The 70,602-nt window shown below is 35.8% G+C and overlaps 7 protein-coding genes across 7 annotated transcripts; all 7 read left to right on the plus strand.

The window, feature by feature from the left end:
- The first annotated feature begins 21,093 nt into the window (after window positions 1-21,093).
- On the plus strand, window positions 21,094-23,681 carry LOC116109783 (probable aquaporin PIP2-5). Its single transcript, XM_031396005.1, has 4 exons — window positions 21,094-21,479; window positions 21,587-21,882; window positions 23,000-23,140; window positions 23,238-23,681. Exons 1-4 carry the CDS (start codon window positions 21,191-21,193, stop codon window positions 23,355-23,357), a joined length of 846 nt encoding a protein of 281 aa, XP_031251865.1. The 5' UTR covers window positions 21,094-21,190; the 3' UTR covers window positions 23,358-23,681.
- Window positions 23,682-40,886: 17,205 nt separating this feature from the next.
- Window positions 40,887-42,285, plus strand: LOC116109804 (caffeoylshikimate esterase-like). Its single transcript, XM_031396032.1, has one exon. The coding sequence runs from the start codon at window positions 41,224-41,226 to the stop codon at window positions 42,193-42,195; it is 972 nt and encodes a 323-aa protein (XP_031251892.1). The 5' UTR covers window positions 40,887-41,223; the 3' UTR covers window positions 42,196-42,285.
- Window positions 42,286-48,169: 5,884 nt separating this feature from the next.
- Window positions 48,170-51,528, plus strand: LOC116109735 (WPP domain-associated protein-like). The gene is made up of 4 exons (XM_031395971.1): window positions 48,170-50,769; window positions 50,982-51,108; window positions 51,212-51,313; window positions 51,433-51,528. Exons 1-4 carry the CDS (start codon window positions 48,170-48,172, stop codon window positions 51,526-51,528), a joined length of 2,925 nt encoding a protein of 974 aa, XP_031251831.1.
- A 701-nt stretch (window positions 51,529-52,229) lies between these two features.
- On the plus strand, window positions 52,230-54,747 carry LOC116109728 (protein disulfide isomerase-like 1-3). Its single transcript, XM_031395963.1, has 8 exons — window positions 52,230-52,756; window positions 52,953-53,082; window positions 53,297-53,462; window positions 53,554-53,669; window positions 53,749-53,826; window positions 54,050-54,142; window positions 54,245-54,319; window positions 54,494-54,747. The coding sequence occupies exons 1-8, from the start codon at window positions 52,230-52,232 to the stop codon at window positions 54,632-54,634; spliced, it is 1,326 nt and encodes a 441-aa protein (XP_031251823.1). The 3' UTR covers window positions 54,635-54,747.
- Window positions 54,748-56,483: 1,736 nt separating this feature from the next.
- LOC116109848 (protein disulfide isomerase-like 1-3) lies at window positions 56,484-59,349 on the plus strand. The gene is made up of 8 exons (XM_031396089.1): window positions 56,484-57,129; window positions 57,287-57,416; window positions 57,602-57,767; window positions 57,849-57,964; window positions 58,038-58,115; window positions 58,454-58,548; window positions 58,708-58,781; window positions 59,043-59,349. The coding sequence occupies exons 1-7, from the start codon at window positions 56,696-56,698 to the stop codon at window positions 58,754-58,756; spliced, it is 1,068 nt and encodes a 355-aa protein (XP_031251949.1). The 5' UTR covers window positions 56,484-56,695; the 3' UTR covers window positions 58,757-58,781; window positions 59,043-59,349.
- A 461-nt stretch (window positions 59,350-59,810) lies between these two features.
- LOC116109736 (protein disulfide isomerase-like 1-3) lies at window positions 59,811-61,031 on the plus strand. The gene is made up of 4 exons (XM_031395972.1): window positions 59,811-60,223; window positions 60,375-60,504; window positions 60,659-60,824; window positions 60,909-61,031. The coding sequence occupies exons 1-4, from the start codon at window positions 59,811-59,813 to the stop codon at window positions 60,992-60,994; spliced, it is 795 nt and encodes a 264-aa protein (XP_031251832.1). The 3' UTR covers window positions 60,995-61,031.
- Window positions 61,032-63,890: 2,859 nt separating this feature from the next.
- LOC116109730 (protein disulfide isomerase-like 1-4) lies at window positions 63,891-64,918 on the plus strand. The gene is made up of 4 exons (XM_031395966.1): window positions 63,891-64,016; window positions 64,262-64,427; window positions 64,519-64,628; window positions 64,730-64,918. Exons 1-4 carry the CDS (start codon window positions 63,897-63,899, stop codon window positions 64,847-64,849), a joined length of 516 nt encoding a protein of 171 aa, XP_031251826.1. The 5' UTR covers window positions 63,891-63,896; the 3' UTR covers window positions 64,850-64,918.
- Window positions 64,919-70,602: the final 5,684 nt, after the last annotated feature.

A 70,602-nucleotide genomic window follows, 5' to 3' on the forward strand; every position in this document is an offset into this window, starting at 1 on the left:
GGACATTAAAAATAATGATACCTAAGACCAAAACTATATTAATAAGTTAGTAAGCACTACTTATAAGATTCTCCTATGTATTGATATTAACCCGTCTCTAACATCAAGTAACAACCAATGCAGAATGAATGTAATGTATGAAGTATACGAGCTGGTCAACTCGTCGACCATGTCCACACGAACCACCAAACCTAGTTGATTGTTTTCAGACCCAACGTTGCTATCATTGGATGGATGGAAGAAGAGGAGGAGGAGAGGAGAGGAGAAGAGAGGGGGGGGGGGGGGGGGGACGGAAGGAAGGAAAAGGCGCAAAAGGATGGGGCAAGAAAGAGGGAGTGACAGTGGTAGTTGGGGTGAAGGAAGACATAAGAGAAACGCATTGCAGATGAAATGATTGCATAGTAATTATGGTGGTCGTTGGTTAGAAGGCACGATTAGAGTTTGTAAAAAAGGAGAATAGGTGGCAGAAGGAGGGGGCAAGAAAGAGGGAGTGACAGTGGTGGTTGGGGTGAATGAAGACATAAGAGAAACGCATTGCAGATGAAAGGATTGCATAGTAATTATGGTGGTCGTTGGTTAGAAGGCGCGATTAGAGTTTGTAAAAAATGAGAATAGGCGGCAGAAGGAAGGGGCAAGAAAGAGGGAGTGACAGTGGTGGTTGGGGTGAAGGAAGACATAAGAGAAACGCATTGCAGATGAAAGAATTGCATAGTAATTATGGTGGTTGTTTGTTAGAAGGCGCGATTAGAGTTTGTAAAATTTGGGACAAGGCAAATTGAAATTGCGAGAATTTTTTTTGGCTTATTTTTCATTTGAGCACGACTCACATTAGCGTATTCCATTCACGAACCAACCATTCGAAAGCCCTACTCCCAAGGGGAAAAAGATGAGCTACAAGAAAATCTATTAGAAACTGACATTAGACATTTGAATCCTTGCCCGCTCTTCTCCCTAAAAGAGAAGACAATTTCATTGCCTAGCTTCCTACTAGCAACTCCAACTACTACCAATCATAAGTAACATCCTAAAGGCAGGAAAAAGAAGGCTACTTATTAGGCATTCAAATGGGAGCTAGGAACTCTATTTAGTGATAGAAAGATAGCATGGAGAAAACAATATGAAAACAAGAAGATTCTCAGATAGATAGATGCTAAGGAAGAAAGAAGATGGAAGTCAGGAAACTAAGAATAAAGATATCTAGGATCAAAACCGCATAAATAAGTTAGTAAGCACTACTTACAAGATTCTCCTATGAATTGGCATTAACCCATCTTTAACATCAAGCAAAACTTGATGCAGAATAAAAGTTGTGTATGAAGTATATGAGCTAATCAACTCGTCGACCATGTTCACATGAACCACCAAACCTGGTTGATTGTTTTAAGACTCAATGTCACTGTCATCGGATGAAGGAGAAAGAGAGGGGGGGGGGGGGGGGGGGGGGGGGGGGGGGGGGGGAGGGGGGGGGGGGGGGAGACAGAAGGAAGGAGAATAGGCAGAAGGAAGGAGAATAGGAGGCAGGAGATGGGGGTAAGAAAGAAGGAGTGATGGTAGTGGTCGGGGCGAAGGAAGACAGAAGAGAAACTCATTGCAAATGAAAGGATTGCGTAGTAATTATGGTGGACGTCGGTTAGAAGGCGCTATTAGGGTTTGTAAAATTTGGGACAAGGCAAATTGAAATTGAGAGAATTTTTTTTGGCTTATTTTTCATTTGAGCATGACTCACATTAGCATATATGTTCCTTTTGGTTCAGGTGGACTCACGTTAGCCTAACAAAGAGTTCACTTCACAACAATGAGCAAGTCTCAGGTATTCCATTCACGAACCAACCATCTGAAAGCCTTACTCCTAAGGGAAAAAAGAAGAGTTACAAGAAAATCTATTAGAAACTAACATTAGACATTTGAATCCTTGCCCGCTCTCTTCCCTAAAAGAGAAGACAATTCCATAGCCTAACTTTCTACTAGCAACTCCAACTACCAATCATAAGTAACATCCTAAAGGTAGGAAAAAGAATGCTACTTATCAGGCGTTCAAATGGGAGCTAGGAACTCTATTTAGTGATAGAAAGATAGCATGGAGAAAACAATATGAAAACAAGAAGATTCTCAGATAGATAGATGTAAGGGAAGAAAGAAGATGGAAGTCAAAACACTAAGAATAAAGATATCTAGGATCAAAACCGCATAAATAAGTTAGTAAGCACTACTTACAAGATTCTCCTATGAATTGACATTAACCCGTCTCTAACATCAAGCAAAACCCGATGCAGAATGGATGTAGTGTATAAAGTATATGAGCTAATCAACTTGTCGACCATGTTCACATAAATCACCAAACTCAGTTGATTGTTTTAAGACTCAACATCATTGACATCGGATGAAGGAGAAAGATGGGGGGAGGGAAGGAACGAGAATAGGTGGCAGGAGGAGGGGGTAAGAAAGAGGGAGTGACGGTAGTGGTAGGGATGAAGGAAGATGGAGGAAAACGCATTGTAGAAGAAAAGATTGCGTAGTAATTATGGTGGTCGTCCTTTAGAAGTACTGTTAGGGTTTGTAAAATTCGGGACAGGACAAATTGAAATTGCGAGAAACTTTTTTGTCTTATTTTTCATTTTAGCGTAGCTCACGTTAGCGTCTCTATCCGTTTTAGCTTAGGCGGGCTCACGTTAGCTGAATCCAGCTCATGTTAGCCCAACAAGGAGTTCACTTCACAACAAGAAGCAAGTCTCAGGTATTCCATTCATGAACCAACCGTGTGAAATCCCTACTCCCAAAGGAAAGAAGAGGAATTGGAGTTACAAGAAAATCTATTAGAAACTGTCCTTAGACATTTGAAACCGTGCCCCATCTCCTCCCTAAAAAGAGGAGACAATTTCATAGCCTAGCTTCCTACTAGCAACTCTTACCAATCATAAGTAACATCCTAATGGCAGGAAAAAGAAGGCTACTTATCAGGCATTCAAAAGGGAGCTAAGACCTCTATTTAATGATAGAAATATCACAGGAAGAAGACAATATGAAAACAAGAAGATTGTCTGATAGATAGATGTAAGAGAAGAAAGAAGATGAAAGTCAAGATGCTAAGGATAATGATACCTAGGATCAAAACCGCATAAATAAGTTAGTAAGACCTACTTACAAGATTCTCTTACATATTGGCATTAACCTGTCTCTAACATCAAGAAAAACCCGATGCAGAATAGATATAGTGTATGAAGTATATTAGCTAATGAGCTCGTCGACCATGTCCACACGAACCACCCAACCCGGTTGAGTGTTTTCAGACTTAACGTTGCTATCATTGGATGGAGGAGGAGGAGAAGGAAGGGGAACAAGCGACAGGAGGAATAGGTAAGAAAAAGGGAGTGATTGTGGTGGTGGTGGAGGCGAAGGAAGACGGAGGAGAAACGCATTGCAGAAGAAAAAATTGCGTAGTAATTATGGTGGTCGTCCGTTAGAAGGCGTTGTTAGGGTTTGTAAAATTTGGGAAAGGGCAAATTGAAATTGCGAATATCTTTTTTGTCTTATTTTTCATTTAAGTGAGGCTCACGTTAGCGTCTCTATTCGTTTTGGCTTAGGCGGGCTCATATTAACTGAATCTGGCTCACGTTAACCCAACAAGGAGTTCACTTCACAATGAGAAGCAAGTCTTTGGTATTCCATTCATGAACCAACCGTGTGAAATCTCTACTCTCAAAGGAAAGAAGAGGAGCTACAAGAAAATCTATTAGAAACTATCCCTAAACATTTGAACCCTTGCCCGCTCTCCTCCCTAAAAAGAGAAGACAATTCCATAGCCTAGGTTCCTACTAGCAACTCCAACTACTACAAATCATAAGTAACATCGTAAAGGTAGGAGAAAGAAGGCTACTTATTAAGCGTTCAAATGGGAGCTAAGACCTTTATTTAGTGATAGAAATATAACATGGAGAAGACAATATGAAAACAAGAAAATTGTCTGATAGATAGATGTAAAGGAAGAAAGAAGATGAAAGTCAGGACACTAAGAATAATGATACCTAACATCAAAACCACATAAATAAGTTAGTAGGCCCTACTTACAAGATTCTCCTACATATTGGCATTAACCCGTCTCTAATATTAAGGAAAAACCCAATGTAGAATGGATGTAATGTATGAAGTATATGAGCTGGTCAGCTTGTCGACTATGTCCACACGAACCACCCAGCCAGGTTGATTGTTTTCAAATTTAACGTCACTATCATCGGATGGAGGAGAAGGAAAGGGAATAAGCGGCAGGAGGAGGGGGTAAGAAAGAGCGAGTGACGATGGTGGTAGAGGCGAAGGAAGACAGAAGAGAAACGCATTGCAGAAAAAAAGATTGCATAGTAATTATGGTGGTCGTCCATTAGAAGACGCTATTAGGGTTTGTAAAATTTGGGACAGGGTAAATTGAAATTGCGAGAAATTTTTTTTGTCTTATTTTTCATTCGAGCGTGGCTCATGTTAGCATTTCTATTTGTTTTGGCTTGGGGAGGCCCACGTTTGTTGAATCCGGCTCACATTAGCCCAACAAGGAGTTCACTTCACAACAAGAAGCAAGTCTCATGTATTCCATTCACGAACCAACCGTGTAAAATTCCTACTCCCAAAGGAAAGAAGAGGAGTTACAAGAAAATCTATTAGAAACTGTCCTTAGGGCTTAGACATTTGAAACCTTGCCCCGCTCTTCTCCCTAAAAAGATGAGACAATTTCATAGCCTAGTTTCCTACTAGCAACTCCAACTACCATCAATCATAAGTACTATCCTAAAGGCAGGAAAAAGAAGGCTACTTATCGGGCATACAAATGGAAGCTAAGACCTCTACTTAGTGACAGAAAGATGGCAGGGAGAAGAAAATATGAAAACAGGACGATTGTCTGATAGATAGATGTAAAGGAAGAAAGAAGATGAAAGTCAAGACGCTAAGAATAATGATACCTAAGATCAAAACCGCATAAATAAGTTAGTAGGCTCCACTTACAAGATTCTCCTATATATTGGCATTAACTCGTCTCTAACATTAAGAAAAACCTGATGCAAAACGGATGTAGTATATGAAGTATATAAGCTTGTCAGTTCATTGACCATGTCCACACGAACCACCCAACCCGGTTGACTATTTTCAAACTTAACTTGCTATCATCATATGGAGGAAGTGGAGGGGAAATGGAAGGAAGGGGAATAAGCGGCGGGATGAGGGGGTAAGAAAGAGGGAGTGACGGTGGTGGTGGAGGTGAAGGAAGAAGGAGGAGAAACGCATTGCAGAAGAAAAGATTGCGTAGTAATTATTGTGGTCATCCGTTAAAAGGCACTATTAGGGTGGTGGTGGAGGTGAAGGAAGAAGGAGGAGAAACGCATTGCAGAAGAAAAGATTGCGTAGTAATTATTGTGGTCATCCGTTAAAAGACACTATTAGGGTTTTTAAAATTTTGGACGGCCAAATTGAAATTTCGAGAATTTTTTTTATCTTATTTTTCATTTGAGTGAGGCTCACGTTAGTGTCTTTGTTCCTTCTTGCTTAGGCAAGCACATGTTAGCTAAATTCAGCTCACGTTAGCCTAACGAGGAGTTCTCTTCACAACACGAAGCAAGTCTCAGGTTTTTTATTCATGAACCAACTGTGTGAAATCCCTACTCAAAAAGGAAAAAAGAGGAGCTACAATAAAATCTATTAGAAACGGTCCCTAAACATGTGAAATCTTGCTCGCTCTCCTTCCTAAGAAGAGAAAAAACAATTCCACATCCTAGCTTCCTACTAGCAACTTCAACTACTACTAAGTAACATTCTAAAGGTAGGAAAAAGAAGGCTACTTATCAGGCATTAAAATGGGAGCTAAGACCTCTATTTAATGATAGAAAAATAGTAGGGAGAAGACAATATGAAAATAAGAAGATTGTCTAATAGATAGATGCAAGGGAAGAAAGAAGATGGAAGTCAAGACGCTAAGAATAAGTATACCTATGATCAAAACCACATAAATAAGTTAGTAGGACTTACTTACAAGATTCTCTTACATATTGGCATTGACCCATCTCTAACATCAAGCAAAACCTGATGCAGAATGGATGTACTTCATGAAGTATATGAGCTAGTAAGCTTGTCGACCATGTCCACACGAACCACCCAACCCGGTTAATTTTTTTCAGACTCAACGTCGCTATCATCGGATGGAGGAGGAGAAGGGTGGAAGGAAGGAAAGAGAATAAGCAACTGGAGGAAGGGTTAAGAAAGAGGGAGTGATGATGATGGTGGGGGCGAAGGAAGATGGAGGAGAAATGCATTACAGAAGAAAAGATATCGTATTAATTATGATGGTCATCATTTGGAAGGTGGTCATCCGTTAGAAGGCTCTGATAGAGTTTGTAAAATTTGGGACAGGGTAAATTGAAATTTCGAGATTTTTTTTTTTTTTTTGGTCTTGTTTTTCATTTGAGCATGGCTCACGTTAGCATCTTTGTTCCTTTTGGTTTAGGCGGGCTCACGTTTGCTAAATCCGGCTCACATTAGCATTGCCTAAAATCGTGATTTTTTTGGCTTTTTCAGCCGATCTCGACCTCCAAAATCACTTTCGAAACCATCGTCGAAATCCGGTTGACCTCCTCTTCAAAACCCATACCTCTACTTGCCATTTTCTCTCTTTTGTTTTGGCCATCTCCTTCTTGCCACTTTGAAAAATTGGGTAAATTTATGGTCCAATTCCGATCGATTGGAGTACTTCCAACCTTAATTGAAAACACTACCTGAATCATCGTTTTCTGTTTATTTGTGTTGGTATGTTGTTTTGCCCGTTTTGACCTTCTAATCGCCAGAAATTGGAATTCAAATTTGTGCCCACAATCTGTTCGAGAAAATGCCCCAGCCAATCCCGGCCAGCCCAGGCGCCCAGCGTGCTCGCCTATTCTGCCATTTCAAGTTTTGCCTCCTGCTCCCATCCACCACCTCCCCCAATCTCAGCCTCCCGTCATACACCCTCTAAACCATCCCAGCCCCCTTTTCCACCCTCATTTTTCCCAAAAATCACCTTCTTCTCGCCCACTCCACCTGTTTGACAAAATGCCCCATCCAACCAAATCACACTCTTCCACCTCCAATCCCACCCAAGCCAATGCACAACCAACTGCCCCCTCCCAAGCAATCCATCTCAACCCAATTCTACATGGGTTGACAAATTATAGGTCACCAACTCTAAGTTCCCGTTCACACTTCCCCACAATGTGGAAGGGGACAATCCGGAAATCTTCTTCTAGTTGATTTGCTCAATAAGGGTCAAGCCCAATGGCACCTTTGCCTTGAGGGTTTTTTCCTAGATGCAAGATGTCCTTCCATGTCGTCAGTCCATTGCCACATGTGTGTGGACAACTTATGGACTTCGACAAGTCCTATCCGGGAAACCATTTCTACTCCATTTCAAGGATAAGCCGCCTCCGCTCAGTTTTAGCGAATGGCCCCTGGATGTTTGGGGGGAAACACATCATCCTCTTTCAATGGCAACCCTATGAATCTACTAGATCTTCCTGGATCACTAAAGTCTCGGTCTGGATCCAATTGTCAGGATTGCCTTTTGCTCTATGGACGTATAAGGACTTAGGCTATGCGTCCAGTGTAGTTGATCGCCCATTATTGTGCGACCAATCGACCTATGATTCACCCTGCTTATTATGCCCAGGTGTGTTGGAGATCAATGCCGCCAAGCCTATCCTGCATCAATTTACTTTCAAGATTGAGAGCGAATCAATCCCAATTGATGTCGAGTATGAATGGAAGCCAAAGCAGTGTCCAAAATGCTGTGAGTTTGTCATGTTTGCCACCCATCAAAGGTGGCTCTTGAGCCCTAAGGCCCCTGAGGAGGCTCCTTCGGGTGTTCCACATCTGAGCCCTTCCAAGGCCTCAGAGATCTCCCAAATTTATAACTAAATGACTCTTTTTATAGTTGTTACTAATAACCTCAAAGTTTGAGAAATATATTACTAATACCACTTTTGTTATCAAATGGATGTTCAAAGTTTAAAAACTTATCACAAATATTGCTTAGCTGTAACTCTATACATTTTAGTTCGGTTTGCATAACACTTCTTATAAGACTAAGATTACTATTTATTTCAACATTTTATTATAAGACTAAGTATATTTAACTTATTACCGCAAATGACACAAAACGTATTTAGGCAAAGGGTATCTATGATATAATTTCAAATTTTGAAAGTCGGTAAAATCTGAAAATGCGAACGATATCATTCGAATGATAAAATGGGACAGTCATCCGATTTATTCCGGTTCGCAATCCGGTCAGATATAAAACACAAAATAAAAGAAAGAAAAAAAAGACCGAGAGAGAGGCTCTAGAAGTTAAAAACATCACTTCGTTGCTTCCTCTGCTCCACTCCAATCCCAAAACCATAGAGAGAGAGAGCCTTCACTGTCCCTTTTCACTCTCCAAATTTTCAGAGTACAAAACAAAACATGAGAACAAACAACAAAAAACACTTAGGGTTTTTTTCGATTTTTAGGTTTTTCTTCGTATAGGCGATGTCAAGTCTCCTCGATCCTCAAGCGTCCGTATAAAAACGGCGGCCTTCCTCCTCAGAACTTCTCGACGATCTTTGCAGGTACTTATTGTTCTTCGTTCACGCTTTGTTCTTGTGCTCAGCTCTTTGTCAACTACTTCGTTGCTCAGATTTATTTCGAAAATGTTTAATGTTGATTTATTCTCGTTTGTCTGCTTTGGAATGTATAGAATAGCGCTGTTTAATCGATCAATTCGTTAGAATAGTGTTGATAACGACAGATTTTATTATAAGCTGTTAAAGCTAAATTGGCTTGCTATATCGTGAATAACAAGCAAGGAACTTAGTTGTTAAAGCTTGGCTAATGACAGAGGTTGAATTAGTAAGTTTAAATCTACATTTAGGATGATCACTTTACAAACTGTTACTTGATTTGAGTTCTTTCTATGGGTTCTTTATAGTAAATGGAGAGTTGAGAACTTTTAAAATACTTAACTGGTTGGGGATTTGTTGGATTTGCTATGTCAGTGAATTTTTTGAACCTCTTCTCATATAGCAAGACGATCTTCATATAGTCTTTGCTTATAAGCATTAGCATGTATCTTGGTTTTGTTGTTGCGATGCACTTATATTATTGCATATTAGCGGCTTGTTTATCTTTCGCCTTGTTTCTTTTCTTTTCATATTCCATTATTTTTTATTCATGTCTATTCTTTTTGGTCAAATGATTGTGCTACAGTCGGTTTGTGTTAATGTGCCAAAGGAAGACCAACAATCATTTAGAGGATTTGTTCCTTGTGGAGTACGCCCATTGGTTCTACGAGGATAATTCAGTGGAAAAATAATCCATCACTGAAGTCATTCACTTTGAAGGAGTTCACTTCATTACGTATCCTTTACCATCTGTTTTTATTTGGACTTTATTTTTAATAATTTGATGTTCATTTGCACTTAATACTGTATCTTATCCACGATTATCTTCAACCTGCTTTCACCGTTGTGTTAGCTCATAATAAGCTAGAGACAAAGCAAATTGTTTAGGCATCGATATCATCACATAATGTACCTCTGTGACCCTTCATTCAAATGCTATTGATTGCTTTTATGATGCCTTTCTCTTTCTTTGCGTTCTTGTATGTGTTGCCCAAGTTTGGACGTGTAGAGCCAGACTGTGTGGTATATATTTAGTTTGGCAATAGTACAATCATGAATACTTGTCAGGTTTACAGACATAGTTTTTTAGTAAGCTTATTGACTGTTTGAAAGGAGAACACCCAAGAAACTGGACTATAGAGTTAGCAAGTGGGTGGATCTGAATTTGCTTTCAGTTTTTTGACATATCTTTTTATGCTTTTGCAAATAAAATTAAAAGGAACTTTTACCACTGATGATAGACTGTTTGATTTTTGTGTGGATAAGACAAGTATTTCTCGGTTAAGAAATTGCATGTCTGAAAGTGAATAGTTTGAAAATGGCACAAATAAGGACAAGGTAAAGCCACTTAAGATTGTTTTGCTGTATGTAATTTTGTTAATTCAAAGAGGAAAATTTTATTTTGGCTAATTAGGAATGATTCACTGCATGTGAATTCAGGGTGCTATAAAAAGATTTGTGCAGCCAGATTTAGATGTGTAATATATATCTTGAGCGGAGATTGACCATTTTCTGATCTTCTTCTTGTGCTGTTTCTATTTCTGCATGTTATTATATCTTTATTATCTTACCCTTTGTTTCCTTAATATATCTCAGTTTTCAACAGTTGTGATGTATTAAGACCTTATGTTGCTCACATAGACGACATATTCAAGGATTCACTTCTACAAGGTTCGAGTTCCAGTAACGGGGGCAATCATTTTGGATGAAACCTATGAACGGGTGAGGCTACCTATCAATACTAGTTTTTATCCTTTTTGTTAGAAGACTCCGAAATGTTAAGTGATCTTTGATATTCGACCAATCTGATTTTGTGATTTTATACTTTGTTCTTCCTGTACTGTGGTTGTTATGCACAAAAATGTTGATTTTGAATATGAATAATGTCCGCCTGTCTACACTCATGCTCATTTACCAGAAGTCAGGAGGCATGACACGTACCTGACATCAAGTCAAATTAGGGATATTCTTAGAAATACTAAGAAGAATGTGGCAGTATTGGTGATGTTTAATTCACATCTATGTTAGAAAAATTTTGCATTGCTTTTTATTGACACCTCTTCTTCTACTGTAGCTTCTGACAAAAAATTGGATTGTCGATCACAGACTTTCTCCTTACCTGTTCTAGAACCTCTGTCGTTCTTTTATTTTAGTGTAGCTTTTGAATAGGAATTGACTTATCAGCGAAACAGTACCTCACATGTTGCTTTTTTCTGCAAGTATTTTCCATTGTTTATCCATAATGATGGACTTTCCTATGATTTAGGATTTTAAAATTTCAACTGTGTATACTTGGCTATAGAACATTTTCAAGTTAAAACTGAAGTTCCGTTTATATTTTTACCCATATTTTATCTGCTACACTTGACAGTGCATACTAGTGAAGGGATGGAAAGGGTCAAGCTGGATTTTCCACGTGGAAAAAAAAACAAGATGAGAAGATCATACATGTGCCGTCCGAGAAGTAAGCTTGTCTCTTGTGGCAGTCTCTGATTGTTGATTGATTTTTTCTTTTTTTTAAATTGAACTAATTATCTCAGAAGATTAAAGAAATTTTTTGGATATCCATTATGAAGTCAAATATGGTCCCATGGCCTAGCCGCGATAATAAAGAAGTTCTCTAATTTATGCTGGTTGGTAGACATAATCTCAGTGCTAGAAATTCATAAATATAGAAATTAACTGATCCCGCTTGTTTTCTAACTTGGGAATAACATGATTCTGCTGGTTTCTGTTCCAAGCTTTTTTTCAACAGCATGGATCTTGTTTTTAAGGTTTTTGAGGAGGATATGGGCCAGTATGGGTTTAACCTGGGTCTCTCTTACTGTACTCTGAATATTGTTTGACCTACTTACTGCGGCATATGCAGGTCCTGGAGGAAACGTTTTGATGTTTCATGCTTCTTAACAAAGATGATACATTGAACTGATATTTGGACAGCAGAGGGTGCGGCTCTATATAATTGCTGGTGTCAGAGATAATACTTTCTTTGCCCCTCAAACAAAAAAGGGATCGTGTATGCTATATTTTGTCAATTAATTTATATCGATAGTTTCAATCTTCATATATTTTTTTTTCTTTTCTTTGAGTGGCTTCCTTGAGGACTTGAGAAAAATTACATCATACAGTTTTTCTCATTAACATGACTGGTTTTGTTTTTTAAACCATGTAGTCCGTTTTCTTTCCTATCTTTGAGTCTTTCTTCACAAGCATGCCTCCTGTTATTTGCAGGAAATTGCATGGCATCGGCTTGATGTCTTCAGCCAGCTACTGAAGATGTGATTCCCATGGGATCACTGGTCTGAAGCTTTACATGGTGGCTCTCTTTTTGGCGTGGGTCCTGGTATTCAACTTGGTTTTTTTCAGACAGGTTTTTGCAATTGGCTCTTAATAGGTTTATGATATCTTATGCAGATCTTTGAAAATTGGATTTCAAAGCATAAGCCCCCTATTGCTCCAAAACCTGATATGCCTCTCAAAGGTTTCCCCTTCTCCTTTTCCTGTGAAATTTTGTTTGGTAGAATATTATATTAGGTTTTATGCGTGGATTGGAAAGAGGGTGAAACTGTATAATGATATCAAGTTATAAATGTATCTCTCATATTCCTCGAGGGTGAAAATTATATGATGGTATCAATTTATATATGCATCTCTCATATTCCTCAGGTCATGTATTAGTTCATTTGAAGAACTCTAATTAAGTTAACAGAGTTGTGTCCATCTTTGTTACTAAAAATATGTTAGACTGTCAGCTGTCTTTATTTTATTTTGGCTGCAACTTCCAATGACAGATCATGCATCTTCCTAGAGTTGGAGTTTCGTGTATTTCGATAAACCGTAGGGCAGGGGTGGAATTTGCAACCTGTCAAAAGCTACTCAAACTCCACTCTCTACCCTGTTTTTGGGTTCTGATTACTCATCTCTTCTCTTGTGTCTTGGAAACCAAATATAGAAGGTTAAATTGTGGAAAGGTCTATATGTTTTTATTGGAAAGGAGATTAATACAGAGGATTAAAATTTGGAAAGGAAAGCTATATGAATTTATGGTTTCATGCTTGATACTTTTTGAATTCAGTACAATCTTTCACTTAGGCTAATAAGTAAAATGCTTGTTTATGCAATTTTATGTTCAGAAAATTTAGAGTTGTCTTTAACCGTTTCATAGAAAATTGGGTGGCTTGCTAATTATTTTTACAATGTTATTAGTTGTGTTTATTTTCCATTTTGTGAAGGGATCTGTGTGTGAAAGCCAAGAGCATTCTATAGGGAGTAACACAATGATTCTGGAGAATCAATTAACAAAACCTTCATCTGATTCTCAGCCTTCTGATACTGGCCCGGGCAAAAGCTTCAGGAACTTTAGATTCAATACGCTGCTATCTTGCAAGCAATGGAAGCTGGTTTCCACACTTAAAGGTCAAACTTACTTTTTTTTTTTTTTTTTTGTAAATTTAAAACGATCACATAGCTGCTTGGTTTCTACCGTTTCACCTGTATTACGGAGAGCATTAACCACCACCTTCATGGTGAATTGGTAGCTGTACCAGCTGTTATTGTTTGTCAGATTATCAGGTTTGGGTGCTGTGTATATTTTGTACAGAAACGCTATTGTGGAAATGGTGTTTTGTTATTTTCATTTCTGTTAGTTAAACCGAAGAATGTAGTCTCTTTCACACGACTCTAAACTGATCCTTGTTGATTGTGATGGCACATTTTGAATTAGACTTTAAAATGAAGAAATTGAGAGAAGTGCTTCTTCAGTTTTGTGATCATTTTAGGTCAACACAGAAGTTGGTCTATCTTGGCATCTTTACTTTTGTTGTGCATTTTGTAAATTGCAGTTTTAGGGGAACAAAATCTTCCGAAATGGCTAACTTATCATGAGTCGAGCTAGATGGATCTGCAGAAATACATTATTGATGTTTGACACACTGAATAACAACTGCCACTTGTGAAAGCTGCTTGATAATTGAGATTTCTCATTAATTTTTATTTGAATAAGGTAAGGATTAAATACATATGGTAAAATCACAGTACAAAGAAAAAAAAAAAAAACGAGGGCATACCACGCAAAGGTAGAAAGTATCAAACAATCAAAACGTGAAAAAAAAACCACGAAAGTCACAGAAATTGATAATCCGACAAACATTATACAATTGGTATAGTCACAAAATACTAATCGGTAAATGCCATATTGCATCAAACTGGCCGAGATCTTATATTGAGTGTTAGCCAAATCTTGACTTGAAGTAAATACATATAGCCACCTATAGTTATGGGAGTTGTATATTGGTAGAACACACGATTGTTCTGTTCATACACAAAAATAAATTATAGTAGAAATAACTATGTAGAAAAACTAACTACAAAAAAGTGTCTTAAATCCTTTTGCGCCAGACAAAAGCTTCGTGATTATCTCTGGCCAAACATAAGAAGAGAAGTCTTAGCTAAAAAACAGATGCACATTAATCAATCTTGAGATCTGCTGATAGCTGGTCCATTTGTGAAAAAGCTGCAAGCACTGTTTACAAATGCCTAGTGAATACTTCGAATGCTCTCAGAAATTAGATTAGCTTATGTAATTGAGAACAAACGATATATTTAAGCAGTAGGGCATGTCATCATGTATTTCTTCGTTTTGCTTTCTGTTTATGATTTGAGTACAGTTTTGGTCTCTCATGACATGCAAATGAAAACTCAACTTGATTATCAAATTATTGTGACTTTTGAAAAAGGATGAATTCAATTCACTCCCACTATAATGTGGGCTTTAATCTTTTTTTATTATTTTCTGCTGTATAATTATTTTGGGTGTTTGCGTCAAAGTCTCCTGGTGGGTAACTACATTCAATAGCATGCCTTGAATTTGAATAACCCAAATGAATGGCATGGCTCAATTGTTTGATCTTTAAGCAAAACCAGAAACGACCCAATAATCTAGACTGCCCATAATGATTATTTACTCCAATAAGAATCCAAAAATGACATATCTCAAGCCTATTTTATCAAACATTTATTTGTGTTTTCAAAGGTACTCATAAAAGATCTTGACCCAGTAACACCATTTTTTTCTGCCTTCTTTCATCATTCAAATCCCATTCCATGATAGACTTTACCATTTTTAGTTGCAGGCGAGAAAAGTTATCTATAAATTGAGTGCTTATGCACCTTCTTCTTTAACCACATAATTTCTCAGCTCTCTTTTTTCCTCCAAAGTTTTTTTTTTTCTCTTTTCATGTTCGTCATTGAAAATAACGTAACAGAATAACTTAAATCGATGATATATCAATTCCTACTAATTATCATAAGAAAATTCTCATGCATTTTGTATATTCATACTTGTGAAATTTGAAAGTTGCAGCATTAAATATATTATAGCATTGAACATTTAAGAATTTATGATACAAAACCTAGTGTTACAAAGCTTAGGGCAATCTCTCATGGGCACCTGCATGGCCAAAGGCCATTGTATCCCACTTTCCACAAATTATAGGGTTCGACAGGGGCTCCAGTTTCGAAGTCGGGCTTGCGAAGGGGCTCCAGTTTCGAAGCCGGGCTTGCGAAGCTAATGCAGGGGATTTATGGATTCTCTAAAAAAAGAAGAAAAAAAAAAAAAAAGGCTTTGGGCAATCAGAAATAAATGAAAGAACAAAATTTCCTGCTTATGGATTTGGTATTTGTGATGTTTGTGATGTGGTGTATCAAAAAATGCTGTAACAACTTGTCTGTTTGAGTGTTTTCTGCACAAAAATTTGAAAGCTCCCTCAGCAGCACAATGGAATGTAAAGATGAATGAGGTCAAGAATTTCCTGACAATTGCTCGTCAAATTCATCAGTGGTCCTATTGATAAGAAGAAAGAAACGTTATTTTCGTTATCTTTGACAGGAATTTCTATATGGGCGTGGATTCTATTAATTATTTGAATCGGATGCACATGTATTCGACCAATTATGGAGCCCGGAAACTGGGACCTCCTTGTAAAATATTAGAATCTTGAACTAGGAATTATTGCCTTACAATTAATCAAAGTGTAGAAGCTTTTCTCAATTCTCAAGAGCCTTGTATAGTGGGAGTTGGGGTCACTGTGAATGTGAAATGTAATGAGTTTGAAAATGCCTTTTCTTTTCAGTTTTGTCTCTGTTGCTCTCAATTTAGAGTCTTTTGTGTCCCTCAGCTCTCCAGAATCCTGATTTTTTGTTTTCATTTGTGACCGTTGCAAATTTGCAAGTTGCTTGTTAATCCACCCAAATTACTAAAGTCTTGTCATCCGACCATAAACCAAGTGGTTTATGTGTCTCATTATTCCTCTATATTAATTAAAATTTATTGAGATGAATTTGAACATATTGAATATTCACTTTGTGTTAATTAGTTTGTACGGAAGAGTTTGTATAAAGAGTTTATATATTCAGTATTATTTTAAAATTTAATAACAATAATACCCTGAGACAGAAATCACCAAAGAGTGTTTTTAAGTGTTAAATAAATGGTAAGAAGGGTATTAGGTAAATATATTAAGATTTAACGACAATTATTGCTTATGAAAAAAATCTAAGAAGTTTTAAAGGGTAACTAATAATAAGAGAATTTTTGTTATTTCTAAGATGTTATAACATGAAAAATACAATAAAACATGTTAAAAATTAGTGAAAACATCCCATCGACAAGTAAAATTCTACTTGATTTCTAAAACAAAAACATATTTGTATAATCGAGTCAAAAATTCTAAAAGAAAATAACTTAAGAGAAGAATAAAGTGACAATGATAAATAAATGATTGAGTGATTCAATAGGATTCTTAAACGTATTATTTAAGAGATTATGAATTCGATTTTCTTCTTGAATATTAATAAGACTAACCACTAAAACCCTTATTCAATTGATAGTTTTAAAATTCTAAAAAAATAATTTAAATATCGTAAATTGTGATGCCGATAATGGAGGGTCAAAATATATTATATATATATATAATGACAACAAAAGTTTCACTTGTTTATTTAATTAGTCAAAAATGGAGGCACTGGCAAGGCAACCGACCAAGTGAAACTCATGGCCAAATTCATCTGCTCACATATTACTGTTTTTACACGTGGCAATATCACAGCCATATATCCCCGAGAATGGGGAACATGATATTCGGCTGTATTGTCGGTTGTCTTTAATTATTGGCCATGTAACGACGCATTACTGCGTGTTTAATCACACGTGGCTTTCTTTTATTGGTTGGTGTCTTTAACGTGTGGGGTGGGCCGGTGGGGCGGTTCGCCAAATTTCGCTTTTGTCTTCTGGCTTCACTAAAAGGTAAAAACTTGATTTATTATTATTATACAAAAATATATCAAAAAAAAAAAATTAACCATTAATATTTGAAAATAATAATTTCAAATGTTTAATTAATATCTCCATCTGATTCACAGATGGCGTTAAATTTGTACCAAATAATTTCAATTATTGCCAACAAATCAAATTATTAGATGACAGTAATTGGGATTATCTGCAATAATTATTCTAATTAATTATTACATGATGTTCTCTTAATTTCAACAATCTAATATCTTAATTAATCGACAAATTAATTATCTAACTAACATTCCCTTAATATCGAATTAAATTAATAAATAAAATTGGGTACATCATTTTTAGGCAGGCAAAGGGTAGTGATTGCAACATGCTTGACTAATTTGACGGTTTTAAAATTGGTAAGATTGAGGAATATTGGCAAATTATTCTTTCTATGATTTTTTGTTCTAGTACATATAAATGGGTTGCATTTAACATATGGATTAGTTCAATGTATTATCATACTACTATACCATGCCAATATATAGTTTCTTTCCCTTTCGATTACCGAATGTGACGTAAGAGACATCAATTAGGGGTATTTTAGGTTTTATTTTGTGTGTTGTAACTTGTTTTGTAATCACTAATAGTTATATGTAAAATCTATCAGAGTGCTTTTGTTCAATCTTAAATTACTTTACTTTTATGTAACGAGATAACAAATAATATTTTAAGGCTTTTTTTTATTATTATTATTAAAATTGATTTCTTAAATAAAAAAAAAAAAACTACCGACAAAGCCGCCGGTAATTGCCAACAATTGATAGATAGTAATATATTTGATATGTCGACAATTTAACGAAATCAAGTAGATTAAACCACAACGAATCGAAAAAGTTGCTTAAAGGTATTCTCTAAACAAAAACCAACATCTTGATAGATCTTTGTCCCGATCTCGTGATGCCCGTGGTGCATTTCACTCCCTTAAGGTTCAACATGACTTTGTTGACCAGTTTAGTCCATTATATTTTGATGAATTTAGTTGTCCTAGACCTATTTCATTTATTCCAAACTTAGTTTTCAAGTATAAGTTGATTTTTTTTTTGAAAGAAAGTCGAACAAATCTTTCCTCCAACGTTCAAAACGGGGCATGATTAGGATTTGCCCGTTGGAAGCAAAGCCACCACAAAACAAGAAAAATAAATGCTAATGCTTTGTCAATCTTTTATTCTCCCTCTTAGACTTTCAAAAACTTTTAAAGCTTCATATTTTCCTTTAATCAATCAACAAACTTTCTCTCTTTTTCCACAATCCAACACAAACCCAAAGTTGAAGGTTGGATTCCTCTAGCTTATAGTAAGTAAAAATAATAATATATTAAGTTGGTTAATAAGACAAAATTATGTAACGTCTAGTTAAGTTAAGTGGGTTATTAGCAGATTAATACTATGTTAAATATAAAACAAGTTGGATATATTTAATTAATTGAATTGGGCATACATGAGCCAAATAGAAGGTTAAAATTGAAAGTGGGGGGGCATGGATGGATTCCTCTGAATTGGCAACTTTTAGGTTGAAATGAGTGTTAAAAGTGGATTAATTGGTGAAAGGACAAAATGTACTGTGGTGTGGGTCAGTTTGGTGGCTACCATGTGATTGATTCGTGGCTGACCGACCGACCAACACAAAATGGTCCTCCTTATATGGGACCAAATGATTTGCAATAAATTCATTTTAGCAAATATATTTAAATAACCAAATTACTGGTTCTGTATTTGAATCAGGTTTATTAAGACATGATTATAAAAAAGATAATGCCTTGTACTTGTTTTAGAAAATCAAGAGATTCTGGATGAATTGGATCAGGTGGGAAGAAAGTGGAATTGTTAATCAAACCCAAAAACTTTTAAAATATCATAACTTTCTATGATCTTTAAAATGAGTTGTATCAAGACTGAATCATTTATGTTTTTCATGAAAGGAATCAAACTAAGATTTACTTCATTTTTGTCTTTGCATTATCATATCACACAATTTTTATTTTATTAATTAAAAAAATTCAATTTAATAAATATTACTGCTGGCTTTGGAAAATATTGACAGGGTCCATCACTCCGGACAATAACACTATTTTTTGTGACAGGTAATCAAGTTTTCGTAGAAAACACCTTCTTTTTTCCTTTCTCAGTAATAACTGCAAAATCCAAAACCCTTTTGTTTTTTTTACTGTTCACTTTGAAAAATGACAATTCATCAGAATCTTTAATGCCACGGAGAGGATGACGACGCTGACGTCATCTCGTCCTCTTTTTTGTCCAATAAGAAACTACCGGCTGTTCATCCGGTCCCACAAACTGAACTCGTACCACAAAAAAACGACACGTACACATGCATTCACTGTAAAGTAACCAAAGGGGCTGGATGGGTGATTCGAACGAGTGAATGAGACGAGGGCACGTGGAGTATGGGTTATATAAAATTATAAACTCTAAAAGCGGGTCAATTTTTAGTTAGCTGGTTCAGAAGTCGAAATGTGGGGTGCGGTTTATGAGACTGTGAACAGTGAGCCAGAGGGGGTTCATTAATGTGGTGGTACGGGCTCGTGGGTCTGAGCCCTGAACTGAACTGAACGATCTTTTGTGTTTTTGTTTTGACCGGTGGGTTCGACCGTGGGCTAATTGTTCACGTGCTTGTCACGGGTGCATGTATTTTTTTATTTTTTGATTATTCAAAATTAAGAGTCAATTATCGTTGAAAATAAAGTAATTAATTCTGTAGGGACAACATATTGACGGTAGAAAAGAGAGAGCCGTTGTGAGAGGTCAGGCCGCTTCAACGCTTTTTGAAGTAGAAGCATCACATGAAAATTTATGAGGGTTTAGGTATTTCTCACGTTATTTATACAATAATAATAATTTTTTTTTTAAATTTTATGTTATTAACCTTGAATTGATATGTGAATTATATTATAATGAATATGTAAGATTTATTTCTTAGAAACTATAAATTAAAATTAATTTAAGATATTTATATTAATTTTTTTTTTGATAATCGGAGTATCTGAGTCAGTTTGTATGGACCTCAACTAATCTTCACTCTATAAACCCAATGTTTCAGATAAACTACAAATATGATAGATGACCCCAAGCGGGTTTGAACTTAGGAAATCAATAAAAGAACCAGACTAGTTTACGTGCACCTCAGTAAATCTTTTGGGACCCTGAAGTTGACAGTCTAATAAATCCATCAGTAGCCACCCATATTAGAAACTCATTGAATCAAACTTAGGACCTCTTAAGTAATACACTCAAAAGTCTTAATTAACCGTTGGACCGTATTTGTTGGTTGACATATATTCATTGCTCCCCATTTTAAATTACTAAAATTGAATAAACATTTATAGTTCTTATTTTCATGTGTGTTTTAAAAAAATAATTGAATATACATAATTGATTTGGACCCTAATGTAACATGACAATAGCCAAAAAGGGAAGTTCTTGAAAAACAGATTAAAATATTATGATTTAAGTACAAAAGAAAATCCATTCTAGAAAAAACAATAATATATTTTTGTTTCAGAAACTTAAACTTCCTTGGAAGTAAAAAAATAAAACAAATTGAAGCATCTTTAATTTGTCTTGAAAGTTAAAAAAAAAAAAGAGGGTTAGAAATGTGTGGGCAGAAAAGTAGAAAACGAAAACATGAAAACATATTGGGAGTTGCCAGGTGATGCTTAGTGTAGTTAAAGTCAGGTGTAGGGTCGATGAAAGTGAAACCTAACAAATTTTTTTAATCTTACATTCTGCACCCTACTATTTTTTTTCATTTTTACTAAACAAGATAAATATTTTTAATCTCTTTTTTTATAAAGTATATTTTAGCATTTGTTTGATTATTAATTCGGAAATTTTTAAAACTAAAATGACATTCAAATTTTTTTTTAATTATATTTTAATATTTTTAACATACGAAAATTTGCCAAAAGAAAGTTTATAGTATGAGTAAAAAAAAAAATTCTTTTTCCTCTAATTTTTTTTACAATAACTTATTACCAATAAAGTTTATATTATGAGCCAAAAAAAAAAAAAAAGTAACACGAAACTCCCCGGTATCATCCATTTCTCTCCATATATACCCCTCACTTCTCTTCATTTATCTCACACCAAAGCACTCTCCATAGCCAAACTCTCTCTCTCAAACTCTTTCAATCTTTGTTTCAATTTTGTTTCTGCAAAATTAATCCATGGCGAAAGACTCAGAGCATGGCTCATACTCAGCCAAGGACTACACAGACCCACCTCCAGCTCCTTTCTTCGACTCAGTCGAGCTCACCAAGTGGTCTTTCTACAGAGCTTTAATCGCCGAGTTCATCGCCACTTTGCTCTTCCTCTACATCACCGTTCTGACTGTCATCGGCTATAAGAGCCAGATTGACCACGCTGACCCATGCGGTGGCGTCGGCATTCTCGGTATCGCTTGGGCCTTCGGTGGCATGATCTTCGTTCTCGTTTACTGCACCGCCGGTATCTCCGGTAAGTCCTCCACAGCCACATCAAACTTCACTCAAGACTTACAAAAGTTTTAGTCTTTTCTTCATTTACATAACAAGTTACAATCTTTTACACATGAAACAATGCAGGGGGTCATATTAACCCGGCGGTGACGTTCGGGCTGTTTTTGGCACGGAAGGTGTCGCTGGTGAGGGCGGTGATGTACATGGTGGCTCAGTGTTTGGGAGCCATTTGCGGAGTTGCGTTAGTGAAGGCTTTCCAGAGCTCGCACTACAAGAGATATGGCGGTGGAGCCAACGAGCTTGCTGATGGCTACAGCACCCGCGTCGGTTTAGGGGCCGAGATCATCGGAACTTTTGTCTTGGTTTACACTGTTTTCTCTGCAACTGATCCCAAGAGAAGTGCCCGAGACTCCCATGTCCCTGTAAGCATTCTAAAATTTATTTCTTTATGTTATCAATTTTTTTTTTTTAAATTTGTTTTCTTTTTGGATAATTTTACTGCCTTGAGTTTTGAGCATTGAGCGCTGTGATACACATGTTCTTTGATAACATTAATATGTTCTTTGAGATTTTACGTTAATGTGTCTTTTTCTTAGAAAAATAAATGCAAGATCAGATCTTACATTTATTACAAATCCCCTGCTGTTTTAATTTTATGACAAAGATCTTCTGGTCCTGATCTAATCTTCTGTAAAACTCCAAGAAAAGAGGATAATTTTTTTTTGAAAATATATATTTTATTATGTCAGATAGATAATCTTAGTTTAAGTTAGATTAATTGGAAGGGTGTTGATGGTTAATCCCCAACCAAAGGGTAATTTGTTTTATAAATAAGAAGGCATAGGAGAAGAGAATTAATAAAAAAAATTTTAGGAACATGTTATGTTTAATTAAAAATATTAAAAGTTTAATTTTTTTGTTACACAAAAAATACTTCATGAGGTGGGAATTGTTTCCTTTTTCTCACTAAAATGGTTCTTCAGATAATAAAGTTGAAAGGGTAACATGCCTGATTCTGTGGTGGAAAACAAAGGGCTAGCTGAAATATGCATGGGGACCATTTTTTTAATCATGTTTTCTTTCTTCCTCTCTAAATCGAAAGTGGGGATTCTTTTCCTTTTTTCAAGTTTGCATTTCCTTTCTTTATCCATCTTCAGCTCCGCTTTGGAGTCTAGTGGGTGGTGGGGCTCTCCAGTTTTGAAAAAAAAAAAAAAAAAGAAAGAAAAAAATTTACTTGTTTAATGTGTTTTCTCAAAGATGGTGTCGTTCTGGGAATTTCGTGAGACTTTAAACAACTTCTTCTGTGATGATCTCACGTGTCTAAGACGGCAGTTTATCTCTTCTTTATTCCTCTTTTATCGTTTTCTCTGGATCACATCATAATGTCATATCACCATAATTAATATGTAATTGACGAAGAAATATGGGTTTCACGTGTTCTTTGGGATTCGGTCTTTCACGAGTGTATAGTGCCAAATTTTGTTGGGTTTGTCTTTAACCAAAGTTTTGGGGGGTGAAATAATTTGTGTTTCATTTCAGGTTTTGGCACCACTCCCAATTGGCTTTGCCGTGTTCATGGTTCATTTGGCCACCATTCCGATCACCGGCACCGGCATCAACCCTGCTAGGAGTCTTGGAGCAGCTGTTATTTACAACGAGGACAAGGCTTGGGATGATCAAGTAATTAATCAAATATGTCAATGACTTAATTTTTTTATTTTTTTCATTGTTTAGCCAAAAGATTGTTACTGATGTTATGTTTTTCTATTGGTTTCAGTGGATCTTCTGGGTTGGACCCTTCATTGGCGCAGCCATCGCCGCCTTCTACCACCAGTTCATCTTGAGAGCGGGAGCTGTCAAGGCTCTTAGTTCATTCAGGAGCCAAACCCACGTCTGAGTAGTTTTAACTTAAAAGATTGCCTTCTTCATGTATTCATTGGATCAAAAAAAGATTGGAAGAAGAAGGCTCTAACGAGTGAATAATGAGGGAAGTGTTTGTGCTTTTGTATGGTGGAATTCCCTGTATTTGTGTGCTCAAACCTGGGGGCTTGGGATCATGGTATTGTAGATAAAAAAAAGTCTCTCTTTATTATTAATAGGGGCTTTTTTTTTTTTAACATCCCTTTTGTACTTTTAAGCACCCCTGCCTTAGAATTCACTTCAGTGTTGTCTTTTCTACTACTTTCTATGTGATTATGCTTTAAGAAAAAGGTTTCACGAAGTGAGTATTTGCTTATTTACTTGTTCATCTCATTTAGTACTTAGCTTAAATTTATGATAATTAACTCTCCACGATTCAATTATCATTTTTCCATAGAAACTGAACTTGCAATTATGATCATGCAAAGATAAAAGTCTAATTAAGCATTCAAGCTTTCATTATTTCATCTCCTTCAGTCCTCATCACAGGATTAGAAAGAAAGGAGATGGAAATGGGTCTGTTGCATTCATTACTAAATCTGAACCTTTGATGAGAAGGGGTCAATTAGATGCTTCATGAGTTAATATTATCAACTCTGCCATACTGTGGACCAAAAAATTAGTAGTTTTTGAAGGATTAATATAGCTACGATCAGGACACTCTCGATTATATATATATATATATTGATTAGACTTGTCGTTTGTCTTAATAAGATTTAGGATTCTTAGTGGCACGCCAAAGGTTGTTTCCTGTTGTAAAAAACTTGCAGGATTTGATAAGGACTCCAATTTCAAAGTAAGTTTGCCAATGCAACCATGAGAATTAGTGGATTATAAATACAATAATGTTATATTTACTCACGATCTTACTAACCATCTTATTATCCTTTTTTAAAATTATATATAGTACCCATACTATATTTATAGTATCCGTACTATGCTTTATATTTACAAATGATAGTGAGATGGTTAGTAAGATCGTAAGTAAGCATAACATTATTGTTATAAATAAAGATTAAACCAAAAAAAAAAAAAATGACTTAACAGTTAACACCATCTCTTATGCTTCATTACTTGCTTCTCTCAACTCTTCTGCGCTCTAAAATGCTAGCCTTTGAGTTTCCTTCAATGGTGACTTCTTATCTAGTTATCTTCTTTGTATTTTTTTTTTCAGTACTTCATTATTGCTGGACAGAAAAGCGCTTCTTCAAGTTTCAACAAGCTCTTATAGCTGGAGGCTGAATAAGCATATGACAGTGTAGCCACAAATGGGCAATTGATTGCCAAGAGATGAGCCGAATAGCAGAGTTATCGAGAAGAGTCCAACAATATGTATCAAGTTTTGGTACATTGTTTCTGTCCATTATAATAATTATACAGCTTGTGATGGAGACAATACAGCTTGTATACATCTTTAACATAACTTTCTTTGGTAGGTAGCACAGTATGGGGTAAGATTGATTAGATTTGATTGTACTGTGTCGTATTGGGTTTTCACTTAATAACCTTAACTTTTAACATTTGAACAGAAGGGTGATGAACATTCGAAGATCTTTAAATGGATTTTCTCGAGGTTGAGTGACGAATTTGATTGTTTGTCTTGATAGAAAATGACAGAAAGTTGTGGAATTTTATAAGAGAATACTGGATTTGTCTACTAAGGGGAAGAGTTCATACAGTTTCTCATGTTCAGTTGTTGTTCACTCTTTTCAAGGGCTATGGCCCAAGAAGATATCCTTAATGGATTTCTTTTTGGGCTTGAGCCCATTTTATTTGGCCCAAAGTCCTTCAACAAAATCCAATTCCTGCAGGTGAACTTCAATATTAGAATTTAAAAATGAAAATAGGTGATTATTTACGGGTTAAGAGTAGAAATATAAACCTCAACATTACGATATATCACAAGATCAAAATGCTCTAAATTGGGTGGTAAGGAAAGGTTTGGATAAATCAGGTTTTTGAGTCATACTTAACACTCAAAGTGATGCAGATTATGACTTTAGAATTTAATTTTTTTTTTTTCCTCTTTTTGACTGAGGGTGTTCGGACTAGTTTATGCATACCTCAACTAATCCTTTACGGTTTTGAAGTGAATGATCGGATAAATTCTTTCAATGGTCACCTTTATTAGTGCTTAGAGAGACTCGAACTCACAAACTCATATTAGACTCATTTGCTATTTTACCATCAGGTCACCCAATGGTAATTATTTAATAGGCTCATTGCTTAACTCTAGCCTAATTAAACAAATCTTTATTGACAAATAATACAAACTTGGACTTATATTAGAGATGCTCAACCAAAAAAATTAACAAAATTAATAAAAATACCCCCTAGGTTTGTTAATTTGCTAAACACCCCTGTAATAAAAAATTAACAAAAAACACTCCCACCCACCCATTAAATATCGGCATCCGGCCACCATCGTCGGAGGGTGGCTTGAGTCTCTGTATTGGCGTACGACCTGCTAGATCTGGTCGGTCGTGTGTTGATATGGTCTTTTCCAGCCAGATCTACCATGGATCTGGCCGAAAATATGGCTAGATGTAGCCATTGATAGCCAGATCTAGTCGTCAACAACGGTAAAAAATATGGATGTCATTGCCTTTTCCAGCCAGATCCACGGTGGATCTGGCTAGAAAAGGCTAGATTGGCGCACTACTAGTCAGAGCCAGCTGATAGTGCGCCATTATACTAGATTTCGGTCACTTGCTGACGTTGATGGCCAGAGTCTGGCAAATATGGGTGGGTGGGGGTTGTTTTTGTCAATTTCTAAATTTTTTTTTTTTTTGGTGTTTAGTTAAAATAATTAAATAAAATAAAATAGGATTTTCTGAATAGAGAAATAAATATGTATTTTGAGTAGGATAGTGAAAAATAATTAAACAAATGGACCCTAAAATACCACTGTAGTATCCCATCATCTATTCCACCAATAAATGAAATTTTATTATTATTTTTTTTTCATCTATCTTTATATTAAATATGATCGGTAGTTTTTAAATGCAATAATTATTTATTGTACATGTATTAACTTATGATACAACGCCAATAATACTACCGTGTGATAGCATAAACTTTCTGGATGATCCTATTTCCTTAATGTCACGATTCCTTCTACTGCTAAGGAACCCAACTCATAACTCTCACTGTATCCACCTAAAACAACATGATGATTAAACTAAATGTCCTAAACTTCCATCATTTTGTTTTAAGTACTTTTGGCGAAAAACTTTACTCCATGTAGAAATTTTCATGTTAAAGTTCATCATTGTGGAAGCACACCATTGATGAGAAACATGAACCCTGTATATACGGTTGTATTAATCTGGGAGTATCCTTATAGCGTGCAGCGAAGTGATGAATTCTTGGCTGTTTTATTGTCGTTTAGCTGTAGCTAGTTGGTTGACCATGTGCACAGCGCTAAGCCGTAACAAGTTGCGGCCGACGTTCACACCTAGGAAGAAACTTTCTCCTTCATGAGGATGGATTTACCAATTTTCCATTGTTTAATTTCATACCATGATAATGAAACAGAAAGGCTTCTTGTTAGTGTTGAAACCACAGCCAAAACAGACAATAATAAAAGTAACAAAATACTTATAGAAAAACAATTTCTTGGTGTTAAAACTACAGCTAAAACACACAATAATAAAAGTAAAAAAGTAACAAAAGACAATCAATTTATCCCAATTCGTTTCAATAAAAGAATTACGTTCAGTATTCAAATAGATTATTTTATTGAGTTTTAAAAATCTAAAAAATACTATAATCTTAAAGTATCGGATTATCGACACTCGATAATACATTCTTGCTGTCTATTTTTTACTATTACAAAATACATATATAGAAAACCTAACTCCATTTGAGCTTACACGACCTAATTTGACCCAACCAAAACATTTGCAAATTAATTCTAAACTCTCGTAAACCGATAATTCATCAAGGCCATGCGAAGCATGAAGCACATCCAACACTTGGTTGATCACCAGGCCAAGCAGCTGTAACTATCTCTTTGATTTTAATGTCCCGCCAGCCTTCTGGAAATCTCCGCCAATTTGCATGAAATAAAGAGAAACGAAATTAAAAAAATGATGAAAAACAGAAGAACTTTGATCCAACTTACCTTCATTGTACGAAACTGTCTAGAAAAATCTTCAATGCAAACCACCGCTCGCATAATTAAACTTCGAGATAAACCAGCTAGCAGTAGCAACGAATTACGATCCTGCATAAATTTTGATTCTCTCTGATTATAAAAAAGCAGCTTCCTGGCATGCACTTCTTGATCTCATTCATAGCTATGTCCTTCTCCATCATCAACTTGTAATTCCTTTGGAACTGCTAGTTTCTGTAACTATAAAAAAACGAAGTAGTTGTTTGATGATTGTGTGTTGTGGGGGTGCGCAGAAACAGTAGTTCCAAATGCATTAGAAGAAGGAGGATGATGGAGAAGAGATCAACTATGATGAGCTCAAGAATAATTCATGCGAAGAATATATTTTGTAGAGCTATGGAGAAGGGTTTGTATTTATAGTTTCTCATAAAATTGAATCAACAAAATAAATCTGTATCAGTACCCTTTTTGATTTCAGACCAAGTGCAATGTATTTTACTAAATTAATTATCAAATACAGTACAAGTTACTCATTAATTATTTCTATTTTCATTAATTAAACCCCAAATTTAATTTATTAAATAAAACCTCTAATAACACAAGTAATGTAATCTTAGTACTCAAATTTGATTGGCCGGCCTAAAAATATGACTCTCGGTGATTTGGACAATTCGTCGGAGTGGCCCGACCCGATAACAACATTCTGAAATCATAAGCGACATTGATTGATTACGACAAATATCAATTAAGAACCAGCCACGGTGTCGTTTCCTTAGGAATGGGCGCGCCCTGGCTTGGCTCGTCTCTCAACTGACACACCATCCATTTACTACACAACCCTCACTCTTCATATAATCTCTATAGAATTTTTTTTTTTTGGTTTCTTCTTGTTGTTGTTGAATTTTGGGTTAACGGAAATGCATCTATGGCCGACCGTAAGGATCCGAGGTCTTTCAAGATATCATACTTAAGGAAACTGGAATGGAACCTCAACAGAATGGACAGCGAGAAGAAACGACGCCTCTCAAGACCACCCTCTCTTGCTGGATAACAATCAAAACGCTCGTTTCTGAACCCCAGATGAAAATTCTCCTTCTGGGTTTGTTTCTATTTGTAAAGAGATACTTATGGTTGCCTCTTGCTGTTTCTGCTGCTTCTGCTGTGGAGGTAACTTTATTTTTATTTAATTATTATTATTTTTTGATTTTTATGAAGATTGTGAAATAGGTTTGGTTGTAAGATTGAATACTCCAGGAATCGAGTGAAGTTTTATAGTTTAGTGGTTGTGGGAATTGGGAGTATTGTTAGTTTGATGTTATTATGTTGTTGGAGATTTTAATGGCCGCTCTAGTACTTGATGAGCTATTTAACTATATTGTGGGTGCTTACTTGTGTATTGCACAAGAGTTTGAGATCAAATGGATTACATTTACTTAATGAAGCCTCTTAAGAAGGTGAACAGATCACTACCAAGGTTTTGAACAATGATAGGAACCACACTCACAGCTCAATCAAAACACACAATCACAACCAATAAACAGTAAACCAAAATATAAACGCAGCAAAATCCAGAACTGATGGTATATATATATAATATATGGTATTTGATAAACAGCCACACCAAGACGGGAATAGCCAACCCCAATCCAAAACAGGAAGTAAACAACAAAGACACAAAATTATCATAGACCACGCTGGACTTGAGGCCAGCATCCTCCCCATTTTTCCCTCTATTTCTCATATCCTTCATTTCCCTTTTCCTCATTTTATTCTGCTGTACTTTCTCTCTCAGTAACAGAATCCTTCCCTTGTCCATCTGATCACTGCATTGGTCCATTCCTAAAAACTAACTTAACACCTCATACCAAATGAACTTCCTGCCGACATCCATATCCACTCTTTGTTCCCTTGTCCTCCTAACATACACCACATTCTGGTGGCTCATCAAACACTTCAGTAAAAATATGATATGGGCTTGTGATGGTGTGGTTGAACATGATCAGTCCGAGTTGGTCAACATTAGTTGATTAAGTATAATCTCCTTTTGAGATATGTTGATGGGTTGAACATTTATGTTTTTGACATGTTTATATCACAGTACAGCCACGACCATCTGAAACAGCTTTTCTCTTTGGATGGATATTAGAGCTATTGTACTTGCCTCGTTTGGGAAATCTATCCCTTATAACTTGTTCTTGCAAGCTTATTGCTGTCCTTTGGATTGATGTCCCACAAAAATATGTATGTAGCTCTTTATTATGCATAAGGATACCAGGAGGTGAGTTAAAATTTATATGAAGTTATTGTGTGCCGCCATCCCCTGTTTATTTGGAGGGTGTTGTAATGTGTAATTTCACTCTTCTTCCTCATTGCTTTTTTTTTTTTTTAATTTAATTTGTTATTTTTTAGAGTTAGGCAAGACCTAAATCTAACACCAAACTGAATCCCCCTCCAAATCCTATACGGTCTCATTCTAGATGTCCCCGTCCTCTTCTATTGCTCTATGAAAGTAGATCCAGGCTTGATTGAGTAATAATGAAATGGTTTTTGGTTGGGGATATTAGGTCTCAATAAATTGATTTTGCTATAAATCTGGTCTGCCATAGCTGATGTTGACCTAATTTTTCGTTTGTTTTCTTCTTGAAGTTCTTACATTTCCGTGATAGACTTCTTCATCCTACATGCTATTGCTCAGTCAATGATTATTACTGTTTCTCTGTTATTATTTTTTGTAAAAAGTTTTTATTTTTAGAGTATGGACTCTAAATATGTCTATGTGCACATTCTTTTTCCATCCTTACATAGAACACCTTCATATATATTAATCATCAACTCTTTTATTATTATGTATTATTTATTTTTTGGATATTATTAAACCACCTTCCCCTTCTTAATTCGAGTGGGTTTCAATCTTAAGATCTTGTACACCCCCAGAAGATGCAATCAGACATGAATAATTATAACGACTACACATTTTTTTTTTTAAAGAATTTATTCTTTCAGCTGCCTTGATCAAGAAGAGTGCTAAAACAGTACTTAGCAGGGCCAACCACCAACGTCGATGATCTGTACATACGAGGATTTTAAATCAGTTGTTAAGGTCAAAGGTAAAAATGAGTACCATTGACCTAGTCTAAGTTGTTTTTCTATTACGGAGTGGTGTGTTTAATGGACTGAAATGTTTTGTTGTTCACTGTAACAGGAATCGGTTTAGTGTTCTCTATTTGATACACATGAGGTTATTGTCTCAGTTAGTATACTTGAATTGAGCATAAATTACTATTTCATCCATGAGATTAGCCTAATGTTCTGAAACAGACAGACTCTAACGTAGAGTCTCTTTTTTTTTTTCCTTTTTTTTTTTTCACCTTCTTCATCCCAGTCAGCTCTTTAATTGATTCAGCCCTGTCACCTCATTATCTCTTTCTTCTTTTCCCTCTCATCTCTTTTTTCTCTTTCTTTCTCCCTCTGTCCCTCATCTTTTTTTTTTTTTTTTCTTTTCTCTTTCTCCCCGTCCTCTTCTCTTTCTTCCTTATTCTCTTCTTTCTTCTACTGGGTCTGGAGGGGGTTTCTGGGGGGGGTCTTGGGGGGGGGGTTGCGGTCTTCGCCTCGGGGCTTGCGGGTCTTGTTTTTTTTTTTTTTTTTTTGGCTCTTTGTCGGCATCCTCTTCTCTTTCTTCTCTACTTCTTTCATATATTCTCTTCTCTATTCTCACCTCCTCTTCTTTTTCTTCTTCTGTTTCTTCGTATCCTTTCCTTCAATTTTTTTTTTTCTTTCACATTCTAAGCTTGAATCCAATTGAAGATGAATGAATCCAATTGAAGATGAATGAAAGGTGAAAGAGAAAATGAATGACGTTGGATTTTTGAAGCCGAAAGAAAAAAAAAAAAAGAAAACATACTAGGTGTACCGGTTTTATGTTTGGTCCGATTGGACTGTCGGTCTGATACTGTTTAAACGATTCATTTACGGTTTAAAACGGTCCGATTGTTGAGAACGGTTTTTATTAGTTTGTGAGTTGCTTTTCTTTCTGAAACTCAGTCAGACCGATCCAACCGGTCGGTCTGGTCTGGTTTTCAGAACATTGACTGTTTAGCCTAAGAAACACATGGGTGTCCTCAATTGATAGAGGAAATTCTATCCTAAAAATTTAATACTAGACTCAAATGTACATAGGTCAAACCTGAGGGATGAAATTGTGATTTTTCGTCATCTGCCTCCGATGTTGTTATATAGTTTATTGGTAGAAAATCCTTTGTTAGCTGGATTAAATCTTTATGGCTCTTATTATGATAGTTTTTGGAATAATCTTTTGAAAAAGGTTAAATTGGGTGGGTATTACGATGTAAGATTTGAAAATTAACAAAAATATTCTTTATGTTTGTTTATTTACTAAATACTCTTATAATAAAATATTAAAAGTTAACAAAAACACTCTCAATCCATCCATTAAATACGGATAGTCGACCACCATTGTCGGAGGATGGTCGGAGTGTTTTTGTAATTTCTAAAAAAAATATTTGGGGGTGTTTAGTGAAATTAACAAATTTAAAAGGTTTAAAAGAAATTAAAAAATATAGAATAATATTTTGAGAACAATGACATTTTGCTATTTAACTTTTTTGGGAATACTAATAATAGTATTCCTAAAAGCGAAACAAACGAAGCCTATATTCTTTCACAGCATCTAATATTATGGCTTAGTTTGTGTATAGAATATTACATGTTATTAACCACCGGTAGTGTGATGATAAAAGAATAAAGAGATTCAATATTGGTTCCTGTTCACCTAATCACTAATTTGGGTGATTACTGAGGAATTTATTTGACTGTTCACTTTAGGTTACTAGCATGATTTGACTGTTCACTTTAGGTTAGTAGCATGAACACCTTGATTTTATATATATATTGAAATGAAAGATTGATTTCCATGTGGGTGGTAGAATATATAGATTATTTTAAATAAGAAATTCGAGACAAAACCTTACACTTACACGCTTAACATTTAATTTGAAATGATGATACTTTTGTAGTATTGCACCAGTTCTGAGATTCAAAGGTCCTTATTTACTTAATGAAGCCTCTTAAGAAGGTGAACAGATCACTACCAGGTTTTGAACAATGATAGGAACCACACTCACAGCTCAATCACAAACACACAATCCCAACCAATAAACAGTAAACCAAAATAATAAACGCAGCAAAATCCAGAACTGATGTATATATATATAATAATGGTATTTGATAAACAGCCACACCAAGAGGGAATAGCCACCCCAATCCAAAACAGAAGTAAACAACAAAGACACAAAATTATCATAGACCACGCTGGACTTGAGGCCAGCATCCTCCCCATTTTTCCCTCTATTTCTCATATCCTTCTTTCCCTTTTCCTCCTTTTATTCTGCTGTACTTTCTCTCTCAGTAACAGAATCCTTCCCTTGTCCATCTGATCACTGCATTGTCCATTCCTAAAAACTAACTTAACACCTCATACCAAATGAACTTCCTGCCGACACCTCCATATCCACTCTTTTTCCCTTGCCTCCTAACATACACCACATTCTGGTGGTCATCACCCTTCAGTAAAAAATGATATGGGCTTGTGATGGTGTGGTTGAACATGATCAGTCCGAGTTGTGGTCAACATTAGTTGATTAAGTATAATCTCCTTTGAGATATGTTGATGGGTTGAACATTTAGGTTTTTGACATGTTTATATCACAGTACAGCCAGTCAGGCACCATCTGAAACAGCTTTTCTCTTTGGATGGATATTAGAGCTATTGTACTTGCCTCGTTTGGGAAATCTATCCCTTATAACTTGTTCTTGCAAGCTTATTGCTGTCCTTTGGATTGATGTCCCACAAAAAATGTATGTAGGCTCTTTATTATGCATAAGGATACCAGGAGGTGAGTTAAATTTATATGAAGTTATTGTGTGCCGCCATCCCCTGTTTATTTGGAGGGGTTGTAAGTGTAATTTCACTCTTCTCCTCATTGCTTTTTAATTTAATTTGTTATTTTTTAGGTTAGGCAAGACCTAAATCTAACACCAAACTGAATCCCCCTCCAAATCCTATACGGTCTCATTCTAGAGTCCCCGTCCTCTTCTATTGCTCTATGAAAGTAGATCCAGGCTGATTGAGTTAATAATGAAATGGTTTTTGGTTGGGGATATTAGGTCTCAATAAATTGATTTTGCTATAAATCTGGTCTGCCATAGCTGATGTTGACCTAATTTTTCGTTTGTTTTCTTCTTGAAGTTCTACATTTCCGTATAGCTTCTTCATCCTACATGCTATTGCTCAGTCAATGATTATACTGTTTCTCTGTTATTATTTTTTGTAAAAAGTTATTTTTAGAGTATGGACTCTAAATATGTCTATGTGCACATTCTTTTTCCATCCTTACATAGAACACCTTCAATATATATTAATCATCAACTCTTTTATTATTATTATTATTTATTTTGGATATTATTAAACCAACCTTCCCCTTCTTAATTCGAGTGGGTTTCAATCTTAAGATCTTGTACACCCCAGAAGATGCAATAGACATGAATAATTATAAGACTACAGGATTTTTTTTTTTAAGAGATTTATTCTTTCAGCTGCCTTGATCAAGAAGAGTGCTAAAACAGTACTTAGCAGGGCCAACCACCAACGTCGATGATCGTACATACGAGGATTTTAAATCAGTTGTTAAGGTCAAAGGTAAAAAATGAGTACCATTGACCTAGTCTAGTTGTTTTTCTATTACGGAGTGGGTGTGTTTAATGGACTGAAATGTTTTGTTGTTCACTGTAACAGGAATCGGTTTAGTGTCTCTATGATACACATGAGGTTATTGTCTCAGTTAGTATCATGAATTGAGCATAAATTACTATTTCATCCATGAGTTAGCCTAATGTTCTGAAACAGACAGACTCTAACGTAGAGTCCTTCTTTTTTCATTCTTCACCCAGGTCAGACTCTTAATTGATTCACCCTGTCACCTCATTATCTCTTTCTTCTTTTCCCTCTCATCTCTTTTTTCTCTTTCTTTCTCCCTCTGTCCCTCATCTTTTTTTTTTTTTTTTCTTCTCTTTCTCCCCGTCCCTTCTCTTTCTTCCTTATTCTCTTCTTTCTTCTACTGGGTCTGGAGGGGGTTTCTGGGGGGGGTCTTGGGGGGGGGGTTGCGGTCTTCGCCTCGGGGCTTGCGGGTCTTGTTTTTTTTTTTTTTTTTTTGGCTAAAACAACATGATGATTAAACTAAATGTCCTAAACTTCCATCATTTTGTTTTAAGTACTTTTGGCGAAAAACTTTACTCCATGTAGAAATTTTCATGTTAAAGTTCATCATTGTGGAAGCACACCATTGATGAGAAACATGAACCATGTATATACGGTTGTATTAATCTGGGAGTATCCTTATAGCGTGCAGACAAAAACCAATATGTAAAAACGGTTAAAATGAAGTGATGAATTCTTGGCTGTTTTATTGTCGTTTAGCTGTAACTAGTTCGTTGACCATGTGCACAGCACTAAGCCGTAACAAGTTGCGGCCGATGTTCACACCTAGGAAGAAACTTTCTCCTTCATGAGGATGGATTTACCAATGTTCCATTGTTTAATTTCATACGATGATAATTGAATTTTAAGACACATCAAATACTTACGGAAATGTTTATTCTTGGTGTTGAAACCACAGCGACAACAAACAATAATAAAAGTAGAAAAGTAATAAAAATATTTACAGAAAAACTTATTCTTGGTGTTGAAACTACCGTCAAAACACACAATAATAAAAACAAAAAGTAACAAAAGACAATTAGTTTATCCCGGTTCGTTACAATAAATTTTATTAAGTTTTAGAAATCTGAATAATACTATAATCTTAAAGTATCGAGCTATCGATACTTGATAATACATTCTTTCTGTCTATTTTTCACTATTACAAAATACATATATAGAAAACCTAATTCCATTCGAGCTTACGTGACCGAATCTGACCCAACCCAAATATTTGCAAATTAATTCTAAACTCTCGAATATATTGATGTAAACCGGTAATTAATCAAGGCCATTTAAAGTATGAACCATATCCACCACTTGTTGATCACCGGGCCAAGCAGCTATAACTATCTCTTTGATTTTAATGTCCCGCCAGCCTTCTAGAAATCTCCGCCAATTTGCATGAAATAAAGTAGAAAAAAAAAAGAGAGAAACGAAATTCAAAAATGATGAAAAATATATAATAACAGAAGAACTTTGATCCAACTTACCTTCATTGTATGAAACTGTCTAGAAAAATCTTCAATGCAAACCACCGCTCGCATAATTAAACTTCGAGATAAACCAGCTAGCAGTAGCAACGAATTACGATCCTGCATAAATTTTGATTCTCTCTGATTATAAAAAAGCAGCTTCCTGGCATGCACTTCTTGATCTCATTCATAGCTGATGTCTTGTCCGTCATCAACTTGTAATTCCTTTGGAACTGCTAGTTTCTGTAACTAATAAAAAACGAAGTAGTTGTTTGATGATTGTGTGTTGTGGGGGTGCGCAGAAACAGTAGTTCCAAATGCATTAGAAGAAGGATGGATGATGGAGAAGAGATCAACTATGATGAGCTCAAGAAGTAATTCATGCGGAAGAATATAATTTGTAGAGCTATGGAGAAGGGTTTGTATTTATAGTTTCTCATAAAATTGAATCAACAAAATAAATCTGTATCAAGTACCCTTTTTGATTTCAGACCAAGTGCAATGTATTTTACTAAAATTAATTATCAAATACAGTACAATGTTACTCATTGATTCATTTCTATTTTCATTAATTAAACCCCAAATTTATATTTATTAAAATAAAACCTCATAATAACACAAGTAATGTAATCTTAGTACTCAAATTTGGATTGGGCCGGGCCTAAAAATATGCTCTCGGATGAGTTTGGACAATTCAGTCGGAGGTGGCCCGACCCGATAACAACAATTCTGAAATCATAAGCGACATTGATTGATTACGACAAATATCAATTAAGAACCAGCCACGGTGTCGTTTTCTTAGGAATGGGCGCGCCCTGGCTTGGCTCGTCTCTCAACTGACAACCAATCCATTTACTACACAGAACCCTTCACTCTTCATATAATCTCTATAGAATTTTATTTTTTTTTGGGTTTCTTCTTGTTGTTGTTGAATTTTGGGTTAACGGAAATGCATCTATGGCCGACCGTAAGGATCCGAGAGTCTTTCAAGATATCATACTTAAGGAAACTGGAATGGAACCTCAACAGAATGGACAGCGAGAAGAAACGACGCTCTCAAGACCAACCTCTCTTGCTGGATAACAATCAAACAAACGCTCAAGTTTCTGAAACACCCAGATTGAAAAATTCTCCTTCTGGGTTTGTTTCTATTTGTAAAGAGATACTTATGGTTGCCTCTTGCTGTTTCTGCTGCTTCTGCTGTGGAGGTAACTTTATTTTTATTTAATTATTTTGTTGAGTTTAATTTGTTGATTTTTATGAAGATTGTGAAATAGGTTTGGGTTGTAAGATTGAATACTCCAGGAATCGAGTGAAGTTTTAATTTAGATAAGGATGGTTGTGGGAATTTGGGAGTATTGTTAGTTTGATGTTGTATTGGTTAGTAGGTTGGAGATTTTAATGGCCGCTCTAAGTACTTGATGAGCTATTGAACTAATTGTGGGTGCTTACTTGTGTTATTGCACAAAGAGTTTTGGGATCAAATGGAATTTACATTTACTTAATGAAGCCTCTTAAGAAGGTGAACAGATCACTACCAAGGTTTTGAACAATGATAGGAACCACACTCACAGCTCAATCAAACAACACAACAATCACAACCAATCAAACAGTAAACCAGAAATATAAGGATAAACGCAGCAAAATCCAGAACTGATGAGTATATATATATATATATATTGGTATTTGATAAACAGCCACACCAAGAATGGAATAGCCAACCCCAATCCAAAACAGAAAGTAAACAACAAAGACACAAAATTATCATAGACCACGCTGGACTTTGAGGGCCAGCATCCTCCCCAGTTTTCCCTCTATTTTTCTCATAATCCTTCATTTCCCTTTTCCTCCTTTTATTCTGCTGTACTTTCTCTCTCAGTAACAGAATCCTTCCCTTGTCCATCTGATCACTGCCATTGGTCCATTCCTAAAAACTAACTTAACACCTCATACCAAATGAAGCTTCCTGCCGACATCCCATAATCCACTACTTTGTTCCCTTGTGCCTCCTAACATACACCAGCATTCTGGTGGTCTCATCAAACAACTTCAGTAAAAATAATGATATGGGCATGGTGATGGTGATGGTTGAACATGATCAGTCCGAGTTGGGTCAACAATTAGTTGATTAAGTATAATCTCCTTTTGAGATGATGTTGATGGGTTGAACATTTATGTTTTTGACGATGTTTATATCACAGTAAGTGCTCAGCCAGTCAGGCGACCATCTGAAACAGCTTTTCTCTTTTGATGGATATTAGAGCTATTGTACTTGCCTCGTTTGGGAAATCTATCCCTTATAACTTGTTCTTGCAAAGCTTATTGCTGTCCTTTGGATTGATGTCCCACAAAAATATGTATGTAGGCTCTTTTATTATGCATAAGGATACCAGGAGTGTGAGTTAAAAATTTATATGAAGTTATTGGTGTGCCGCCATCTCCTGTTTATTTGGAGGGGTTGTAATGTGGTTAATTTCACTCTTCTTCCTCATTGCTTTTTTTTTTTTTTTTTAATTTAATTTGTTATTTTTTAGGGTTAGGCAAGACCTAAATCTAACACCAAACTGAATCCCGCCTCCAAATCCTAATACGGTCTACATTCTAGATGTCCGTCTCTCTAATTGTCTCTAATGAAAGTAGATCCTAGGCATGATTGAGTTAATAATGAAATGGTTTTTGGTTGGGGATATTAGGTCTCAATAAAATTGAATTTTGCTATAAATCTGGTCTGCCATAGCTGATGTTGACCTAATTTTTCGTTTGGTTTCTTCTTGAAGTTCTTACATTTCCGTATATAGCTTCTTCATCCATACATGCTAGTTGCTCAGTCAATGATTACTACTGTTTCTCTGTTATTATTTTTTGTAAAAAAGTTATTTTTAGAGTATGGACTCTAAATATGTCTATGTGCACATTCTTTTTCCATCCTTACATAGAACACCTTCAATATATGTAAATCATCAACTCTTTTATTATTATTATTATTATTTTTATATTTTTGGATATTATAAACCAACCCTTCCCCTTCTTAATTCGAGTGGGTTTCAATCTTAAGATCTCTTGTACAAACCCAGAAGATGCAATCAGACATGAATAATTATAATGACTAGCATGATTTTTTTTTCGTTTAATAAGAGATTTTATTCTTTCAGCTGCCGTTGATCAAGAAGAGTGCTAAAACAGTACTTAGCAGGGCCAATCCACCAACGTCGATGATCTGTACATACGACAGGATTATTAAATCAGTTGTTAAGGTCAAAGGTAAAAAATGAGTACCATTGACCGTAGTCTCAGTTGTTTTTCTATTACCGGAGTGGTGTGTTTAATTTAGACTGAAATGTTTTGTTGTTCACTGTACACAGGAAATCGGTTTATGTTTCTCTATGTGATACACATGACGGTTATTGTCTCAGTTAGTATACTTGAAATTGAGCATAAATTACTATTTCATCCATGAGGTTTAGCCTAATGTTCTGAAAACCAGATCAGACTCTAAGAGTCCCTTTTTTCGTTTGAACGATTCAACCGGCAGGTCAGACCAGTGATGTTGGCAGTATATATCACCTGTCACCTCATTATCTCTTTCTTCTTTTCACCTCTCATCTCTTTTTTCTCTTTCTTTTTCTCCCCTGTCACCTCATTTTTTTTTTTTTTTTCCTCTCTTTCTCCCCGTCCTCTTCTCTTTCTTCCTTATTCTCTTCTTTCTTCTTACTTCTCCTTCGTCTTTTCTTTTTTTTTTCTCGTCTCGGCATCCTCTTCTCTTTCTTCTTTACTTCTTTCATATATTCTCTTCTCTATTCTCACCTCCTCTTCTCTTTCTTCTTCTGTTTCTTCGTATCCTCTCCTTCATTTTTTTTTCTTTCACATTCTAAGCTTGAATCCGAATTGAAGATGAATGAAGGTGAAAGAGAAGATGAATGAAGTTGGATTTTTGAAGCCGAAAAAAAAAAAAAAAACATACTAGGTGGACCGGTTTTATGTCCGGTCTGAGTGGACCGTCAGTCTGATACTGTTTAAACGATTCATTTACGGTTTAAAACGGTCCAATTGTTGAGAACGGTTTTTATTAGTTTGTGAACCGCTTTTCTTTCTGAAACTCAGTCAGACTGATCCAATCGGTCGGTTCGGTTTTCAGAACACTGACTGTTTAGCCTAAGAAACACACGGGTGTCCTCAATTGATAGAGGAAATTTTATCCTAAAAATTTAATACTAGACTCAAATGTACGTAGCCAAACCTGGGGGATAAAATTGTAATTTTTCGTCATCTGCCTCGGATTTTGTTATATAGTTTATTGGTAGAAAATCCTTTGTTAGCTGGATTAAATTTTTATGGCTCCGTTTGGTTCATTATTATGATAGTTTTTAGAATAATCTTTTAAAAAAAGTTAAATTGGACGGGTATTATGATGTAGGATTTAGAAATTAACAAAAATATCTCTTATGTTTGTTTATTTACTAAACACCTTTATAATAAAATATTAAAAGTTAACAAAAACTATTTCAATCTACCCATTAAATACGGACAGTCGATCACCTAAAAAAAATATTTGGAGGTGTTTAGTTAAATTAATAAATTTAAGAAATTTAAAAGAAATTAAAAAATATATAATAATATTTTGAGAATAATGATATTTTACTGTTTAACTTTTTTGGAAATACTAATAATAGTATTCTCAAAAGTGATACAAACGAAACCTATATTCTTTCACAGTATCTAATATTATGCTTAGTTTGTACATAGAATATTACATGTTATTAAGTATTAACCAAGAGCAGTGTGATGATAAAAGAGTAAAGGGTTTCAATATTAGTTCCTGTTCATCTAATCACTAATATGGGTGATTACTGATGAATTTTATTTGACTGTTCACTTTAGGTTACCAGCATGAACACCTTGATTTTATATATATATATATATATATATAATATGTAATTTGAAACGAAAGATTGATTTCCATGTGGGTGGTAGAATATATAGATTATTTTAAATGAGAAATTTGAGACAAAACCTGACACTTACACGCTTAACATTTAATTTGAAATGATGATGTTAGCAGCGATAATAACAAGATCAAATTTGTTGTACCTTCACTCAAGCTTCTTTCTCGTGTTAATAGCTGTCAACCACCCCCAACTTCCTTCTTCACAACTTATATGCACGTTTCCCTTCTACTCTCCTCCTCCATTTATTAAATTAGGACACCAAATCCCAACTTTTAATTAAACCATCTAATTTGGTGGTTTTCTATTTCAATCAAATCAAAACAAATCTCAAGGCCTATCATATAACATATTAAGATTGTTTTATTACTTTTTAAATTTTATGATGATTCGTGCGCTGTAGCAGTATAAAATCCTGGAACTCGCGTCACACAATAATTCTCCACGCACAAAAGTATCCTCATCTTTCAACTCTTAAGTCTTAACCCTTACTATCACTGAACCCAAAAATCTTTGTTTACGATCATTCCGAAATAATGCCTAAACATCCAGTTGCCGACGCCGACGAGAAGAGCCCGTTCGGTTCACTGAGTCCGGACGAATTCTACGCTCGTCACTCCGTCGCTCACTCCTCCGAGCACATCACCAACTCACGCGGCTTGAAGCTCTTCACTCAGTGGTGGACCCCGCTCCCTCCCACCAAAACCATCGGCGTCCTGTGCGTCGTCCACGGATACACTGGTGAGTCCAGTTGGACTGTCCAGCTGTCGTCGATTCTCTTCGCCAAATCAGGCTTCGCCACGTGTGCTATCGACCATCAAGGTCACGGCTTCTCGGACGGACTCCAGGCGCACATTCCCGACATTAATCCTGTCGTTGACGACGCAATTTCGTTCTTCGATTCCTTTCGTGCGAAACACGCGCCCGGCTTGCCGGCGTTTCTGTACGCCGAGTCACTAGGTGGGGCGATCTCACTTTACATCACGCTACGTCAGAAGGGCGCGTGGAGTGGTTTGGTTTTGAACGGCGCGATGTGTGGGATTAGCGATAAGTTCAAGCCTCCGTGGCCGTTGGAGCATTTCCTCTCCGTAGTGGCATGGCTAGTCCCCACTTGGTGCGTGGTACCGACTCGCGGGACTATAGTGGACGTGTCTTTCAAAGAGGAGTGGAAGAGGAAGCTGGCTGTGGCGAGTCCAAGGAGACCGACGACAAGGCCACGCGCGGGGACAGCGTTGGAGTTGATACGTGTGTGCAGAGAGCTGCAAGGAAAGTTCGAGGAGGTTGAGGTGCCGTTGCTGATATGTCACGGCAGCGAGGACATGGTGTGCGACCCGGCGTGTGTGGAGGATCTGTATAAACGCGCGTCGAGTGTGGATAAGACATTGAAGATTTACCCGGGCATGTGGCACCAGCTGGTTGGGGAGCCGGAGGAGAGCGTCGAGTTGGTTTTCGGGGATATGGTGGAGTGGCTTAGAACAAGAGCTCTACGCGCTGCCAAGGAGGGGTGATGTACTTGCGCGGTGATGTAGATGGCGGGTCATGGTGGTAAAACTCAATCTGTCAATCATATCATGCCATGTATTCGCATAACTAATGCATGTTGAGTGCAGCATCATCAAATCAAATAAATGAAACTTTAATCTTCAAATGGAAAGAAATTTATTTACTTCATTTGAGTGTAACATGTAAACTTTGTAATATTCTACAAATTTCACACACATTATTTCATCTTATCTTATTGTTCAGTATGCGTCCAGGATTGTAGGAGAATTTAAATCTATTTACAAAATGACAATTTTTTTATAATACAGTATAAAAATATTGTACGGCCACCATTGAACCAAATCTTTTGGTGTTTATTATTATTTATTTTTTTTGTATTACCACGGTTTTACATTATTTTTATAAATTATCAACATTTTTTTTTTTTTTATAATTGGGGTGTTCGGATCCGTTTGTACTCATCTCAACTAATTTTAAGATTCATTGAACACTTTATAAGCCTAATGTTCCAAGTAAGTTATAAATGAAAGTTAATGAAGGAAAAAAATTTCTTGACCATCGGGCTAATCCCTTGAGTTATAAATCATCAACTTTGGGAGTTGAATGAAAGCATTACTATTCTAGATGTCATTTTGTTTTCCTACCATTTGAATTTAATTAAAAGAATGGAAAAAATGCTTAAAAATCATAAATTTCACAATAAAATAAGAATATTACGATTGATATTAAACTCACTAAGTGTTTTTTTTTTTTTTTTTTTTTTTTAAAGAAAAATCTAGGAATACTTCCAAGGTATAATTTGAAAATTAACAAAAATACTTTTTTAGGTTTGTTAATTTAGCTAAACACCCTTACAATAAAACATTGAAAGTTAACAAAAATACTCTCACCTACCCATTAAATGCCAACAGTTGGCCATCACTATCAGAAGGTGGTCGGTAGTCATCGTAATGGCACATGATTGGTTGGATCTGGTCGATTGTGGGTTGATATGACATTTTTTTTAGTCAAATCCATTGTGAATCTAGCCGGAAAATGCCAGATCTATGGCAAAAAAGTTTGGTCGTCAACGACGGTCAAAGATATGGTCGTCGTTGATGGTCAACGATGGTCATATCTTAGCTGTCGTTGACGACCAGCTACGACCAAAGATTTGACCTTAGGCTAGATCTTTGACTGTAGATCTAGCCTTTTTCAGTTAGATCCATGGATCTTGGTTGTCGTTGACAACCAGCTATGACCAAATATTTGACTTTAGGCTAGATCTTTGATCGCAAATCTAGCATTTTTCGGCTAGATCCACGGTGGATCTGGCCGGAAAAAGCTAGATCGGTGCATTACTGGTCAGATCCAGCCAGCAGTACGTCATTATACCAGATTCTGGCTAACTTCCGACGGTGGTCGTCGAAATCTGGTAAATGTGGGTGAGACTTTTTTATTTTAAGGGTATTTAATTAAATTAACAAACTTAGGGGTTTACAAATAGTTGAATAAAATAGAATATAATTTTCAGATTAAAGAAACAAATATTTATTTTGGGTAGGATAGAGCTAGAATATTAAAACAAACACTGTCTTAATTTTTTATATCTACTATTAGAAAACTTATATAACATTTAAAAAATGCAGAAACCATTGAAGTTACTAATTTTTGAAATGTTATATGAAACTATAAATATCGTCGATCGGTGATACAAAAATATTCGGGAGAACGACATTTTCCAACCCAAGGTTTAGTGAAACGACACTTTCCCACTCGTCAAGTTTCAAAATGACACTTTCCCACTCTCCGTTATGTTCTGTCAGTGTTTTCCGTTACTATTTGACTGAAAAGACAAAAATACCCTTAATAGTTGACTTAATAATTTTTTTATTATTTATATCATGTCAACAATTCAATTACCAATATACCCACTTTTAATATAAAATCACTGCAATGTCCTCAACTATATAAGAGAATGTAAATTATCAATTTGTCCATCCAATTTTTTTTATTAAAAATAATGATTTAAATGAAGTTACCACTGGATTTTTTAAAATTTAGAACCCTTAAAATTGGCATTAATATACAGAATTCAAACATTATTAGTAGCTGAAAAATAAGAATCCAGATTGTAAAATTACAGTAGAATTAAAAGAAATTTTGTCAATTGAAACCTAATAAAAATAGGGAATTCAATACAAACAAAATAGATTTCCACAAACTTTCTACCAAGACAACAAATGATATTGTAGAATTAATAGAGAAAAAAGTATAAAACTAAGTAGCCACAAATTATAGAAATTACGAAAAGGAAGCCACGTCTTATCAAATCAGGTGCTTAAATTTTATAATGATTTCTGGCATTGATTACATTACACCCAAACCCTAAACCCTAAACCCTATAAATTACGAAGAGGAAGCTTTGCCTTATCAAATCAGGTGCTTAAATTTTATAATGATTTCTGACATTGATTACATTACACCCACCTTTTGAACATGGTAAATATTTTTTCTCCTTCTAAGAACTGCTTCCAAAAGTTGTCCTGGAAATAATTTATGTTGTCAAAACCGTAAATTCCTAGGATACTTTAATCTCCTTACCTTCGTGATGTTTCCATCTTTCTAACATGAGCTCCACATTTGAAATCATTGTTGGAATCGATACCCTACGCAGAAAAATATACCATTCTATAATATTTTAGTTACTTTCAAGGAATTTGGATAGAAAGTGTGGTTGGCCATGTCTTTTAAATAAGGACAATTCATTGAGCAAAACAAGGTGCACAACCAAAACAACAAAGAGCAAACATCAGACATCAGATTTATTAAGAAAGATGAAACAAAATAAAAGCTTTAACCACCACGAGAAGTAACCTCCACAAAGAGCCATTGCAAATCTAACTCCTTTCCTCCAATAATGGAGTTCTACCATCACAGTTACGCTGACAACAAATTATTAATAGAGGCCAGCAACATGCCAAAACATTTTAAATCAAAACTAAATAAAAAAAAAACTTGCAATAAGAAAGTTGAAATTAATATCTTGATCTGTCACGTTGGGCATTAGAAGAAAGAATAAACATATAAAATCTTGGTGATATATGGTTGTCTCAATGATCAATAGCAAAAAACTTACATCAGTCAGCAAGCCAACTGATATTTATACATTGTTATTATTATTATTATTATTCAAGGAGCAAGTACTAATTCTTCTTAATTTCGGGTACAGTTATGGCTCAGCATGTTGGTCCTTGAAAACTATAGCAATTCAAGAGCCAACCTTCTAATTATTCATCCCTAAAGCAGCTGCATCGTTTTCACTTTATCAATCTACAAGTTTGTGATAGTGAAGGATATGAGATGAAATTCAACAGGACTTCCTTGAAATTAGAGTGTAATCTGACTCTGCCAAATTGATGTTTGGCTTTTTGTTAGTTGCCATCCCTAAGTCGCTAGTCACTGAAATTTTCCTGCATTCAAACCACTACTATTATCAATCAACAACACAGGAACTATCTTAGCCCGACAAGACACCAAAATAGAAAGCCATTGCCTTTGCTACGTCCTTGTTGTCAATAGGTCGGCCAAAGATGGAAAAGAAGCCGATGTGGTGTATCCTTACTGGGGATGATGAAGATATGTGGTGATCGCACGACAAAAAACCCTAGATCGCCAGTCACTTCAGATCTAGAGAGCAGGAAGAGTTACCATAGAATTGGCAAAAAAGGCAGCTAACTCTTCGTTCTCCCTTCTTTTTCATTTTTTCAAAGTCAAACTTCAGTGGGATGTGGCAACCATTCAGCAACACTCACCATGATTTCAAATTTTTAATTTTTAATTTTTGTGTCTTATGTAAATTGACACTATTACCCTTTTTTTAGAAAGAAAAACGTTAACAGAACATGACGAAAGGTAATAAAGTGTCATTTTGAAACTTAATGGGTCGAAAAGTATCGTTTTGCTATACCTTGGGTGGGGAAAAGTCGTTCTCCCAAAATATTCATATCAAAATTTTTATTTTTATTGTCAAACGCTGCCAATGATGGCTGACTTGCATGTGTTTTGATGGACCTGGTGGCGCGTGGCATTTAAAGTTCGTGTTTTAAAGAAGTGGTGAAAATTGGGTTTATTTTTTTTTACCCTATAAAATGGTATAGTGTTAAATTCATTATTTTCCTCAGAGATAACGAAGAAAACCCGATGGTAGTAGTTCGGAGAATTTTTTATTATTAAAAATATAGGATTACCATTGAAATATATTACCTTCAAGATTATTAGAGAATGTTATATTAATATATTTGATTAGATTGGTAAGTATAAATAATTAATATGTTTGGTTGGGAAGAATACAATATTATTGTAGTAGTTTTTATTGAATTGCCCTTCTCTTTTAATATTATTATTATTATTTAGAGTATTTTTTAACCCTCTATATTTGAAAATTTAGCTAAAACACCCCAACAACAAAAGTTTAAAATTTAACAAAATTACCCCAACCACCCAAGACGATTACCGGCAATCAGCCACCACCACTGGTCGTCACCTGTAGTCATCAAAACAGTGCACGACCGATCGGATTTGGTTGATTGTGCGTTGATTTTTCTATTTTCGGCCAGATCGAAGGCTGGAAACGGCCAAATGGACGTGGATCTGGCCATTTTCGTCTAGATCCATTATTGTCGTTAACAATTGTAGATTTGGTCAGAAATGGCCAGATCGGCACATAGTCAGCCATATCCAGTTGGTCATGCGCCATTTTCACGACTATCGGTTTTGATCGACCGTGTTGGCCAACAGATCCATTCTTGTCGGAAATGGCCAGATCGGCACACAATGCCAGATCTAGCCGGTCATGCGCCATTCTCGTGATTGTCGGTGGCGACCAATCGTGCTGGCCGATGGCCAACAATCGTCTTGGGTGGCTGGGGGTATTATTCATGTAAATAGTGAGGACATTTATGTCCAAAAAATTAATTTATGAGGTTACAGAAGTCATTTCGCATATTTGAGCTAATTGTTATTTAATAGACAAAGGAGGGCATTTGTGTCCAAAATATGTATTAATTAAGGGTAAAATTGGTATGAACAATGGATTACCCCGGTAATAAAAAAAATAACACTCTTTCGGACGTTAATCGAATTACCCAATATTATCTACAATAATCACTGTTAGTATTGGTTGATTACCAGAATCTTTCATTACTTAACACTAAAATATGGTAATTATCAGATTAAAAGATATATTACCGATATTATCTTTTATGACTCGAACAAATCATACACCATGTGTTTTAATAAACAATAGGAAGCGCCACTCTTTTCAGAAATAGAAGCATAACCCCCATTTCGTTAGCATTCATTCACAAAATTCTGTCGAGTTATGAAATGACATTTTTGTGCTTCAATCGAATGCTAAACTGATTTTTTTTTTTCAATTTTCTTTTTTATTCAAATAAAATTTCTTAAGTTATTTTTTAATCTAAAATAATTTTTTTTTTTTTCATTTTCTTAATCCACTTTCATCAGATTACTTATCTCATACCAAACCAAATTTTTTACACTCCCAACAAATTTATGTGTTTAGTCCAACTTTAATTTAAATCTAACAAAATTCAATCAAAAATACATTATAAAACATAATCAATTAATTTTTTCTTTGATATATTTTAGAAGATTTTTTTGATAATTACAGGGAAGATACTTTATGAGTTGAACCTAAACATCTCACATGGACAAAAAGCTTGAATATATAGGTCAGTTAGCTTTAGCAGGCCATCTTGGCTCAATCAAATATGTGGACTATCTAATATCTTTGAACAAGTCAGTTGGATCTCCACTTTTTATGGAAAAAATTGCGAATAGAGGTCTCATTTACTCCTTCTCCCAGGAACTATATCATACATCACATTTCAATTCTATTTTGCTCCAGGATTCTTGACCACTTGCGTTGTAATTCAAGCATAAACTTTCATAACAAGCTGTATTGGATTGTTTGATATGGAAGATTTTTCCGGATTGTTGGATGGTAGTCTCAAAATCTCCACAATAGATGCAACTATGATGTGGATTGTGTACTATGCCATGGACAAAGCTCATGGAAAAGTTAAGTCCAAAGAAGGTGTCATCGAGCGCTTGAATGAGATATCGAAATTCTATGAATTCGCAGTAATTCAACTAGAAGGGTGTATAAAATTTGTTCAAGATGAGGCAGACAGCTACTGTGTTGAAAGCTGCCATGAAAAGGTCCTTGCAGACTTGACAGAAACTAGAGACCGGCTTCTGGGGCGTCTGCAGGAATCGGAGCTAGCCATCTCGGAAAAGGATAGAGAGTTGATGGAAAGATTAGAGAATGAGTTGAAGCTTCGGCAAGCGTTGGAAATAAAAGAAAGAGAAGTGGTTTCTTTGCACGCGAAACTTGAGCTTGAAAGAAAGAAGAGTGAGCATATGCCGGAATTCAGTCGAAGCAGTCCCGTAAGTGGGGATGAGGATAGAGATGGTGAATTTTGTGAGTTGAGGAATTCGGCAGATCAACAGGTGTGCAATATAAAGCAAAAGCTTCAGACGGATCCTAGGCTCGATGAGGAAAGGAATAGAGGTATTGATGACAAAAAGATAGAGCAAATGAGCCATGACATTAACTTCTTAAAAGAAACTTTAGATCAGGCTTTTAGGAAAATGCAGAATGCCATTTTCTTGTCCGAGTTGGGGCCACAAGAGCAGGAATGGAGGTGGAATCTTGAGAAAGATGCAATTTATATCTTGATCAAAGGTTTTATGAAGGATTTTAAGGATAAGTTTGAGGTGGAAATGAGGAAGCAAGAGAAGCAAGTTCTTGTGGGATTGAGTGAACATTTATCAGATTTGATGAAAGAGGTCACATGCTTGCGGAATGAGCTTCAGCATCTTATTAATAAAAATGAGGATCACTCAAAAGCTATCAGAGGAAATGAGAACTTAGCATCTCCAAACCGAATCAATCTTGAGTTCAATTTTCCTCACAAGCCAGGAAGGTCTTTATCTGAAGGTGATAATATGCGGAATGTGAATATGTTTTCCTCAAACGTTGAAGTAGTAGGACAAAATAAGCAACCCGAAGATGAACCAGAAGAAGATGGCGTTCACTTAGTTGCTAAGATGATAAAGAATCATGAGTCTATTATCCGGAGAAAAGCTGAAGAGCTGAACCGGTTGAAGCGAGAAAGGTTCTGGGAAAGAGGGTGTTTAAAAGAAAAGGATCCTGCTAGCTTGAAAAGAAGAATCCAAGAAGTTGTTGAAAGAATGGACAATTTAATCAAATGGAATTCTAGGCTGCTTGAAACTTTTGGAGAGAATGGAAATGATCAGGGGAAGGAAACTTCTTCGGTAAAAAGGATACCCAAGTCTGTTGCAGAAAAGGAAGAGAACTTGGGCATTGACAGTTTGGAAGATGTCTGGAAGAAAGTGAATAATGCTTCAGTTTCTCATAATGCAAATAAAGAACTAGAAAATGAGATAACAATTTTGAAAGAGGAAAAGGAAGATGGAAATTTGCTAACCATGATAATGGAAGACACCAATGCAATTATCTTCAAAGGTTTGGTAAGTGATTTTCACACTCAATTGCAGGCTTATGACATTGAGAGAGATGAAAATTTTTGCTCTGCTATGGAGTCTGCATTAGTACATGTAAAAGATGAATGCACTTTAAGGGAGGATGTATGCGCTGTCTTCTTTCAAGAAATGTGCAATGAATGGAATGGGATTATAGTGAACTATAGCACTGAAAACTTTCTCAGGGAAAAGATTTCTTGGATTGTCTTTGATGAGACCATCAGGGATATTGTGAACACTGCCAATTACACAATAAGGGAACTCCAAGATGTCCAAGTTCCTGAGAATTTTACATATGGCTCCTCATCTTGCGATGACTGGCAGGAAAATACCGAATGTTCGGTGAAGGAGAATGAGTGGAAGATGGAGGTTGATTCTTGTGATATTGAACATCTCATTAGGGAGGAGATACACCAATTTGTTTTCGTTGAGGCTGTGAAAGGCGCTTGTCTAACTTTCGCAGACGCAGAAGCTAAGAAACAAGAGAAAACCCCTATTGCCAAAATTTCTGGAAGTGGAGAGGAGAGTTTGATTGAAAAACTGGATATGTTACTGAAGTCTTTAGAAGAAGAGGAAGGGCTATTGTCAAGTAAAAGTTCAGAAATGAAGGACTACAATGCGGAAGTCGACCTGGTGAAATTGGAAACTGAAGAGCTTAATGAAAATGAGATCTTTCATGAATTTTTGAATGAGGATGAAACTACTTTCACTTCAGTGAGAAGCAAACTTGAGCAAGCTCTAGAACAGTTATCTACGAGTAAGACAATATTGAGTGAGATGGAACCTAGTTTCGACGCAGAAGTTAGCGACCAAGAAATTGTTCATCATGAGATAAGTCCAACAGATATCATAGATGGGGGAAAGTCTTCCAGTTGCCAACAAAAAATTAACCAAGATATTCTTAAAATTCAATATGATTCTGTTTTTACACCCATACTGGGATTTTCACAAGTATTTGTGGATTTTGAGCTCCAAGCACATGAAAAATTAGGGAACAATGTTGTGAGGTACTCTTAACTTTAATTTATTCCATATGAAATTTGAAAGTGAAGATCATACTTATTCATTTGCTTTTTCATATGATTCTGTTATCTTCTGTTTATTTATATGATGTTGCAAGGATTATATTCTGTAAAAATTGAAGTGTTGAAACAACAAAACAATACACTTTTTCAGGCATCAATTTCCTTAAGCAGATTTCTGTGCTGATTTCAAACAGGTTAGAAGAGATGAAACATCAATTAGATTCACTTGTTGAACTTGTCACCGCAATACGAAAAAGGGAGTTGCTCTACAGGAAGGCTTTTGTCATTAGATGCCAGAATCTCCAAAAGGCTGAAAATGAGGTTATAAAAAATCATTTTACTTCAACATTCTCAGAATTTTTTTTTTTGAAAATCCTGTTATGTATGGTTGTTTTAACACTTTATTATGTTTCTTGAGCTGTAGGTAGATCTGCTCGGCGATCAAGTGGATGTACAATTAGGGGTACTTGAGAAGATTTACATGACACTGCATCAATATTCAACTGTGTTGCAACAATATTTTGATGTGAGCAATGATATAATCTCAAAAAATTGTTTCATAATACAGGATTCTGATGCAACTATCAACTTCATATCATAACATATATGCTTGTAATTGGTATCTGTCACTTGTTTCTCTGCTAGATTTTGGCTTTAATAGGTACTACTCTGCAGGTCTCAGGAATATTGGATTTGATCCAGAAAGAACTAATTGGAGCAGTTCATACTTCCAGCAAGTGATAAAAACATCCTCATATTCATAGCGGTACCTTACGCCTTTTTATCCTGCAATTATTTCTTGAATGATTGAGTTTTCATAAACAACTTCTTACATGCACATATAATGATGCTTCAACATGGAAGTCGACAAGAAAATATCATGAATTATGATAAAAGAATGTTCAAGCGGTTCATCATAAGGAAAGGTATCAGAAAAAAAATCCTTTGCTTTCAAGATTCATTGACAATACCAAAGAAAAGTTACAAAACGGAAACTTATATTGATGCTTGACATGGCGATGTTAAAAAAGACATTGGTTTTGTGGGCTAGATATGTGGATTTTGTCACTTTGGATAATTCCTTTCCAAGCTAACGGTGTGACTTATTGATTCTTTCACCTGTCTGCATAAAAGATTTACCACAAAAATAAAATAAATCAGCATTCAAGTCCATAAGTCTTCAAGATTCAAATTCAAGACTTTGTGCAATTAATTATCATTTTCCTGAGATTAGTCTAAGATTTCATAGGCCATAAAATCAGTAAAAAATTTGCATTTGAACAATAATAGTACTCTCCAATCAAGTATCACAAAATTTCAAGAATTTACTTTACCAAATTACAGATTTCACCCCTCAAGGCCGGCTGCTGATATCTTCTTCTATTACCTTTATGTTTTTCTCCAACCCTCTTTTGTCCATTCTGCTTGCTTTCAACTCAAAAATGTCAAGAGCAGCAAAAGCTTTTCTCCTTCTCTATACAACAGTGCTTGTTCTCTTCATTATTTACCGGCTTTTGCAGTTCAATGTTCATAAAGTAGATTATGCTGGAGGTTATGCACTACATATCTCATTCGTTAAGGAACATCCATCCATCTTTCCCAGCTACCCTGATAAATATTCACGTATTTTTCACAATAGTTTCGATGATCAAAAGAAGTACTCGCTTCCAGCTATTGATGAAAAAGACGTAGTGGTATTAAGCAAGATGAATTTTAGCTCTTTTGTTGCCAATAATCAGTTTGTGTTGGTGAATTTTCATGCTCCATGGTGCCACTGGAGCAGGAAACTCAGCCCGGAATATGCACTGGCTGCCACTGAGCTAAAAGGTGAGGTGGTGACGGCAAAAGTCGATTCTAGTAAGGAAGAAGAGTTGGCACTTAAGAGGTATCAAATTCTTGCATATCCAACTATATGTTTCTTTGCCGGTGGAGTGAAGGTGGAAATTTACAATGGCGGTAACAAAAGCTGGTGAGTATTTTGATTAGTTTGGATTCATTATTCTGTTTCTTTAATGATATTTCAAGTCTATTTGGTTGATGAGAAAAAATGAAAGTACATATATAGCATAAAATATGATTCAATGGGGAGAAGCAATCTGATTTATAGGTATGATTCAACTATTGAATGCTCAAAAATCTGTTTCTGACATGTTTATATTTTGAAGGGGTGCTATTGCAAACTGGACAAGGGCTATGGTGGACCTTGGTATTTACACTATATCATCTATAGAGCAAGCAGAAGAACTACTTATGGCTGAATCTACAATTGTTTTGGGATTTTTTGACTCTTTAGAGGTACAAATTTACCTATGGACATTGAGGAAGGGTAGATATCATATCTTAGTAATTTAATCACCATTTAGTTCAAGCTCTTTTTTCCTAAGTTCTTGAATTTTAGCACTTTTTGCACTCCAAAACTCCTCACTGATTCATGAATGATGAAAATTTTCTTGATTGCATGATTGTGTAGTATGTAAAGGCTTCTATTCCAATGACTATTTAATTTTAGGGCCTGGAGAGTGAACAGCTTGCTGCCACCTCGAAACTGCATACTGATGTCAGATTCTATCAGACTGATAGTGTTTATGTTGCAAAGACATTTCAGATTGACCCTGAAATCAAACGCCCTGCTTTAATCTTGCTGGAAAAAGAGGCTAAAGATCTTAGCAACTTTAGTTAGTTCTCATAACATCTTAATGTTTTGAACTCTTCAAATTTTAACTTCAACTTCAACATCACCTTATTGATCTTTGCATTATCTCTCAGATGGTCCATTTACCAAATCAGCAATAGCCGAATTTGTTGCTGAGAATAAAATTCCTCCTGTGACCACTTTAACTGATGAAAATGCTCTCTTGATTCTTAACTCCCCCATGAAACAGGTAATGAAGTTGATACATATTTCCTCGGAAAGTTTCAAAATTTTATGGTCTAATTAACTCGTCTATAAATTTTTCTCAGCTATGGCTTTTTGCCCTTACAAACGATTTGAAGGTTACATCAATATTTCAAAAGGCAGCCAAAACTTTCAAAGGAAAGGTAATTATATAAAGATTTACACTTGCAGAGATTTCTTTGAGACTAGTCATTGGCTCGTCCATTTCAAAAGTTGTTGAAACATTATATATACAAAATCACCTCTCTTGATAAATGCTACTGGATATTGGAAGCTACTTATGCAACATGAAGATTTCCATTTTTAAAAATCCTGTTGTTACAAGTTGTAAATGGTGGCTTAAAAGGCAAATATATTCTCCTTCAGCTGCTCTTTGTGTATGCGCAAGTGCAAATGGATTCCGAAGGTGTCAGGAGACAAATTGCTCATGATTTTGGTATTTCAGGTCATACTCCAAGGGTGAGTTTCTTTACCTTTGTTCCACCATATTTTTAATTTCATGCATTTGATTATTATCATGTACTTTTCCATCAAAGTCAAAAAATGAACATTTGGATGCAGGTTGTAGCTTACACAGGCAATGTCGATGCCAGGAAGTTGGTATTGAAGGATGAATTGACCTTAAGCAATATAAAGGTTGGTTTTCTATTTTCCTTGGCATTAAGACAATAGAATAAGGTTAATGCTTTCGTTGGAAACACTTCCAAGTCATTTGCATTATTTCAGTCATTAACTGCTTCTCCAAGAAGGAACTCCAAATCAGTACAAGAAAATGTAAAATATAATGCTAATTCCTCTTCTCTCGTACAGTCATTTGCAGAGAATTTCCTAGAAGACAATCTTTCAAGCGAGTCTGAAAATTTCAGAGACTCTTCTTCAACTTCCATCATTGGAACTGTGACTCCATGTACTGATTCTGATGCATCTCATCCAACCTTCTTCAATCACTGAACTGCAAAGCGCGGGATATGTACAGAAGAGTTGCCTTCTGTAATAAACTTTGATGAAATTATTTGAACCAAGTCAAACTCAGAAAAGATGTTTCACTGATTAAATTTCTTACTCAATCAGATGTGTTTATCAATTATCATCATGACATGATAAATAATTTCAAGAACCACCCTAACGTTTTGAAAATCAGTTACTCACCATCTCTGAGCCTAACGTTGGGGGATCAAACAAGCGGTAAAAGGTTAAAAATGACATTTGTCATTATATTTTAGGGATCAAATAGGAACTATGATAATTATGCGGAAGTCTTTTATGGAATCTGGAGTCTGGACTCCATCGACGGCAACTCGTAACGGGTAAAGATTAAATCACCACCGCAGGTGCAATGAAGTTCATTTACAGTTAAACCATCTCCTTCCTAGACACATCCTGATCCAGAATGAAACCCAAGAACTTTAAACTTGATCACACAACACAAATACCCCATCACTATCCAGCTATATCTTTGGCTCAAGCTCCAACTATTTTGGCCATACACTTTCTCCAATCTCCATCCTCCCCTTTACATAAGCCGAATAGTCAGCAAACCACCTTTATAATCGTAGCGGCGGTGCTTGTGGTGGTTGCTCAGGTCACCTGCAAGCGTCAGGCCGTGAAGCGGCCATGCTGGCCCCCAATCTCAGCTGTGACACGACACCACCTTGTCGTCAGCGAAGAAAAACCTCCCTGGTTGCTGCAGTATCTTTTTAAGGTTGGAATGAGGAAAGAATAAAAAAGAAAAAAACCAAAATAAAAAAGGTTTTAACCTTTAACAAAAGAGAAAAATACTCAAAAAGTACGTGGGGTTTAGGGAATTTTTAACTTTTGTGTTAAGTTTATCATTATTTTTTGTAGTATTTTTGAAAAAATTGAATTGGGTTGTTATTAAAAAGATTTGAAAATAATAAAATTTTTTTTAGGTTTGTTAATTTTCTAAACACCCTTAAGTTTGTTAATTTAGCTAAATACCTCCTATAATAAAACATTAAAAATTAACAAACTTAAGAGTGTTAAAAATAGTTAAATAAAATATGATTGAATTTTAAGAATAGAGAAACAAATATGTATTTTGGATAAGATAATAATAGAATAGGGAAAAATAATAAAACAAACATAGTATTTTTGTATTATCCTATCCAAAATATACATTTATTTCCCCATTCTAAAAATCCTATTTTGTTTTATTTAATTCTTTTTAAACCCCCTAGATTTGTTAATTTAATTAAACACAAAAAAGTATAGAAATTGACAAAAACACCCCCATCCACCAACATTTGCCAGATTCCGGCCACCATCGCTGCATGCGGCCAAAATCTGTTATAATGGCGAACTATTGGTTGGATCCAACCTTTTTTAGTTAGATCTACCGTGGATTTGGTTGAAAAATGTCAAATCTACAGCCAAAGATCTGGCTATTGATGACCAGATCTTTGGTTACGGCCAGATTTGGCTGTTGACGGCTATATCTAATCGTAAATCTAATCTTTTCTAGCTAGATCCATGATAGATCTGATTGGAACAGACTATATCGACACACGACTGAAAAGATCTAACTGATCGTGCGACAATACGGTGACACTCCAATCACCCTTTAACGGTGGTGGTTTGTTGCTAGTATTTAATTGATAAATATGATTATTTTTGTTAATTTTTAATATTTTATTACAGAATTATTTAGTAAATTAACAAAATTAAGTGATATTTTTGTTAATTTTTAAATCCTTAACTCGCAATAACCGAAATAGAAAGAAACGCACCCAAGCGATTAATTGGGAGAACTTGAAAGTCAACAAAAGCCGGGAAATAAACGAAGTGAGAGCGATGGAAACGCATTTTAATGCTTCGCAGAGACAGAGACATCGAGTTTACAGGCCACAGATGTAAATTTTGTCATTTTGGATAATTCCTTGTCCGGCCGGCTGCTCACTTTGTCAACTCCATAAGTCTTTTTCTTCACCCTGTCTTTCATTTTAGGCTGTTCTCCAACAATACTTTGTTTCATACTTAGTTTCAACTCAAAAAATGTCAACAGAAAAAGTTTTAATCCTTTTCTGCACAACATTTATTCTTATGCTTTCAATCATGTACTTTTACAAATTAAATCATCCTGGAAGTCTACATATTCATCGGAATGTTTATAAATTAAAGAAGACACTGCCTCCAGTTATTGATGAGAAAGCTGTTGTGGTACTAAGTGAGAAGAATTTCAGCCATGTTGTTGCCAAAAATCGATATGTGATGGTGGCCTTTTATGCACCATGGTGTCGCTGGTGCCAGCGGTTGGCTCCGGAATATGAAAAAGCTGCCATGGAACTGAAGGGTGAATTGGTGCTAGCAAAAGTTGATGTTGATATGGAAACATTCTTGGCACAGAAGTATGAAATTGATATGTTTCCAACTGTATCTTTCTTTGTTGGTGGAGTGAAGGTGGAGAATTATTACCATAAAAGGAAGAGGTGAGTCCTTTGAATATTGGTTTGGTTTCAGAATTCTCATTCTTTTAGTAATATTCTAAATCTGTTTGGTTGTTGAGAAAGATATGAAAAATGAAAAGAACACAAGGGAAAAAAAATCATCATGGGGTGCTTACAAAATTATTATTTTTTGTTAAAGGGATGATATTGTGAGGTGGATAAGGACTAAGGTGGAACTTGGTATTTACACTATAATGACAACAAAGGAAGCAGAACAATTACTGATGGCAGAATATACAATCGTTCTGGGACTCCTTGAATCTTTACAGGTACAAGGATGGATATCATATCACAATAATTTAATCTCAATTAGTCCCATTATTTACACAGAAAGCTCCTTTTTCCTGAACTTATTTGATTGCTTGAGTATTGTCTTAGTAGATTTTCTTGATTATACCATTGTCTATAGTGTGCAGGGTTTGAAATTTTAGTCACCTAATAGTCATATTCTTAGGGCTTGGAAAGCGAGGAGCTTGCAGCCGTCTCAAATCTTCATACTGATGTCATATTCTATCAAACTACTAGTGCTGATGTCGCAAAGATATTTCAGATTGAGCCAGATATCAAACGCCCTGCTCTAATCTTGCTGGAAAGAGAGGCTCAAGATCTTAACCACTTTAGTTAGTTTTCCCAACATCTTAAATCTCAATCATTTGAGGGCTTCAGCTTCATAATTTAATGTTACTTTATTCATTTCTCAGATGGTTCCTTCACCAAAAATGCAATAGCTGATTTTGTATCTGTGAACAAGCTTCCTCCTGTCACCACCTTCTCTGATGAAAATGCTTTCTTGATTCTTGAGGCCCCAATGAAACAGGTACTGTTGTGGTATCTTTCCTTAGGAATTCCGAGAATTTATGATTTTAACACGTCTATAAATTTGTTCTCAGTTATGGCTTTTCGCCCTTATACATGATTCCGAGGTGAGATCAATATTTCAAGAGGTAGCCAAAGCTTTCAGAGGAAAGGTAATTATAGAGATCTACACATATTTGTTAATTTCTCAAGACTAGTCATCAGCTTGTCCATTTTAAACTGTTGACACTAAATATATTTACCACCCTTGATAACTTAATGCTATTGAATTATAATCTGTTGCAAGGAATAGACTGATAGCATATCTTAGTCTTGGGAAGTTTCAAATTAAGAAGGCTAAGTATTATCAGTTAATCATGTTATAGCAAGACATTATAGCCATATGAAGCTGTTCATGCAATGAAGTTTTCCATTCTAAGAACTCCTGTTGTTCCTTTTCTATCTACAAGATGTAAATGGCGTCTGTAAAGGCAAATATTTTCTCCTGCAGCTTCTGTTTGTGTACGTGCAAATGGATGGCGAAGGTGCTGGTAACAAATTGCTCATGATTTTGGAATTACAGGTCATACTCCGACAGGACCAAGAGTGAGTTTCTTTACCTTGGTTCCTTTTCACTATATTATTACTTTTTAATAGATTTTAGTTTTGATTTCGTGCATTTGAGAAATTCATTCTTTCTCTCCTAGGCTGCAAGAACTAAGTAAAGATGAATTAGGATTTAAGATGCTTTTAATTTATGTGCAGATGTATCTTACTCAGGCAACTCCAATGGCAAGAAGTATGTACTAAATGATGAACCGAGTATAAACAATATAAAGGTTAGTATTCTTTTTTCCACATCAGTTAGGGATGTTTTTGTAGAAATTGTTCTTGTTAGAAGCATTTCCATCAAACGACTGGAAGAATTTCTGGTGCTTTTAGGAAATACTTTCAGTGCTCTCTGTTCAAGCGCTTCCTTGTCTCAAAAAACGTTTGTCTATTCAATAGTTTCCTTAAATTTTTTCTTTCTCCAATTAAGCCTGGAAGATTTCTGATACATGAATACAGATAAATGTTGACATTGCTTCTCTCTCCTGCAGTCATTTGCAGAGAATTTCATGGAAAATAAGCTTCCAAGCCAGTCTTATACAATTCAGAAACACTTCTTACACCTCATACCGTGACGGAATCTTGTGATTTGATCCAACTTCCTGCCTTGGACTACAAAGTGGTTGAATGAACAAAAACGATGGTCTCCATTAATGAACTTTGATGAAATTATTTATATCAAATCATGTAATAACAACGATACTTGTGATTAGATAATTCAATTATGTCTCAAGTTCCATATCTAAATTGGTATAGCATATGTTCTCATCCATCTGATAACCAAGAAAATCTGAGAGCCCTGTGAGACTGAATGGAAAAATAGAAACCAAGAGATAAATAATAGTCAACAAGCATCGATGTTGCCACAGAAATTCTCTATGATCATAATGTGATCAAGGATTTCCATATTGATGTCAAGATTACTACCAAAAACCATATAGGAAGTGTATTTAACAGAAAAAAGAGGAATCCATTGCTTATAAGATTCAGTGATAGCCCAAAGACCCTGAAAATAAACAAAGTTGCAAAGTGCCAAGTCTTATTAATGCTGAATTCTATTGTTTTAATTGACATTGGTTTTATGGGCTAGAGATGCTGGATTTTGTCATTACGGATAATGTTTGTCAAGATGATGCCAGCACTCAAGGCCGGCTGCTTATATAGTCAACATCATTGTCATTCTTCTTCTTCTTCTTGTCTTCCTTTTCAAGTTGTTTTTCAACACTCCCTTGTGAACACTGCTTGGTTTGAATTCAACTATGCCAAGGGCAACAAAAGTGTTTCTCATCCTATACACAATAGTTCTTCTTCTTATCACCATTCACTGGTTTTCACCTTTCTATCTTCTAAATTTTGATCAAGAGAACTCCTTGCTTCAACTTACCGATGAAAAAGATGTGGTGATACTAAGTGAGAAGAATTTTAGCCATGTTGTTGCCAATAATCGGTATGTTATGGTGGACTTTTTTGCACCATGGAGCTACTATAGTCAGCAATTGGCTCCAGAATATGCACTGGCTGCAAGGCAGCTGAAGGGCAAGGTGATGCTGGCAAAAGTTAATGCTTATGAGGAAAGAGGGTTGAAAAGAAAGTATAGAGCTCAGGGGCATCCAAATGTATATTTCTTTGCTGGTGGAGTGAAGATAGATAGTTATACCAATGCTAGGAAGAGGTGAAGTTTTGGATTGGTTTGGTTTTGAAATCCTATTTCTTTTAGTTATATTTTAAAATCTGTTTGGTTCTTGAGAAAATAATGTACCCATAAAAGAAATTTTTTCATGCTTAAATGCATTGCTGATTACATGGTTCTGTTTGTTTTGAAGGGATGCCATTGTGAAGTGGACAAAGACTAAGATTGCTCTTGGTGTCTACACCATAACATCAATAGAGCAAGCAGAACAACTACTGATGGCTCAATTTACAACAGTTTTGGCATTCATGGACTCTTTACAGGTACACGCTAACCATTCACTTCCGTTATTGGTGTGTTTATTTTAGCTCTTTTCAACTCTAAAGTTCATCAATTCAGAGTTGAGATCTCTCGCATGCTAAGTCTTCTATCATTTAGTCACTGAATTAATATCAGATCTTAAGACTAAACTTTTAGGGCCAGGACTCTGAGGAACTTGCTGCTGCCTCAAAAATGAACACTGATGTTCTTTTCTATCAAACTACCGCTGTTGATGTTGCTAAGGCATTTCAGTTTGACCAAGAAATCAAAATCCCTGCTCTAATCTTGCTGGAAAAGGAGTCTCAACATCTTAGCCACTTTTGTTAGTTTTCTCTTCTTTGAGTTTTGAGGGCTTCAAATTAGTATTGTACATTATTAGCTTATTTATCCTTGCATCATTTCTCAGATGGTCCATTCACCAAATATGCAATAGCCAACTTTGTATATGTGAATAAGCTTCCTCCTGAGAGCGATGACCACATCGACTATTGAAAATGCTCCATTGATTCTCAAGCCCTTCAAGCAACAGGTACTAATAATGTTGCTACTTCCAAATATATATCCAAAATATGAATATCATTAATTTCCTTTATTTTTGTTACTACTTCTATCCTGCAGTCATTTGCGGAGAAATTTGATGGAAGACAAACTTTGAAGTCATAGTCTGATACAATTTCAGAGACAGTACTTAGACTTTCATCATTACAACAATAACTAATAATGATTCTCATGCATCTGATACAAATTCCTTTCATGGACTGCAAAAAGCTGGATGCAGAAAGAGTGGTCTTCTGTAATGAACTTTGATGAAATTCTTTACAGTGAGTCAAAACTCAAAAGGATGTTCCTCTCGTTTTAATGTTGATATAGCAATTAAAATTCTTAATTCCTTCATATGTCTCTTTTTGATGATCTGATGAATTTATCTAATCGGGAATTATTGTTAAAACCTAGGATCTCACACAATAAATCATCTAAAGTATATATCAAGATCCTGGTTGAACTAGCATAGTGTTCTGAGTCTGTGAGCCGTTTGATCATTTGTTGAGACTGCAAGAAACAATTGTGCAAAAGCATCAATGTCACTGTCAGATCTCCCCTCCGCCTATATTCTTTACTAATTTTCTATGAATCAATTAGAATTAGGGTAAGTACAATTTAGAAATATACAATCCTCCACAAGCTAAGTGAAAAGACTGCTGCTCGATATGAACTCCAAGACCTCCTAGCATTCTTGTAATGAAATCTGGCAACAAACAGAAATCAGAAAAAGACTCTCAAAAGTTAGTGCTTCACAAAGACATTGACATTGGTCTTATGGGCTAGCGAGGTGGATTTTGTCACTATGGAATCTGGACTATACTTTGCCAGGCCGGTTGCTCACATATAGCTAGGCAATTTCATAACAGTCTTCCTTTTTATGTCCTTCTCAAACATTCCCTTCTCCGTACTCTCCGGTTTCAACTCAACAATGCCAACCTGTATTCTATATTTGATTTCCTGACAGCCTGTATTTTAAATCTCCATGGTTAATAGTTTGAGGGCTTCAAATTTATAACTTAAATAACCTGTTTCTTCTTTTCATAATTTCTCAGATGAACCATTTACCAAATCGGCAAATCAGAAATAGCTTACTTCGTATCCATGAGTAAGATTCCTTGGGTAAATACTTTTACTACGCTAAAAGTTCCCGTGATTCTTGAGTCCTCCACAAAAACAAGTACTACTAGTTTAGCTTCATTGATCTTTCCTGAGAACTTTTCAAAATGCTGTCCTTTCTTTTTTTCCTCATAATATGAAGATTTCTGATACATGCTTATAGTTAAATGCTCATAACTCTTCGGAGATGCAGTCATTTGGGGAGAATTTCATTGAAGACAAGCTTTCAAGCCAAAATGTTACAGTTTCAGAGACAGAATTCATTGTGGCCATTTGAAGAACAGTGACTAACACTCATTCTCTTGTAACTATAAATTGGCTCCATTTATTTGAAAAGACTTTTCTTCTGTAACTCTTTATGCCTTAATGTTGCATGTAATTGCCATCGACTTGAATTAAGAAATTTCAGAATCTTATTTTGTAAATCTTTTCACTTTATTTTTATGCCTTGATGTCTTATTATAGTTATTCATTTCTAATAACAAAAATTTACATATAACTAGCCCGGATAATTGTGTTGATTTGATCAAAGATCTTTATGATCTGAATTATTAATTGAGAAAATTTAAGATGCTTTTGTGCCCAATTACAACCCATTGAAAGTGAAAATTTTGGCTTCAAAACCTAGACTTATATATTGATTTTGTCACCACTGACAATTTAGATACTTCAAGAGCATTAATGGTTGTGTCAGATCTTCCTGTCTGGCTATATACTTCACAATCACAAACTCTCGATGAATCCATTGCAGTTAACGGTAAAGACAATTTAAGAGTAAACAATCCACCACAAGCTGATATGATCATTGATAACAACTTCTTTATTTTAATAAAAATGATCTATTTTATGGGCTAGAACGATGGATTTTTGTCATTATGGAAAATTGATCATACGTTTCCAGGCCGGCTGCTGATATAGCTAGACAATTTTATAGTCTTCCTTTTTATGTTCTTCTCAAACTTTGCCTTGTCTCCGTACTGCCTGGTTTCAACTCAACAATGCCAACGAAAACAGATGCTTTTCTCTATACAATAGCTCTTCTTCTCTTCACCATTCACTTGCTTTCACCTTATTTAACCGACAAATATTTTGCTTATCAAGCGCGTAACTATGGATCTCAGGCTATAGCAATCCCGGCGGCAAATACTCACATCTTTTCCCGGAATCCTGACAAACGTTTAGATGTTGTTCACAATGTTCTCGACGATCAAATGATGAAGAACTTTCCTCCAGTTGTTGAAATGGTAACAGTACTAAGCGAGGAGAGTCTTAGCCATTTTTTTGCCAATAATCGGTATGTTATGGTGGCATTTCTTGCATCATGGTCCCCTGCGTGCCGGCAATTGGCCCCAGAATACGCAGAAGCTGCCAGGGAGCTGAAGGGTGAGGTCGTGCTAGCGAAAGTCTATGCTGATAAAGAAAAAGGGTTGGAAAAGAATTATGGAATTAAGTGGTATCCAACTTGTTATTTCTTCGTTGGTGGAGTGAATGTATATCCTTGTAATTTTGTAAGGAAGAGGTGAGTTTTTCATTGGCTTGATTCTTTCGGATTTTTCAAGTCAGGGAATTCTTCTTCGTTTTTGTTCTATAATTAACCTTTTAAATCTGTTTAAGATAAAAACAATGATTTTTCGTGAAGTCACTGGAAAGGAACCAATCTATTTTCCATATTCAAGCAAGTTCCTGACATGCTTGTAGATGTATTTTTTTTTTTTTTTCCTGAAGGGATGCTATTATGAAGTGGGCAAAGACTCAGATGGGTCTTGGTGTCTACAATATAACGACGGCAGAGCAATTAGAAGAAGTATTCATGTCCAAATCCACAATAGTTTTGGCATTTCTTGACTCTTTACAGGTATACACTCACCATTTAGCTCCATTATTTACAGAGCAAGCTCTTAGTTTCCTGGAAATTCTTGAATTGCTTGACTGTTCCTCCAACGCTTCTGTTATAAGTTGGAATAATATTATATTATTAAAAAACTAAAAATTTCTTCAATAATTCATAAACGTTACTCCATATAGCGTAAAACACTATAAATGCGGAGACTTTTTATCATTTAAGTCACTAAATTTTATTGCTTATGACTATAATGTTAGGGCCTGGAAACTGAGGAGCTTGTTGCCGCCTCGAAACTGCATCCTGATGTTATATTTTATCAAACTGCTAGTGCTAATCTTGCAAGGAGATTTCAGCATAACCCAGAAATCAAATGCCCTGCTCTAATCTTGCTGGAAAAGGAGTCTCAACATCTTAGCCACTTTAGTTAGTTTAACTTGATCTCTTTAGTTTATAGTTTGAGGGCTTCCAATTTGTAATTTACATGACGTATTTCATCGTTTCATAATTTCTCCAGATGGACCATTCACCAAATCAGAAATAGCTTACTTCGTATCCGTGAATAAGATTCCTCCAGTGAATGCTTTTACTATGGTAGAATTTTCCCGTGAGTCCTCCACGAAACAGGTACTGTTTTTGCTACGTCGATCTTGCCTGTGAAATTTTCAATATGAAGATTTCTGATACATGCTTATAGGTAAATGTTCATAACCCTTTCTATGATGCAGTCATTTGGAAATAATTTCATTGAAGACAAGCTTTCAGGCCAAGCTGTTACAATTTCAGAGACAGAATTCTTTCTGGCCATTCGAAGAACAGTGACTAAATTTGTTCTTTTGGAACTATAAATTGGCTGGATTTATTAGAAAATAGTTTTCTTCTGAAATACTTTTTGGTTGAAGTTATTCAGATTAAGAAGTACCCTGTAACTTCAGTAACTGAATTCAATTAAAAATTTCGCAATCTTATTTTGAATATCATTTCTCTTAATTATTTTAATGCATTGATGTTATATCATAGTTATTTCAAATAACAAAAATTCACATATAACAAGCCCAGAAAATGTATTAATTTGATTTAAGATCATTTTGAAGATATTTTTGTTAAAAGTTAAATTTGTCTCACGTCGTCAAGTTATTGAACTATTTGATGTCTATATATGATTGAGCACCCTTTTTCGTTGAGTTCGTTTTTGAGAATAAGTACCCAAAATTCATTTATCATGGTACAAGGCGATGAGGGGTTTGGACCCTAGCCGTACACGCTACCATGATGTGGGACAAATTTCTAGTATAGTAGAGAACAAATTAAATGCTCGTTATGTAAATTTCTAAATGAAGATAAAATAATCCTGATTCAATGGTCCTATTTCCCTTGTATGATTCACTCCATGGTTTCATAGAATGATTCTAAAATTTCATCATTAAAATTCTCTTTTTCCAAACTGTATACTCTAATTATTGCTGATCCCATCAGCTAATTTGTTTGACCTCAATTAGCCTCTTCTGAGTTGATCTAATTTCAGAGAACAGATCAATGCAAGAAGCAGCAACATTTCTATCTGGGTATGCTAAATTGCCCTGAACAAAACGACATTACAAGCAGTTGAAAGCAATTGCCTTCAACAGATTGTGATGCCCGAATAGAGTTATCTTGTTTTTGTCACCGCCAATTAATGTAAATAATATTCTTTGAAAAAGCCAACAATGAGGTCTGTATTATTTATCTTATCAATTATTACTAATGTGATTTAGGTTTCATCGCCAGAGTTTTTAAGTATTTCAAATCTTCTATTTATTTAATTAAATTGTCATCATAATCCATTACTGTATATATCCTTTCACTGGTGTTTGATTTTGAGTAACAATGGCATCAACAAGGCCTCTTCTCTTTCTCTACATTTCAATCCTTCTCTTCTTATGTCTTATCAAATTTACACCTCTCTCACAATACATGGTATCACCCAAACAACCCAATATAATTCTTCTGCCAAATCTCAATCTCGTCTTCTACTCATCGAAACGAAACAATGAAGATGTATATCCTGCTATGGGCTTAACTCAAATCTTCAATCGCAAGATTCAATCTCCACGTCCGGTGCTTGTCAGTGAAGAAAAAATGGTGGTATTGACTGAGAAGAATTTCAGCAACTTCATCACTAAGAATCAGCATGTAATGGTGGTTTTTTACTCGTCACAGTACTTCTGGAGAAAGAGACTGTCACCAAAATCTTCAGCAGCGGCCATGAAACGTAAGGGCAATTTGGTGGTTGCCAAAGTGGATGCTGAAAAAGAAAAGCTGTTGGCAAAGAAGTACAAGATTGGGAATTATCCTACGGTATATTTCTTCTACTACGGTTTCATAGAAGATTTTTATGTTGATCAACAAATTTGGTTACCTGAAGAGACCAGAAAGACTGAGAAGATAAAGCTTACGAAGTGCCAAGATGATGAAGATCAGAGAAACTTTGATGCCCCATTAAAGGAGCTTCAAGATCCTATAAGATCCTACGAAAAGTTCATGACTCTGGAGGATGCTCCAGTAGAGGACGAGGCGCCAAGAAGATCGGACGAGAAGATCAGTTGGAAGGTTGTTCCTACTGAACCTGGAGTTGATCATCTGTATCCAGTTCGAACTTCTGGGCAGTCTACCGAGATTAATCTGGACGACACAACGTCTGATGAGGAACCTTTCAAGCAATCATCCGAGGAGTTTGCCTTCGAAAGAGATTTGACGGGCTCGTCAGAGTATAGAGCAGAACCTGAAACGAAGTTTCATGCTCCATTGAAGGAGCTTCAAGAGCCTGTAAGATTCTACGTAAAGATCACGATTCTTGAGAATGCTCCTGTAGAGGACGAGGCGCCAACAAGATCAGACGAGAAGCCCCTTGGGAAGGTTGAACCTACTCAAGCTAGTTTTATCAATATTAGTCCATATCAACGTTTCACGCAGTCTGCCGAGGAGTTTGCCATGGTAAAATCACATGAAAGGTTGCAGGAAACAGAAAAAAACACCCTTAATCAGAATCAAAATGGTGGGATGGACATGACTGTTGGGGAATTTAAGGAAGATGACAAAAAATTGAAGGGTCCGACAGATTATAATGTAAAGAGCAGTTCTACGAACTTACGTTGGATCTTCTTGGTCTTGGACACAGAAAATGATGCGAAAGAAGAAAAAATTGAGGAGCCTGCACCTAAAATTCCATGTAAAGTACTAATTTTAGTCAGACTTACAGACTTAGACCGCTTGGCAGAGTCATGAAATTTACAAGCTGAATGGAGAAAACTGAGAAATGGAACTCGGGAGTTCTTGTTGTCTCTGTAGTTCCTCCTATTCTGTGGCAATGGAATAATAAATTTTAATTATTAAAAGTATGTTTTTGTGTCTTATGAACTTGTTAATCAGTGATGATTCTCAACTGTACCTTCGTAACTTCGGAGTTTACTATAATTTCCCTCCAAGGTATCATTGAATAACAAATTTCCCCTACAAATATCTGACATAAACAATTTACTCCTTATAACCACTGTTTTGTTAGTATTTTCATCATTTGACTAATACATATTATACTTAATTCATTAGATTAAACAGTAAAACCCTAAGGAAATACAAATGGATAAATGATTATTTATTGATATCTCAGGGGGGAAACATTAACTTCGACGTCAATCATTATTCTAATCTCCACGACGGCTTGATATTGATCCACCAAGTTGAGGACCAGTTAACAAGCAGAAATTTTTTGGCCTGTCCTTTATTAAGGAAGCACGTATAAACCATGGGCCATCTGTAACTTACCTATTATCATTTGGGATGGTTGTATGTTCATTCCAAAGGTGGTGACGGACCGACGGTGATGGACTTCGAGTAATAAAAAATTCAGGTGGTTCCACCAGAATATAGAAATGTACCTCTGGTCGATTTCTCTCATCGACCACATGCAAGCGAAATCCAACTCCTTATCATTCTTGACGTGGTGGTAGACTTTAGTGATGGGTAAAAGAGCACTAATTCTACCTCATTGTGTGAATCTACTAAGAAACAATTTAATAAAGCGTAATATATAATACAAAATTACTCTCCGTATACAATTCCAATTACACTAATCAATAAACTTATATGTTCTTCTCTAGTTTGACTAGAGACAAAACTTCCCAGTCTCAAAAATAAATACTTCCTGGAGTCAAACCCTCATATATCAAAATAACAAAAAATCTCACAAAATGTAGTTTCTGTTCATGCACGATTTACTGTAACAAACTTGCTTCAAATTCAATCTCCAACGTTCAAAATGAAGAGGCTTAATCATGAACATTCTGGTAAAATTGCAACTCAATTTGACCACAGTGGCTATTCATCAAGATTAAAGAAATAAATTAGATTTTTTTATACAATACGAACAGAAAGCACACTCAAACGCAATACAGAGATAAAACACAAACAAAGAATGAATTTTTCTCTTTTTCATCTCAAATCTTAAACGAACTTGTTCTTCATTAACAGAGAGATTCAACCCCTGGTCCACAGCCAAATAACCTCGCATTCAACAACCGGACTCGGTCGGGGACGAAGCTTCTCCGTCAAGTCGCTTTTCGCGCAAAACGCTTCGTCTGGCTCTGGCTGTTTGGCTGTGGGTTGCTTACATGTTTTGGGTGAATATATGGTAGTTTTACACAAACACTGTTTTAGTTTAATATTTTTTTTAACACTAGATATTTTTTAGGTCCTACTAATTTACTAAATTACCCTTCACCCAAACGGAATCAATAATAGACGGAAGTCACGGAACGTAAAAATGGGGGCTGTGTTTAATTTCCGTAATCAGTGGGGGTTTACTAAAAGTTCCCTTTCATCCATGTAAAGCTAATAACGAAGGAGCAGAGGAAAGATTTGAACTGCTTAAATTCAGGGACAAAAAAGCAAAATGGTCTACCATGGGTTTCTAAGTTCGAATCCCCCATATATTAAAAGAGATGATTACTGGAAGATTTATCTAGTTGTTTACTTTAGGATCCAAAGAATTAATTGAGATGCGTACAAACTGATCCGAACAATCCCGATCACACCAAAAAAAAAAAAAAAAACCGTCAGAGAGAAAAAAGAGACAGTTGATTCTATTGGATCCACAATCAAACTAAGAAACGCCATCTTATTTAAGAAAATTATTTATCAAATTTCTAAGTCAAACCAGTAATATTGAAGATATGAATCAAACTATTGCAAATGAAAGAAATTTCTAAGTCAAACTGTCACATATTTATCATTATATAGACGTATGCTTCAGTCTAGGAAGAAGACTTCATGGTCTTCTCTTTCGTTTCTCCTTGATCCATGGCAACATAAATGAGAACTCTTCTCCTTTTCTTCATTTCAGTCTTCCTCTTCTTCACCTTCTTCTGGTTTATATTCCTCTCTGATCACCACTCATCATCACCAAGTAATCATCATTGTTGATGCATGATTTTGACACCAACGAAACGCATATGTGAGATGCTGAGCTGGCCCAGAAAGCACACATGAAAGTAAGAGAATTGAGAGCAAATGCAATAAGAAAGGAGCTTTAAAGTGGTTCGGATGCTAAGGAAGCAAGTCCTATGTCCACTGGTGTTTGTATTAATGATAAAGGTCAGGTCGCTTCAGCGGACTGACTTTATAATGATAACACAAGGTATCAAATGATGTATGTCCTAGAGAGAGTAGCTAATCCCTCAAATGAGAGGTGAGCTCCCAATTTATAATGGGATAATTAAGGTTATCATTACTGAATCTGTGAGTTGGTGGGATTATCCGTGCAAATCCTTCTTTATGTCACATTGCCTACCTTCTAGAGTAATTCATGTGATTTACTGCAGGGATTGGACACGTGGACATCCTCTAGCCTTTCTTCAGTCTGGCGCGCACCCACTGTATCGACAGGAGTGTGCTGGTTGCATCATTACGCGACGCAGCTGTGCCAGAATGTCAACGAACTCTTCCCGAGGTCTAACCTTTCCCACTTAACTGGGCGCCATGTCAGCCCTATTTTCCCAGGCATAACAGAAGTCCCCTAGTTTTTAAGGTTTGAGAATCGAACATTAGAAACTATAAATGCCTCGATTTGGAGTCCGAAGAGATACTAATCGTCACGAACTGTTTGTAAAGAAGATCAGGATGCTCTCAGGTAGCGGAGGATCTGCGATCTTATGGCCAGCGACCTGGCCTCGGGTACTCGATGCTAGTGGTGACCCCGACCTGAGGAGATTCTCGACCTGTTCCCACTTGATAACTTTTTAGGACGAATGGCCATGCTACTTCGCAGCAGGCAGCACATCGCTTCGAGATTGTCGTGACCAAAACAATAAGGTTGCCTCGCGATCGTTACGGGATGCTCGAACAATCGGGTCGCTTCACAACCGATGAGGTTCGAAGAGTCACGTCGCCTCGCGACTGGCGACGAACAATGTAGCTGGTAACGACTTCTTCAGATATCTGTTACACCTTTAGTTGTGAGCGCATTAAATGAAATGCTCTTTGTTCTGACAGACGTGTCCTTTACGCCATAAGTGCCAGCTATGCGCATTAAATGCGAAATATGTTGAAACGACATTCCTTATCAGGC

The sequence above is a fragment of the Pistacia vera genome, unplaced genomic scaffold (genome assembly GCF_008641045.1).
Source record: "Pistacia vera cultivar Batoury unplaced genomic scaffold, PisVer_v2 Contig59, whole genome shotgun sequence".
NCBI classification, from domain to species: domain Eukaryota; kingdom Viridiplantae; phylum Streptophyta; class Magnoliopsida; order Sapindales; family Anacardiaceae; genus Pistacia; species Pistacia vera.

What these genes read in the sequence shown, in the direction of transcription:
- LOC116109804 (XM_031396032.1), top strand. Translation starts at nt 41,224, where the DNA reads ATGCCTAAACATCCAGTTGCCGACGCCGACGAGAAGAGCCCGTTCGGT.
- LOC116109728 (XM_031395963.1), top strand. Translation starts at nt 52,230, where the DNA reads ATGTCAAGAGCAGCAAAAGCTTTTCTCCTTCTCTATACAACAGTGCTT. An exon ending in GATTTTTTGACTCTTTAGAG is followed by an intron (nt 53,083 to 53,296) that starts GTACAAATTTAC and finishes ATTTAATTTTAG; the next exon opens with GGCCTGGAGAGTGAACAGCT. An exon ending in TAAAGATCTTAGCAACTTTA is followed by an intron (nt 53,463 to 53,553) that starts GTTAGTTCTCAT and finishes ATTATCTCTCAG; the next exon opens with ATGGTCCATTTACCAAATCA.
- LOC116109783 (XM_031396005.1), top strand. Translation starts at nt 21,191, where the DNA reads ATGGCGAAAGACTCAGAGCATGGCTCATACTCAGCCAAGGACTACACA. An exon ending in CCCGAGACTCCCATGTCCCT is followed by an intron (nt 21,883 to 22,999) that starts GTAAGCATTCTA and finishes GTTTCATTTCAG; the next exon opens with GTTTTGGCACCACTCCCAAT. An exon ending in ACAAGGCTTGGGATGATCAA is followed by an intron (nt 23,141 to 23,237) that starts GTAATTAATCAA and finishes TATTGGTTTCAG; the next exon opens with TGGATCTTCTGGGTTGGACC.
- LOC116109736 (XM_031395972.1), top strand. Translation starts at nt 59,811, where the DNA reads ATGCCAAGGGCAACAAAAGTGTTTCTCATCCTATACACAATAGTTCTT. An exon ending in TATACCAATGCTAGGAAGAG is followed by an intron (nt 60,224 to 60,374) that starts GTGAAGTTTTGG and finishes TTTGTTTTGAAG; the next exon opens with GGATGCCATTGTGAAGTGGA. An exon ending in TCAACATCTTAGCCACTTTT is followed by an intron (nt 60,825 to 60,908) that starts GTTAGTTTTCTC and finishes ATCATTTCTCAG; the next exon opens with ATGGTCCATTCACCAAATAT.
- LOC116109730 (XM_031395966.1), top strand. Translation starts at nt 63,897, where the DNA reads ATGAAGTGGGCAAAGACTCAGATGGGTCTTGGTGTCTACAATATAACG. An exon ending in TCAACATCTTAGCCACTTTA is followed by an intron (nt 64,428 to 64,518) that starts GTTAGTTTAACT and finishes TAATTTCTCCAG; the next exon opens with ATGGACCATTCACCAAATCA. An exon ending in GTGAGTCCTCCACGAAACAG is followed by an intron (nt 64,629 to 64,729) that starts GTACTGTTTTTG and finishes TCTATGATGCAG; the next exon opens with TCATTTGGAAATAATTTCAT.
- LOC116109735 (XM_031395971.1), top strand. Translation starts at nt 48,170, where the DNA reads ATGGAAGATTTTTCCGGATTGTTGGATGGTAGTCTCAAAATCTCCACA. An exon ending in TTAGGGAACAATGTTGTGAG is followed by an intron (nt 50,770 to 50,981) that starts GTACTCTTAACT and finishes GATTTCAAACAG; the next exon opens with GTTAGAAGAGATGAAACATC. An exon ending in TCCAAAAGGCTGAAAATGAG is followed by an intron (nt 51,109 to 51,211) that starts GTTATAAAAAAT and finishes CTTGAGCTGTAG; the next exon opens with GTAGATCTGCTCGGCGATCA.
- LOC116109848 (XM_031396089.1), top strand. Translation starts at nt 56,696, where the DNA reads ATGTCAACAGAAAAAGTTTTAATCCTTTTCTGCACAACATTTATTCTT. An exon ending in TCAAGATCTTAACCACTTTA is followed by an intron (nt 57,768 to 57,848) that starts GTTAGTTTTCCC and finishes TTCATTTCTCAG; the next exon opens with ATGGTTCCTTCACCAAAAAT. An exon ending in TTGAGGCCCCAATGAAACAG is followed by an intron (nt 57,965 to 58,037) that starts GTACTGTTGTGG and finishes ATTTGTTCTCAG; the next exon opens with TTATGGCTTTTCGCCCTTAT.